General features: G+C 41.3%; 1 protein-coding gene across 1 annotated transcript; it reads left to right on the top strand.

Moving 5' to 3' along the window:
* The first annotated feature begins 27,077 nt into the window (after nucleotides 1-27,077).
* On the top strand, nucleotides 27,078-65,362 carry LOC126455648 (uncharacterized). Its single transcript, XM_050091413.1, has 3 exons — nucleotides 27,078-27,122; nucleotides 30,591-30,785; nucleotides 64,893-65,362. Exons 1-3 carry the CDS (start codon nucleotides 27,092-27,094, stop codon nucleotides 65,108-65,110), a joined length of 444 nt encoding a protein of 147 aa, XP_049947370.1. The 5' UTR covers nucleotides 27,078-27,091; the 3' UTR covers nucleotides 65,111-65,362.
* Nucleotides 65,363-72,089: the final 6,727 nt, after the last annotated feature.

Raw genomic sequence — 72,089 nt, 5'->3', positions numbered from 1 at the left:
AAAAATTTACAGCTTTCGTTATTGTTAATGGCGAAGTACAGTGTTCAAAAGAGAATCTACATTTATTTGTCTTTATACAATGAAGAAAGGCTCTGTCAGATGCACTGTATACTCGGATTAACAGCTGCCACGTTCGTCAAAAGTCATCTCCAGAAGTATATCTAGTGCAAGAAAAGTATATCTAATGCAAGAAGAGAAAGTGGGTACAATAGTACAAAGATGAATATACAATGTGACGTGGGAATACATTTACTCTCAGCATACAAGTAAAACAAACGATCAAAATAAATTTCTACCTAATTCCCGCGAATTGAAATTCCTCAGCGGATCGATAATTCTGTTAAAAGTAGAAACTGAACTATAAGAAGTTATGTCTATTGACATGTCGCTGATACCACACTCATATAATAAAAACCATCATCATATTAAGTTAAAATTTAAAGTAAAAGCCTAAAAAATTAAGGCTACTGTTGCATATAACTACAATATTATAACTAATACGTATCAGTTATTACTCAAACCAAACGTGAAATATGCACAGGTTTACATAACAACAAATGAAGGTAGTCGAAAGAGGGCAGTATGCTGAACGCCGAGAGTGGCATGGTTGCGCTTACCACACACTATGTAGGCATGTTAACGATTTCTGAGAGACATTCGGCATCACTGAATTAACAAAGCACTTTATCGTATATTCCAAAATACACATTAAGTGAAAACTCTTTCCGCTCATTCAATATCTTGTTTGGCTCTTTTCTTTTCGCACATTGACTATCAGGCTCCTCCAGCGCATCTACTAGCCGCCCCTTACGACAACTGCTATGGTGCTTATTTAGGCAAGTACTGAATCGGAACTTCTGTTCAACAGTATACCCTACTAAAATAAATATACGCAGTGTTACGGATAAGAACTTAAGTTTCACAATGTAGTACTGAAACGTCCCCTTTGAACAATTATACATGACTGTGCTTAAACTGACACACAATATTTTGTTAGCGCAACGCAATCTGACTTTCAAAATTCCCTACAAAATAATGGCCCTGACTAACATTAAACTATACCTTTCACAAATCACTTACCTCACAAAAATCTTCGCTGCTCAAGCTACTGCAATACAGCGAGCGCCACTACTGCCAGCTAAATAAAAGATTCAAACTATGGAAGGCACTAACTACTGATAGGGATAGTTAGCAAATGAAAGATATTAATAGAGAACAAACAATAATGTATTTACCTTGATATCATCATATATAAATATAGCAGTTCATGACAAATTTCAAAACTCCGCCATCTCTCTCCCCACATCCACCACTGCTGGCGGCTCACCTCCAACTGTGCAACGCTATGCGCTGTTCACATCCAGCTGCCGCTGCCCAACACTACAATGGCAGACAACAATGCAAAGCGGCCACAGACTGCACACAGCACAACCAGTGATTTTCATACAGAGGTGGCGTTACCAATAAAAAAACCTGAACAGCCTACTTACATAGCCCCCATGCTCCCCACAAAAAATTTTACAAATTGGAGTGGGCAGTGGCCAATTCAGATTTGAAAAAAAATTTTCATAATTACAATAACAAAGAAATCAAATGCACACACTTATTGGTACAATGTTGGTCAAAAGCTAAAAATTTCTCACAGTCCATAAAGACAGTCCAGATTGTTCATCACAGTAAAAATGCAGAGTTTTTCTCAAAATCTGAGCAGTAAAAGAAAATGCACACAGAAGTAGTGGATTTCCATGCAGTCTTGAAGAAGTAGTGTTGTCCTTCCAACGGAAAGACAGTGCTGACTCTTGACATGCATACAGGTAATGGGCCACAACAGAGCAAACCCACAGCAGAGTCATTCGAAGTTTTGAAGAGTATTGGTAGGCCATCACAGAGCAGACCCACTGTAGTCCTGGTAGAGATTACGGTATTGGTGGGCGACCAGAGGTGCAGACCCACTGTAGTCCTTGTAGAGATAGCCAGCAGCCATCTGTTGTGACTGTGCAGGTGCACAATCACCATTGAAGAGTCTTGCGGATAATATAGCAAGTCCATAAACCACCACTTCTGCGCTCACAAAGTTTTTGAAATTGTCCTTAGAACCAGCAATGCTGTTATCCTGTCCCTTGCTGAATTATTAACACACGTGCAAACACTAACAGTCCCTACTTCTCACATATTGTCCATATACTATGACCAAACGAAACGTGTGCAGTGAAATGTAACTAACAAGTTAATAATATCATGAACTGGTGACAATTACAATTTTATAACATAAGAATACAATAACAAAGGTACAAAATACATCATTAAAAACATAACAATACAGATAACATTTGTAGTAAAACAGGCGTAACAAAAGAATAGAAATAGACATATACGTCAGTGTTACAGGAATTATGACATGAGTACATACATAAAAGATCAGAATAACTTTCGAAACATCAACTTCACACATGAACATTAACACAAAACAGAATAAATAATGTCTAAACATCTTTACAAAGTAAATAACACATTATTAATGCCAATTGTATTTGAGGATAACAGTATTCCTCATCATACTGAATGTAACTTAGTATTAGAAGAGAAAAAAGTTCTATGAAACAGTACACAGAGACAGGAAGAAAACAAATACACAAGGGTACACAAACATATAGTGGGCTTACACAAAAGGGAAAGGACAGGGTTTGTTTTACTGCAGTATTTTGCATGGAGATCTCCCTTTGTTCATCATTATTCCCAAAAAGTCCTATCTAAGCCTGCTTTCTGTATTCTGTTCATATTTCTTTCAAAATTATTATTTCTGATTGTACAATACTCATTTGGGCCCAAATCTTTTTCATATAACTTCGCAATGCATTCTTTACCTATTCTCCATAGTCAGTTTCTTATATAGTCTACCCCCTCTTAAGCTAACTTAAATCTACTGAGCTCAGATGCTAAACTAAGGGACGAGGCAGTGCAGCAGCACATAAAACAATTAATATAAACAGCAATAAAAAAAATGGAAAATCGCAAAGCAAGCTACAGTAAATCTAAATTACCAAGAAATTCAACATTACAACTAATATGAGGCAATGCGCAGCAAACAAAAAAATAAATCTGGCTTAGCAGAGTAACACAAATTAAAGTTCAGTAGCGCTATGCCTGGCAAACAGCAGCTTATATCTAAAAATGACATAGCTCACGCAGAAAAAATAGTACACTAAAGATAACAATGCAGATAAGGGAAATGTATAATCACATCTTAATGTCTAAGTAATTAAAGTGGTGCACCACAAATTATTCTACAAAAGAAATTATCAAGCACTTGAAAAGAAAATTATAGATGCAGTGACTGTTATTAGTCCCTTCCTATTGTTCTCTCCATTCCAAGAGCTCCTTTTTCGAAGAATGTGGATCAGAAAATACTTATTTAATAAATCTGTTGACAGAAAGTGTTCACATTAGCAAATGCATTTAATTTTATTTTATGAAACCAATGCTGCAAGACAGCTGGAAACCAGATATTAAACAAAATGAGCAATCTCTTAACTACAAAGACAATAGATGTAAAATGTTTCTAATCATTTCATTAGGCATTTTAGTAAATATCATAAATTACGAGCTGCACAGTATGCTTTCAACAAGGAAATGTCAATAGTGAGGACAATGGCCTCCCCTTTCTTTTTTTCTACCTGTGCTTCTGATGAGGCACTCACTAATGACTTGTTCTACCGGCGTCTGACACAGCTGCGTGCCCACGACGCATTACATGCAGGTGGTCACTTAACTTCCTTACGGAAATATTTACGACAGCAGTTTCCGCTACAGTGACAGTCTCACATAAAATATTTCACAGGTCAAGAATTAGCATTGCAAATCTTGATATCATCATATATAAATATAGCAGTTCATGACAAATTTCAAAACTCCGCCATCTCTCTCCCCACATCCACCAGTGCTGGCGGCTCACCTCCAACTGCGCAATGCTATGCGCTGTTCACATCCAGCTGCCGCTGCCCAACACTACAATGGCAGACAACAATGCAAAGCAGCCACAGACAGCACACAGCACAGCCAGTGATTTTCATACAGAGGTGGCGTTACCAATAAAAAAACCTAAACAGCCTACTTACAGTACTTCTCATAATCTTTGAATTCTGAAATGTCTCTGTTGTGTTAGGGAGACCAAATTGAATGAGAATGTAAATATGCTTCACAGCCGTACAGTTGCTGTCAGGTATGATTAATTTATATAAAAGAAGAGAAAATTATTAGCAAATTCAGAGCATTTCGAAATCATCCTTGCAACCCGTCGAGCACTAATATGTCGCTAATTAACAATGTCAGCAATCCGGTGGTATATGAAAATCAGCTCCTCTGTTACACTTCTGTTTAAGGGACAAAATCATAGGACACTTATACCTGCAGTACCAAATTACTGTCAAGAAATTTTATTTAGTGATGTTATTTATATTTGAAGCGAAATATTTCACTGCGAAGGGTGAAGTATTTGAATAATTTATACAACTAATGCAACTTCTGCTTCTCCTTGTCAGTTATTTCTGAGATTTTTTTTACTACGCATGTAAATTGCAAGAAAGAGGAATAGGAAGAATCATATTCTGCGACCAAAGTTGACGGGAGGTGTGGCAGAGATAAGACTCTGCAGTCGCACTATCCTTTGTGTCCTCGGTGGCTCAGATGGATAGAGCGTCTGTCGTGTAAACAGGTGATCCCGGGTTTGAGTGGCGTTGTGGCACACATTTTCGACTGTCCCCATCGACTTATATCAACGCCTGTACGCTGCTAAGGGTATTAATTTAATTGAAGTTATTGTTGTTGTTGTTGCAGTCTTCAGTCTGAAAACAGGTTTGATGCAACTGTTCATGCTAATCTATACTATGCAAGGCTCTTCATCTCTGAATAACTACAGCAACCAACATCCTTCAGAATCTGTTTAGGTATTCATCTCTCGTCCTCACTTTAGATCATTTCCCTCCCACACTCTTCATCTCTGAATTACTACTGCAACCAACATCCTTCAGAATCTGCTTAGGTATTCATCTCTCGTCCTCACTTTAGATCATTTCCCTCCCACACTTCCATCCAACACTAAATTGGTGACTCCGTGATGTCTCAGAATGTCTCTTCTTCTAGTCCAGTTGCACCACAAACTTATTTTGTCCCCAATTCTATTCAATACCTCCTCTTAATTACATGAGACACCCCTCTAATCGTCAGTATTCTTCTGTGGGAACACGTTTCAAAAGCTTCTCTGCTCTTCTTGTCTAAACTTCTTGCCCAACATCGGGGGTAGAGGACAACCCTGTCTCACTGCTTCTCAATCACTGTTTGCCTTTCATGCCCTACAGCTTGTATAACTGCCATCTGGTTTCTGTTCAACATATTCACGGCCTTGATGTAACACATCTCCTTCATTGAACTCTGGTATTTGCTTTGAAACAGCTAATGGAAGTAATCGACATGTTGAACTATAGCCATTCCAAATATCATTAATTTCTAATAGCACTGTGTTCTTTGTTGTATTTCCTTAAGAAATCCTCACTAATAAACGTTCTAAATTTAAGCCATAATGGTACAGCATCTACTGGTGCTCTCAATGCACAAGTTACACTAAATAAATGATGAATTTGAAAAGCAAACAAAATTCCTTTGCTCCATTTAAACATTCATGCCATTTATTGTCATTAGAAGCGATACCGCTAGCGTGACCTGTTTCAGTAAATGTGTTGTAAACAATTCCCTCATAAGTACTAACATCTTAAAATGATTTAGGACTCAAACGTGGAATTATAAAGTTCTACAACCCTTGGAGACACCACATACATTAATGTAATAATTTTATCATTTCTATGCACTGCGTTCTTCCATGTTTGTCAGGATCTACTGAACGCTTTGAAAGTCATGTCAGCATAACGGTAATTATTCGATGATGGATTTGGATCACTTAATGCAATGAATGAAAATAAATGTTTCACATTTTTAACTTCATCCCGTTCTTATCCTACTCTGAAATAAACATTTGGTCTGTTTAGTATATGAATATGAAGCGTAATGATAGTGTGCGACAGAAATTGCTTTGGAAATTCACAGTTACACCCTAGCACTTCAGTTGGTACGAAATAAGGGCCATTAAAAAATTTCTAACTTCACGAATGTGAACCTTTTCATTAGCATGTGTTCTTTCATTGATTATTTCAATAGTTGCACTATCATATCATATGTATACATATTTCTGAATGTATTTAACACCTAACTGTAGTGCAGTCTCTGACACTTGCATGGCAACCAAATTAGCAAGCAAATTAGGATTTTATGGTACAGCGTAACAATTGTCAAGAGACTGTCCTCGAAGGTTAATATTAACAGCATTATTACGCCGTCAATGGATATCCATTGTCATATTATTTCACAGATATCCTTAACCATTATTTGTGCATTTGTCACCTTTCATAAATACAGAATTTTTATGAAGTACATCACATTGTCCATACATCACATGTTTAGCAACAAATTATAAACGATTACGGTGGGTTGGATTACACGGAATTTCTGTACACACGATATTACCAACAGCACAATGTCTACTATAATATCGATGTTTATCGATTTCAGATAAAGCGATTAAAATATGGGGATGTTGAACACATTTTTGAAACTGAATTGTGCAAATGATAGCCTGAACGGACAAAAGGATTTGAGCGCTGTAATTCGATAGGGGTTTCACGGATTACATTGTTATCAGTGTTGCACGACTGATTTGATCATTCAGTCTATCCAAACAGTGGGGTCCATGTCATAAAAATATGATTTCGCATAATGCGTTGAACGACCGATTGTAGAAATGATTTGGCATGAACTGTGATAAATAATGTCGTACCTGAAAGTGAATCCACGTCAAATCGTGTCTCAGGTTTGGGCCCCATAAGTGATCATAACAAATAATGCACCGCAGCTATGAACATTATTGAAATAATTCTTTGATTTCTCTTGCATTCTCACTCCATTTGAAAAGCGTCTTTGATAATTTTTCCGTTAACGCCAACAGGTCAACTTTTCCCTGATGACAACACAATGGGAATGTTGTTGTATCACGTGCAACAACGTCTGATCCGAAATGTTTTGCTTTAAAAAATCTGCATTGTAAATTTATCAGACCGCAAGTGTAAAAGTAATATATATCTCGAGTTACTTTCAATGCATATTTAAGCGTCCCTTTCAATAAAACTGTTGCTCACGTATTGGAGATTTCAATGTGTGATAAAGAAGACATCATCAGATTTGGGAATATGAAAGATTCAACTTTCTTTTACCACTCTTAATGACTATATACACACATGATTTTTTTCTTTGTGCACATCTATAGCAAAGTTGCTTTTGAAATATGTAAGTTTCTATGACCTCCAATTATAATTGACATTACAAGCTTACAGTTCAAAGGGTTGCAAAAAATTTCTATGCGTCCTTATTGATATACACGACAATGCTCACATGGAACCAGCGGGACATTCCAGACTCCTATAACGTTACCGGGTGAGGTATGGCACTGATTGAGATACTGTTTATCTATTCCAGAGGCCCTGTCTTCAGGCACCAGTCATATTCTGCCCAATGTAGGATTTTCATAACAAAATATTACTGTGAGTTACCAGGCATTTTAAATATTTAGATTTTTTGTCACCTACCTACACTGAACAAAAAAAAAAAAAAAAAAAATCGCAACCAAGGTATTATCCGAATGTGACTGAAATCGGTTGTGCACAACTACAGAGAAAGAAATTATGGCAAATTCAGAGCAATGGGGCCACTGATCTACAACAAAGAGCTTCAGTAATTGAGCAAATACATAATATTTTGGTTCACATGTGATTACTATGCAAGCATTTATTCGGCGTGGGACTGATTAAGAACTGTTCGGTGTCCTCCTGAGGGATATCGTGCCAAATTACCCCAATTGGAGAGTTAGATCGTCAAAATTCCGTATTGGCTGGACATTCCTGTCGATAGTGCTCCAAAAGAACTGTGGATAGATCCAGCGACCTTGCTTGCTGAGGTATCATCGTTTGTCAAGAATGAAGAAAACCAGTAGAATCTCTTGTCGAATAGGGGCAGGCATTATCTGGCTCATATGTAAGCCCAGAATGATTTGCCATACAGGACAATAAAACGGATAGTTGAATATCGCTGACTGTGCTGGAAAGCTGCCGCGGACGACTACTAAATGGATCCTACCACGAAAGGAAATAGCGTCATATTCCACCACCCCTGGTTGTTGGGACGCAAGGCGGGCAACAATCTGTTTGGTATTCCGTCACCGTGCAGGATGCCGCCAGACACGTCATCTGCCTGGAATGTCATTGAATGGAGTTAACATTGTTTTCAGTGATGAGTCCCTCTTACAACTGACCTCAATGACTAGTGAAGATGTACCTGGAAATGCCCCGAAAAGTGGTGGGATAGCAGTCTAATTGTCCTCCGTAAGGCGGGACAACTGTGAGTGATGGACTAGGGTACCATATCTTTTCATAGTAGGACCCTTACAGTACGGAAGTGCATTGACAATATTCTACCGTCCCATTTTACTGACCTTTATGAAAATCTGTCCTGGGCCTACATTCAAGTAAGGTAACGTCCGCTCGCACACGGCGAGAGTTTCTACTGCTTGTCTTCGTTCCTGCCAAATCCTGCCTTAGACAGCAAGGCTGCCGGATCTCTCCCCAAATAAGAACATTTGGAGCATTATGGGCAGGGCCCTCCATCAACTTAAGATTTTAACTATCTAATATGTCAGTTGAGCAAAATTTGACAAGTTACTTCCCAGGTGGACATCCAACAACCCTGTAAATCAGTTCCAGGCCGAATAACCGCTTGTGTAATTCCAGATGTGGATCTAGGCGTTACAGACTTGATCAATTTGCGAAATTTGCGAAGTCCTTTACCTTCAATATGGCATCCCATTTATCTGCAACTGTACTCATTTTTTTGTCAGTACAAAAACATCACATCCACTGAATTCCGTGCCATTCGGGTAGTTCCTTCGTAGTGCGTTCTTTTTTTTTTTTTTTTTTTTTTGTTTGGTTTTAGAGCGCAGGTATTAGAGCGATGTCAGCCCTGGCTAACAATGCGTTGTTACCAAATTTATTCAAGACGGTGGCTCTTCTTGGATGGTCACCCACCTCCCCTCCCTGCTTTGTAGGTGTGGCAACATCGCAATTAAATCAGCATGCAAATTAATAAAATTGATATTCAAGTTAATTAAACTGAAAGTAGTAGGAAATTTTTAAAAAAGGATGGAAATTAAAAAACTGTGGGAATTTCAAATTTTGGAGCGCTAGTTCATGATAACACCACCAGAGAACTTCCCATCTCCCGCTTCCTCTCTCCCCTCCCCACCTTCCCCACTTGTGAATTGACAGGAAAATGAGTTGTTGGAGAGGAAGGTGAAACTTTTATTTATTTTGAGGGAAAATCTTTGTTGTTAATGTGGAATGAGTATTTCTTGACTTCTACAACTCCTGACTACGTATCTTCATATGACTCAAAAACATCGCTAACTGATATTAAAAAAAAAAAAAAAATAGCAAAGATCAACTCCGAGCCAATACGTGGTTCCAGAAAAAACTGCATTAAGGTCGGGACACACATGTCCGGACCGTGTCAGTGCCGAGACACGTCCGAGTATTGGCCGTCACCCGGACAACGAAAAACATCATTAAAACAAATGTAGCGGGCCCCACTTGACCGGGCCGTGCACGGGGAACGTTAACGGGCCGGGGCCGGGCCGGGCGGGATTCGCCGTGTTTAACTTTTCACGTGACGGACACGGCCTGACGGTAGAATTGTCTTGTGAGCTGTGCAACTGCGCAAGACTGTTCTGTGTACAAAACATGGATGTGGAACGACTAATAGAAGAAGTTCGCAAGTTTCCTGTTCTTTACGATCAGGGAAGTGAAAACCACAAAAATATCGAACACAAAGACAGAGTTTGGAAGACAATTGCAACGGATCTACAAGCCAAAGGTAAGATAAAAACTATACAAGTTTTAATACCCGAAAGATATTTGGCTCTGAGCACTATGGGACTTTACATCTGAGGTCATGGTCATCAGTCCCCTACAACTTAGAACTACTTAAACCTAACTAACATAAGGACATTACACATATCCATGCCCCAGGCAGGATTCGAACCTGCGACCGTAGCGGTCGCGCGGTTCCAGACTGGAGCGCCTAGAACCGCTCGGCCACACTGTCCGGCCCGAAAGATATTTATTTACTTTTTATTTTACAAACAGATGTTCAGTTTATGTCACCGTTATATCGCCAAGGCGACATCTTCTTGCCATTCCACAGTCCTTTGTGGAGAATTCAGGAATTTTTTGAGTTGTTCTCGTACAGTAAATGCAGGATCTGTTGATTTCCCACGAATTCGAGGTAGGTTTCGAAGATTTGATGATCTTCCGGATCCCTCAGCAGTTTCCTTTTTATCCATCCTCTGTTCGGGCACCCTATAACCTTCCATTTTTCGAATATAGTTGTACAGTACACACGCAGCCGTCACAATCATTGTAAAGTTATTAGGATCTCCCTGATGGATTCTCCTAAATATTCGAAATTTCTGTTGCAATATACGGAATGCATTTTCGGATATTCGTCTTGCCCGACTCAAAGTAGGATATTTTCAATTGTACAAGACTTTGAACTGAAGCAACTCATGAATGACGTATCAGTCCATCAATTCACTCCATCCTCTAATTCCTCAACAAAATCTTTTTCAACACCATATCCTTCACCTGTGGAAAACGGGTCAACAGAACCTACACAGCAGCTTTTGGATCTGCAAAGGGATTCCCACAGGTCGTATATAAATAACCAAAGCCATCATCCTCCAAGTTCCCCTGAATTCTCATCGGCTTCAGAAACTAATTCACTGAATAGTCCTCATTCGTTTTTCTTAGGGTAGTATAAATTTAACTGTATTACTTACTAACTTATGCATTTATCTTTCCATTATTAAAGTAATAAAATAAAATGCTGTCCTTAAAACTTCTTATTTATTTGTGTTCTGCGTATTTTTCATTAATCTACCTTGAAAAAACAGCCAGTCGTTCTTTGGGTGAAACTCGTACTCTCCAGAAAGTGTCGTTTTTTCTCAGTCTTCGTTCTAGTTTCGTTAAACGTTCACAGAAGGTGTACTGCGTCACCCTAAAATATTCATAAAACCTAGTTTCATCATCTACCAGATGAGAAAATAATGTTCGAAACTCTCCCTGTACTGGTCTTGTTTTCCAGGCACTGTGGATCCATAATTTTCTTCTTATTATTTGCCTTCGTTCTTTTTCCTCTTCATCTAAAGCAAGTGCTATAAGTCCTAATTCACTATTACTAAAATTACTGGACTTGTTTAACAGCTTTCACAAACAGAAACACAGATCACCGCGTCCGAGTCACTACAAGGAACAACAAAGACACGGACGTGCCCCGGTCATGTGTGGCCCCTGCAGGAACGGACCGGAGCACGGCCGTCACTCGCCCGACGCTCGGCCCTGACACGGCCCGGACATGTGTGTTCCGACCTTTATGCAACATGTTGCGACAGCCGGCTGCTTGGGGCTTGCACGAGTACGGTGGTGATGCGATCGCGTGACAGTGATGCGAAGTACCTACAGTGTCTTTACGTGTTAGTTGTGTTCATTCATTTGGGAGTACCCTACTGTTTTGCCAGCTAACGATGCGGCTCCATTTCGTGGTTGTAAAATACCGAGAAGATAAATGATTCTAAGCAAGTATCGGAATCCTTTCTGGCGTAGGCCTCTGAAGCTGCGCCTCTCTGAAGCGACTGCGGATTATAAGATCCTCCTAGAAAGATCGGATGACACAGACAAAGAATGATAAACATTGTAACTGCCTTATCATTCAGCTGCTGCTTCAAAGCTATCTTTGCATCTGTATGAGTTATGGTTGGATGTGGATGTGAACCATCCCATCCTATGGTGACAGTTTCAAAGGTCTTCCTACATAAATAATGGTGAACATATGCTCTCTTCGGCAAAGAAAGAGGTTTCGAGAAACAGTCCCTTCTTCAATGACATCCATGGATCTGAAGAAAATTAGAAAATTGTGAGGCAGGCAGCTTTTATGTAGACGACAAGGCACCCTCCTGGGGGGGAGGGGGGGGAGGTGTAGCATCCCGACAAAGAACTTCCTTTAACTCATGGGTTAAAGCAGTCGGTGGCTTTGATATACATGGCAACAGATTATACTGGGACGGATGCAAAATACCACCAAAGGCTTCCCTGACCTTTTCACTTTATCTCACTGTTAGACTTCTATGAAGAGTCTGGAGGTATGCTGTTACCCTCTGTGTATGTGGGCACTCGCAGTTTTGGCTGAAACACAACAGTTTCTCTTATAGGTCCCAGCAGAGGTCGGCGGGTCTCTACATTCCAAAGACAAAGAGGACTGCCAGGTCCACCGCTTGAGCTGCAGTAAAAATATCCCAAATGCCACTCAACCTTTCCGCCGCACACCAGTTCCGCAGGGTCTGTGGGAAAACTCTTATCCATCAGTTAACGAGTTACTTTGAAAGCGCAAGCCGGAAGGTGGTGCGGAAATCCCGTGACCACAAATACTTACCAGCGAGCGCTGCAAGTCGTGGGTGGCCTCTGAAAGGGGTGCGTGGCATCACTAGCCGATCTTGTGCATGTCCACTCGTTTGTCTATCGCCAAGTGTGGTCATATATCATGCAAATGTCTATGACTGCACATTGAACATCATCTTCCACAAATGCATTCACTGCTGACGATCATCCAGTTTTCACTCCACCCCCTGACGTCACGCTTTACACACACTACATCTATATAAAATTCTAGAGGAAGCATTGCATACAACTAAACCCAGAATAAAAAGTTCTGTATGTTTAACAGTTTAGCTGTTGCCATGTCAGAGAATGACAAATAGCATTCCATTTTTTGAAAGTGTTTAACTGAAGAACGAAATAATAATAATAAAGTTAAACACGATCACACATTTTCTGAAGGCAGTATCACTACCTTGCATATTTCAGTAGCAATCAATAAGCATTTAGCTTCGTCTATAAACAGAATTCGATTTGGTGAAAAAAAGTGTGTATCAATGAAGCGAATTCTTAAAGCATTTTGAATAAAAAAATTAATTAAATTCAGCATATTTCGCAAGTGGATATATTTATTTACTTTTCTCGTCATACTTTCCATCATGATGAATAATGTTATTAAGTAAAGGTTATTACATTAAATTACACAACAATCAAGAACAGAAACTTAGTCCAGTAATTTTCCAATGAGTTACAACAAGTGTGCAACCACGTTTGGCCAAACTGACTATCAAGAGCAGTGAATTACAGATGGAATTTAAACTTACAAAACTTTTTTTTTTGAGTCCTCGGTCTTGTGCCTTTCAGAATAGCACTTCAATGTACGTCCTCAATTATTTGCTGCATGTATTCCAATCTCTGTCTTCCTTTTACATATTCTGGCCTCACAGCTCCCTCTAGTACCCTGGAAGTCATTCCTGATGTCTTAACACTTGTCTTCTCATCCTTTCCCTTCTCCTTGCCAGCTATTCCACATACTTCTTTCTTCTCCGATTCTGCGCAGAACCACCTCGTTCCTAATCAGTCCATCTCATTTCCAACATTTGTCGCAACACCACATCTGAAGCGCTTCGAATCCCTTCTGTTTCGTTTTTGTCACAGTCCATGTTCCACTACCACGATGTGCTGTACATTATCAGAAATCTCTTCCTCAAATTAAGCACAACGTTTGATATTAGTAGACCTGTCTTGGCCAGGATGTCCATTTGGCCAGTGCTACTCTGATTTTGATGTCCTCCTTGCTCCGTCCGTCATTGGTTGTTTTACTGCCTAGATAGTAGAGTTTCTTAACTTCGTCTACATCGTGACCATCAATCGTGATGTTAATTTTCTCGCTATTGTCATTTTTGATACTTCTCATTCCTTTGGTCTTTCTTCTATTTACTCTCAATCCATTAGACTGTTCATTCCATTCAACAGACGGCGTAATTCTTCTTCACTTTCACCCAGGACAGCAATCTCATCAGGAAATTGTATCATTGCTATCCTTTCATCTTGAATTTTGATTCCACTCGTTAAATTTTCTTCTGTTTCCATCATTGTGTCTTCGACGTACAGCAGTAGCGGCAAAAGATTACATCACTGCATTACATACATACTTTTTAATCCGAGCACTTCATTCTTCACCGTCCACTCTTGCTCTTCCCTCTTGGCTCTTTTACATATTGTGTATTACCCGTCTCTCCCTATCGTACACCCTTATTTTTCTTAGAATTTCGAACATCATTCATCAATTTACATTGACGAACGTTTTTCCCAGGTCGGCAAATCCTCTTGACGTGTCTCAATTATTCATTAGTCTTGGTTCTATTATCAATCGCTTTGCAGAATTGCTTCTCTCGTGTCTTTACCTTTCGTAAAGCCAAACTGATTTTCAACTAACACATTTTCACATTTCTTTTCCATTCTTCTGTATATTATCCCTGTCAGCCACTTGGATGCATGAGCTGTTAAGCTGTTTGTGCGATATTTCTCGCCCTTTTCGGCACTTTTAGTCTTCGGAACTGTGTGGATGGTATTTTTCCGAAAGTCAGATGGTATGTCGCCAGGATCATATATTCCACACACCAGTGTGAATACTCGTTTTGCTGGCACTTCACCATTGATTTTAGAAATTCTAATGGAATATTTTCTATCCCTTCTACCTTATTTCTTCTTACGTCGTCCAAAGTTCTAATCAATTCTGGATCTCCTATTTCTTGTAAATTGACGATTGTTACCACTTCTTGTAGAGGCCTTCAATGTACTCCTTCCACCTGTCCCCTTGCTTTCAATTTCAGCGGACGTTGTTTTGACTTTCCTATTTTATGAGTCAGTCCTTCCGTCAATCATTTCTTTTTCGACTTTCTCACATTTTTCATTCAGCCATTTTGTCTTAGCTTCCCTACAGTTCCTATTTATTTCATTCCTAAGTAGCTTGTATTTCTGTATTTCTGAATTTCCCTGAACATCTTTGTACTTTCTTCTATCATCGATCAACTGAAGCATTTTTTTCTATTACCCATGGTATCCTCGCAATTACCTGCGTTGTACCTATGTATTCCTTTCCTACTTCTGTTATCGCATTTTTAGAGATGTCAATTCCTCTTCAATTTTATTGCCTATAGAGCTGTTCCTTAGTCCTGTCTCTATTGGCTTAGAAAACTTCAAGCTTATCTCGTTATTCCTTAGAACTCTGTATCCCACTTCTTTGTTCTTTGCTTTTGATTCTTCTTGACTAATCTGTTAAACTTCAGCCTAATCGTCATCGCTACAACATTGTAATCTGAGTCTATATCTGCTCCTGGGTAAGCCTTACAATCCAGTACATGATTTCGGAATCTCTGTGTGACCAAGATGTAATGTAACTGCCGGCCGCGGTGGCCGTGCGGTTCTGGCGCTGCAGTCCGGAAGCGCGGGACTGCTACGGTCGCAGGTTCGAATCCTGCCTCGGGCATGGGTGTGTGGGATGTGCTTAGGTTAGTTAGGTTTAAGTAGTTCTAAGTTCTAGGGGACTTATGACCTAAGATGATGAGTCCCATAGTGCTCAGAGCCATTTTTTTGTAATGTAACTGAAGTCTTCGAGTAAGAGCCGGCCTTTTCCTGGTATACCTCCTCCTCTTATAATTGTTGAACAGGTATTTGCTATTACTGGGTGAAATATTTTACAGAACTCAATCTTTCTTCTCTCTCATTCCTTGTCCAAACTCATATTCTCTTCTAACTGGTTCTTCTACTCCTTTCCCTACAACTGCGGTCCAGTCCATCATGACTATTAGATTTTCATCTCCCATTACGTACTGTATTACTCTTGCAATATCCTCGTATACTTTCTCTATCTCTTCATATTCAGCTTGAGAAGTCGTCATGTACACCTGAACAATATCTATCGTTGTTGGCCGGTCGTTGTGGCCGAGCGGTTGTAGGCGCTTCAGGTTCGGAACCTGCCTCGGGCATGGATGAGTGTGATGTCCTTAGGTTAGTTAGGTTGAAGTGGTTCTAAGTTCTAGGGGACTGATGACCTCAGATGTTAAGTCCCATAGTGCTCAGTCATTTGGACCATTTTGTCGATGTCGTTTTGCTATCGACTCTGATAAGAGCAATCCCATCACGGAACTGTTCACAGTAACACACTCTATTCATAACAAATACTACTCCCGTTATACCATTTTCTGCTCCTGTTGACATTACGCTGTACTCATCTGAACGGAATTCTTGGTCTTCCCCCCATTTCACGTCAGACCCTTGATGTAGCCTTAACATTTCCCTTTTCAAATATTTTAGCATCCGTAACCCGTTCAAGCTTCTGATTCCACGCCGTTACTCATAGAAAGCAGTCCTTTTGTCGGTTATTCAAGCTTTCTCTCATGGTCACCTCCCGTTTGGCATTACTCTGCGGGACTATTCCGTAATCATTTGCCAATGGCAGTATCATCATGACACTTTTTCAATGACAGGCCACATGTCGTATAGATACATGTTATGTGTCTTTAATGCAGTTGTTTCCAGTTCCTTCTGCATCTTATTTCCGTTGAACATAGTTGATTCTTCCGCCTTTAGTGGCAGTTTCCCATTTCAAGTACAAGAGAGTGCCCTGAGCCTTTGTCCGCTCCACCGCCTCTTTGACAAGGCCGTTGGCAGAAAGAGGGGGACTTCTTATGGCAGAAGTCTTCCACCGACAATACTGATATTTAATCAGTATTTAAGGAGTGGCGGTTTAGAACCCGGGACTGATGACGTTTAGATTTCTAATCAAATATTTTACCCCTAGACCACGGGTGCAAAAACTTAAGTACAACAAATGTTCGTAAACTCATGGAGAGAAAATTCTTAGGCTCGTTACGTCAGAACACGAGACAGAGGAATCTTGAACCGGCAGTTACTTAAAACCGCCCATCGAACAAAGTATCCGGAACACTTAACTTGTTTAGCAGCTGCACTGGAATCAAAATTACAGCGAGAGGTAATAGTCACCGGAAACTCTGCCTGGGTACATGCTGAGACCGAAATACAGGAGTACGTACACGAGGGCAACCGCCGTGTTAATTGTAAGGTCAGAAGCAAATTTTGTGAAAGAATGGCATACACATTACGACACTAAAGTCAAGTGCTACGGCAATACGGTCTTCGGGTCTTTCAAGACTTTATGTAGCCCTTAAAGTAGCGTAAGGTTCACAAAGCAATTACTTAACTCCAAGTTAAGTGAATAAGACCTAAATTTTTAATTGTAAGCAGAAATTTCGATAACTGTACTGGAAGCATTAATATAAAAGGATAAGGCTCTTGAGATAACGAATAGTAGATCTACCAACAGACATCGAACGCTCTTTTGAACCTACAGAATAACAGAGACAAGCTTACCCCGCCTGACACAGACCTTAGGATATGATTGAGGTTGCAGAGCCGCAAGATTTAAATCCATATAAACAAAATTTAAAAGAATGTTAGTTTAAATTATCTAAAGCTGATTAAACATTGCTTAAAATTAGCAGCAGATAAGAAATGACAAAAAACTAAGGAACAAAAACGGAAACACCAGTGCGCACTAAGTATGGCCGGCACAATCGAAGTAGATACGTTCATAGACAAATTTACCACTTCAGTAAGTGGATCATTTATATAAACATTCATGTAACGCGAAACTAACTCAGAGATTGTAATAGAACATCAGCCTCTACAACACTTCCTACCCCAGATAAACAGAAATCACTAAGCAAATCTACAAAGTTACACTCGCAGCTTAAAATAGGTTACAGTAACTGCAAGAAAACGTCACCTTTCAGACTCCAGAGGCGAGGTTCACTGAGGGCGTAAACACAATATGTACGATTAGTACTCCATCTGCCATCGTTCAAAGCACTTTTCCGGCCGCCAACATCAAAACTGCACACAGTGAGAACATTCCACAAGGCAAACTGCTGGTGCACTCTCTCTCCACAACTCAGAAATCAGCAACAACGGACGCTATAGTGCTTACGGCTCAGAATACACCAAGAGGCCCCAAAGGTCACCCTGTCAACAGACAGGCCCCATCAGTCCGTACCTGCTGCCGCCTGGCAACAACACCAACCCGTAAACCAGGGCACGGGTGTCGCCTTTTCCTCACTCGCAAACAGCGATAAAGCGAGCGAATGGGGGCGGGACTTGCGCCTCCTACCGGGACGCCGGTCAATCAGAGGAGCCAATGATAGCACACCACCAGCCTTACTCTGAATAAGTTCGCTCTTCCTACACTACAGGCCATTAAAATTGGTACACCAAGAAGAAATGCAGATGATAAACGGCTATTCAATGGACAAATCTATTATACTAGAACTGACATGTGTTTACATTTTCACCAATTTGGGTGCATAGATCCTGAGAAATCAGTACCCAGAACAACCACCTCTGAACGTAATAACGGCCTTGATACGCCTGGGCATTGAGTCAAACAGAGCTTGGATGGCGTGTACAGGTACAGCTGCCCATGCAGCTTCAACACGATACTACGTTTCATCAAGAGTAGTGACTGGCGTATTGTGACGAGCCAGTTGCTCGGCCACCGTTGACCAGACGTTTTCAATTGGTGAGAGATCTGGAGAATGTGCTGTCCATGGCAGCAGTCAAACATTTTCTGTACCCAGAAAGACCCGTACAGGACCCGCAACATGCTGAAATGTAGGTTTTAGCAGGGATCGAATGGAGGGTAGAGCCACGGGTCTTAACACATATGAAATGTAACGTCTACTGTTCAAAGTGCCGTCAGTGCGAACAAGAGGTTACCGAGACGTGTAACCAATGGCACCCCATACCATCACGCCGGGTGATACGCCAGTATGGCGGTGACGAATACACGCTTCCCATGTGCGTTCACCAAGGTGTCGCCCAACATGGATGGGACCATCATGATGCTATAAACAACCCTTGATTCATCCGAAAAAATGACGTTTAGCCATTGGTGCACCCAGGTTCGTCGTTGAGTACACCATCGCAGGCGCTCCTGTCTGTGATGCAGCGTCAAGGGTAACCGCAGCCACGGTCTCCGAGCTGATAGTCCATGCTGCTGCAAACGTCATCGACTGTTCGTGCAGATGGTTGTTGTCTTGCAAACGTCCTCATCTGTTGACTCAGGGATCGAGACGTGGCTGCACGATCCGTTACAGCCATGCGGATACGATGTCTGTCATCTCGACTGCTAGTGATACGAGGCCGTTGGGATCCAGCACGGCGTTCAATATTACCCTCCTGAACCCACAGATTCCATATTCTGCAAACAGTCATTGCATCTCGACGAACCCGAGCAGCAATGTCGCGATACGATAAACTTCAATCGCGATAGACTACAATCCGGCCTTTGTCAAAGTCGGAAACGTGATGGTACGCATTGCTCCTCCTTACACGAGGCATCACAACAACGTTTCATCAGGCAACGCCAGTCAACTGCAGCTTGTCTATGATAAACCTGCTGGAAACTTTCCTCATGTCAGCACGTTGTAGGTGTCGCCACCGGCGCCAACCTTGTGTGAATGCTCTGGAAAGCTAATTATTTGCATATCACAGCATCTTCTTCCTGTCGGTTAAATTTCGCGTCTGTAGCACCTCACCTTCGTGGTGTAGCAATTTTAATGGCCAGTAGTGTATTTCACTAGCTGTGCAGCGCCATATTACTGTAATAAATAGAGCTACACCGGTACGATAAATGTGTGTGCTCGTTTCAGTCGAAGTTGATAAACTGCCCTTTGACAACTTCGGTGAATTTTTGATGTCCATCAAAACACACTCACGCTCTCACACACACACACACACACACGCACATGCACACTTTGATTTTTACCCACGTAACTGTGTAACTGACTGTCATTTGAGGAGCACTCCTTAACCATCGAATTCCTCTGATCTGAATGACGGGTAAGCAATTTGCGGGAGTTGTACTGCTCTACCTGCGAACTAATTTTCGCAGAATAGTAGTTGTGGCAATTGAATCGGATTACAGTGCTCATTCCTTTCGGTGTGCATAACATTGTGAAGGTGTCACACATGTGCATATATCCAGTGCATTATTGTGATACCTTCAACTTGCTAAATGTTTGCCTATCTTTAATCTTAGAAGTGAAGGCCAAAGGCAGAGTGATACGCTTTGAATGCTCTGCAATGTTCTCATACGTGTGGTAGGACATTGTTCTGGCAAATCATTCGATTCCTCTACCAGTGTGATTGACAACCGATGGTGCACTGTATACTTTCTGTGCTTGAAGAGATTCAAGTCGTGCCTAACATCCTATCCTGACAAGAGTTCCTCTAGAAACACGACGATGTTCCTGGGTGCATTATACGTTTCCAACTCTCGCCATAACTACCTTACTCTCATCTGAGACTCGCACACGTTTCCAGTCCCTGTGCCCTTGACATCTTGGCAAACGGTTTAGATATTGGCAGAACACGAAGTACAGGCGACCACAAATTTCCCCCTCTCGCTTGTACGCTGTTTTGTGATATTGGGTCCTGTTAAATGATGTTGCAGTTTGACGTGGGGCTCTTGCACAATGCAGAGGTCGCCTCTTTCGGACGGCAGTACCTGTATTTTGTAAACGCACCACAATGCTATCAACAGTAGCAAATTCATGATGTGAAATCTTCCAAGTTTAACAATAAGATGCATCACCGAAACTACTCACACTGTCTTCTTCCTGCCTCATGTCGTGGGAGACAGCACCGTTTAACGGTGGTCTTACACCGTGTGCACGATCGATGAGAACATGTTCTCATTTCCATTGAGTGGTTCATACACTGTCCAGTCGCATTAACGCAGCTCACTCTGAGGCGCAGAAGGTAGTACGTATAGAGCACTCCGACTTCCAGTCAGTGTGTAGATTAAATTGGAACTATCACATAGACAATTTTGCAAGGAGGTTGGCTCTAAGACTAAGGTACAGGTACAACACGCAAAGAGACTAACGAGATACTTAGCAGACAGGCTCGAAAAACTTCAAAGAAGGGCAGCTCTTTTCGAAATGGGGACGCGTGTGCCATGGATGTGATTCGCTAGTTGGTGTGGTAATCACGAAAAGACTTCTAGAACACAACAGTGTGGTTGAATGGATAAACATGATTCCAAGTCGAAGACAACATTTCTTCTGCTAGAAAGTTATGGTATTAGTCATAGGATTATGTAGTTCTTACGAGCTGAGTCTAAAGCCCAAGCAAGGGCTGCATTTGAGTGATTCCTCACTCAGCACAGCATCTGTTGTAAGTAATCATTCTCCGTCGACCATCATTCTCTATCACCTGCAACCTTGTGGATGACTTTACTGTGACAGTCCATGTGGCGTCCAGCTTTCTGGCGACGCAGTCCTGCACCTCCTACCTAGTGGTTTGTTACGTCTTCCTGTAGAACCTAGGCTGATGTGGATAAGATAAATGTTTTGAGGATTAAATTTCTCTCCTGCTAAGTTGCACTGGTACCACTCACAAGAAAATACGTCTACCCATGTTGGAATGTTCGCTCAGTATTCGGTATCGTGTTATTGGTTGGTCTTACGAGCATTACGTTATTGGTGAAGTCTTCCAGTTCCCATAGTCTGTGGAAGATACTAATTAACTAAACGTTTAAGGACTGCTAGATGGTATTAAATGCTTATTTTGTAGTATATTCAACCTAAGAGTCAATGCTTTCGGTTCAATGGTCATTGCAACAAGGATTAGTTGATATCATGAGAGTTAGTTTACACTTATTTAGCTGGATATTTTATTGATTTTAGTACTATATTCGCTATTTGCACAGTAATCGTTGTAAAACCTTAAGACTTCACTCTTTACACGACGTAAGATGAAGTCTGACGGTACAATATTCGTTGTAGCTGGAGGCAAGAATCACACCTGGTGAGTATACGATGGTAATATTTCATGCAGAAAATAAGTGTTCGTTTTTATCCAGTCACTTTTTTAAAAAATAAATGAGCTGACAGCAGCAGTTGAGGTTTTAAGAACTGCAACACTTTAGGCAGACACGCAGTGTGTTACTACACGAGCAGCAAATATGCTGTGTAAAATTCCTCCACGGTATATTTAACCAATGTCCGTACAGCAGGAATGGTGCTCGTTCAACACCAACGTCCTTCAATAGTTGTGTGAGGGTACTCATTCCGGAGAGCGTTTCTAACACCGTCAAGTATACCCAGAGCGTTGTCAACAAGTATTTTACTTAGGTGGATGTTATTAAAGGCGGCATTCTGTGAGGTGAGCATACAAGAACACACAGACGTAAACAAAAAGCTCTTATTCGGTATAGTGGAGCGTCTGAAACCTCTACCAGACAGAATTTGGACACTTAATATGAAGAGGCTGAAGAAGCGATGGCGAGGTATGACCGAATGAGCGGCGGACACTGCTCTCAACCTATCAAGGAAACAGAGCGGGTGGACCGGCGACAATGAGATGACTGGTAGTATATGAAGATTGTGTGTATGTCACTTACACTGGATGTATTAAATCAATGGTTTTTCCTAGATGATGCTGAGTTTTACTTACACGAGAACCTGTTTCAGAAAATGCCGCCACATCCTGAAAGTGTGAAAGCACGCTGCTGTTGACCATTGAGTTCTTCGTCTGTGACGGACAGTCAGGTATTTCGCTATTGTTACAAGGGGGGGGGGGAGGGGGGGGCAGTCTTTCCGCGAAATACATTTAACGGCTTCCAGGAATGTTCCTGTTCTTGAGTCTTCCGTCTATCGGGGACTGATTTCTGCAGATTGGAAATTGTATAGCACTGCCAGCTGATCGATCTCTTTGTGTAACATAATGACAGAATAGAACAGGCCTGGAATATCTGTATCTCTACATATGGGGCGTGGGGGCAAGGGGGGGAGGGGCGCAGCTTATGGTGTGGGTGGGGGAGGGGAGCAGAGGGAGGGATGAGGGGAGGTAGAAGGGCAGGTCTTAAGCTGGTTAGTGTCCACAATGAAGTTAAGGAATTTTGCTACCTAGGCAGAAAAATAACCAATGACGGACGGAGCAAGGAGGACATCAAAAACAGACTCGCTATGGCAAAAAAGGCATTTCTGGCCAATAGAAGTCTACTAATATCAAATACCGGCCTTAATTTGAGGAAGAAATTTCTGAGGATGTACGTCTGGAGTGCAGCATTGTATGGTAGTGAAACATGGACTGTGGGAAAACTGGAACAGAAGAGAATCGAAGCATTTGAGATGTGGTGCTATAGACGAATGTTGAAAATTAGGTGGACTGATAAGGTAAGGATTGAGGAGGATCTACGCAGAATCAGAGAGGAAAGGAATATGTGGAAAACACTGATAAGGAGAAGGGACAGGATGATAGGACATCTGTTAAGACATGAGGGAATGACTTCCATGTTACTAGAGGGAGCTGTAGAGGGCAAAGGTGACCCCACTCTCTCCCGGTGTGATCTTTGGGGTCCTCAATCATCAATGCATGTGTTGCTTTATGATCCACTGCTTACGAGTTTTGGTTTTTTCATGGTGATGGGTTATTACAGCAGTGTAGTCTTTTCCATTAGTTGAGATAGCGTGTATCATTCTTCCTGCACGTCCGTGCTAGTTTGCTACCCTATCCCTTCTCACCATGTGTCTGTGTGCAGGCCGTTCCTCAGCAGCACAACAGTTGCAGAACGGTAGGAGGCAACTCTTCCCACAGTTCAGTGATCATCTGCTGTCATATTTCTTCTTACCACGTATTTGTGTACAATTTCATCAACAGCTATACCAAGATAACCTCTCCGGGGCAGTGGAATAGAACGAATTTGTGGAGAAATAAAGAGGGCAATTTATATTTGAATTTCGACCACCAGGCCTCTAGGGCGTTTGTCGAGTAGTGCTTACAGTAATGCAGTAGGAGGCATCTGTAGCGAACTCCAACGTCAGACAGCGAGATACACAAGCAGTCGGGGTAAAAAGGGATTGTGATTGGTGTGCGATGTCATCTACTGTAATGTTGATTGACGGGCCAGTTCAGAAACAAAAGCAGTTCCAAGAAAAGCAATATTCTCTATGAATTGGGAAGTGCACGTTCAGTCCATACTGTTAATCCACCATTATTAGCTGAAAAGTATTCCCCCTTCGCTTGCCCATTATTACTTCCTTTTATTTTCCATGTAGAGAGGCTATGGACACAATCCTCAGCTGTATGATTACAGGTAATACACCTGTATCTTTCTTACGCGACCTTATTCAATATGTGTAAGGGACAAAATTATACAAGTCACATCTGAAAGAAGTAAGTAGACAATTTAATATGTCAAATGTAATCGCCAAGATGTTAATACCATCCCTTTGCGAGACAAGGTGATCATTGCTGTCATGCAAAAATGCCTGGGGATGCCTACGCAATCATAAGTGTACTCAGGCGTACAGCACTTCGAAGGAAATCGATGACCACGACTGTCCATCTTCAGGACGCCAAAAACATGGATATATCATGTTGCTCGTGTTTTTTAGAGTATGCTGCGCAAGTTTCGCGGGAAAGCTCGTACACATGGTCTATAGTCCCTATTTCTGCTCAAGTCATTTTTATATTTTTTGAGGCCGGAAGATATACCTGGCTGTCGATTTGTTTTGGTCGAAGAGATGCAAGACTGGTTCCGTAGGCAGCTGCAAACATTTTCCCATGAACGCACTGACCATCTTCTCTGACAGTGGGAAAAGTTTATTAACAGTTACGGCATTTACTGTTTGAGATAAGAAACAGTGCACTTGCTGTTTTCCATGTGTTTCATTTTCATTTGACTACAGTGGGATAAGTTTATTAACAGATACGGCATTTACTTTTGATATTATAAACGGTGCTCTTGCTTTTTCCATACGTTCCATTTTCATTTGACTACCCTCATACTCAGAGGAAGCACTAAAGGAAACCAAGCAAAGATTCGGAGAGGGAATCAGATTACAGGGAGAAGAAATAAAAACTAATGTTTCTGTTAGAGATAGCAAAAGACGTGGAAGAGCAGATGAATAGACTGGATAAAGTCTTGAAAATAGTTTCTTAGATGAAGAAGTAAAAGAAGGGTATTGGCATATAGTAGAACTAAGTCAGGTGATTGTGTAAGAATTACATTATAAAATGGTACACTGTAAGTAGTAGGTGACTTTTGCTATTTAGTCAAGAAAAAATTGATGATGGGTGAAGTGCAAAGGATATAAATTGCACGCGTGGTAAGAAATATATCACTGAAAAGAAGAAGTTTTTCTGAAGGTATTCGTCTGGAGTGTAGCCTATGCAGAAATAAAAAGTGAACGATGGGCAGCCTACACAAGAAGAGAATAAGAGTTTCCGAAACGTTAGGTTTTATAATACAAGTGGAGATAAGAAAGGTAGATCGAGTAACTCATGAACAGAATACAAATGGGGGAAAACAAATTTATAACAAAACTTAGTTAAAAGAGGGGATCGGTTCATTGGACTTATTTTGAAGTATGAAGGAATGATCACTTTTGTAATGGAGGCAAGTGGCTAAAAATGGCTCTGAGCACTATGTGACTTAACAGCGGAGGTCATCAGTCCCCTAGAACTTAGAACTACTTAAACCTAACCAATCTAAGGCAGGATTCGAACCTGGGACCGTAGCGGTCGCGCGGTTCCAGACTGAAGCGCTTAGAACCGCTCGGCCACAGCGGCCGGCTGGATGGAGGTATTGGGGATAGAGATTGTTTTAGGAGACCAAAACTTGAATACGGGAAGCTATTACAATATACGTAGGCTACAGCAGTTATTCGGAAATGAAGAGTCTTGAACAGGCTAGAGTAACGTGGAGAGCTGCTTCAGACAAGTCTTTGGACTGAAGACCGTTGCAGCAACATTCGCTGTCTCAATATCATTAATACAGAAGGCGCCTCTTACTTCCTTACTGGTACTTATTACTTGAGAGAAAATTCTATTTGCTTCCGTATTAGCAACAGTTCACCACCATTCCAGTTACTGACATATAAACGACTGAAAGTATGGCCAGTTTCGTATCAATAAAATATCGGTCTAAGCACGAAATACGAACAGCTTCATACCAACGTTGTCCTGATTTAATGTTCATTTTGATATCCTCTTTCCATACATATTCCCACGCAAACAGGCTGACGTCAAAAAGATGTGCAAGCTGCAATCTGAGAAGCATGAACAAATCGCTTAAGCCAGATCCCGGAATTGTTTCGCTGGAAAGAACACAGAATGATTTCTGTCCTCATCTTTTCCAAATCCGAGCCCGCACCTCATTTATAATGATGCCATCGACTAGGTGTAAAATCCTTATCTTCGTTCCTAAGCTGCTGGTAATCCAAGACACAAAATTTTTCTCATTCAATATCTTTTTGCCAACTCATTCTATTTCGAGAGAAATGATAATGTGTTCTGTAAGTAGTTTGTCGTTTGTAATGCTTTCCCACTGGTCAAAATGATAGACAGAAAGAAACTATTTATAAAAACAATTTAAAACTACGGTCGCAATTACAAAGTCGTGATTAAATAATATAATATGGCGTAAATCGTTAAATGTCTCTAGGTACTTTAACAACATAACTAAATAACTATCGCTTCATATACAAGCAGTAGTAGGCTTGAAGGGCAAAATGATTTAATTTTATGATACGTAATGTACACCATGTTAATAAATCGTATCTATAATCTGCCATATACATATGTAACTGTTTACAATATTTACAAATAATTCTTAATAATCCACTACTAGGCGCATTTAATAACCCGTAACACCGTGGCTACCATCTAACTAATAAACTGCAAGAAATACTTATATTTATAACGGTACAGAATATTCGTGTCTTCCCTTCAGAATACTTACCAATTTACACAGAAAACTGCTTTGTAATCGCCGAAAGAGTGTTTCATCTCCAGGTTTGGGTCTAATGATAACCCCGAAAGGTCTCAAAGAGTACGCGGCTGTTGCTGAGCTGATTGTGGAAGATTTATAACAGCAGACTGCAGACTGCAGCTGGCAACAGAAAGCAACCCGCCTGTTCAGCATGAAGTTTCGTGCTTTGCTTGTGGTCGCAGGTACTCGTATCGGACATTATTAAACTGTAATCTTGCTATCGTAATTACTGGCCTTCTTTGGTAATCTAGCTACACGACAGGAAAAGTTTCAACGAAAGTGAGGCAGATGTGATCGGTTTTGGAGAATTATATCCATCTTCTAATCACTGGTATCTCAACGTTATGTTGATTACGTGGCTACTGCCAGTCATCGCAAGCATGAACTTACTGGTGTTTTAACAGCACGGCCTCGAAAAGTAACTGCTGTTTCAAAAACTACCTGACATTTGTTGAACATTTTTTCAAGACGTGGTAGCGATAATAATCTCATGTTCGGAATGCAAGCTTTGAAAACGGAGACTGACCAAAGCAGCGTGCGTTGGCACTGAAAGGGTTGTGCGGGAGGTAGATTGCTAGTGTTTAGATGTCTAAGGGGTTTTTGAACATGATGCGTAACACCGAAAAGTTTGTTTGATCAGCATTGAACACATTCCGAATCCACCATCCTTACATAAGCTAGATAGATCATCAGAAAACGTTGCACCTTCCCGTCTAATTTTATTTCCGAAAATTTGTTTCACTTTGTTCATTTCGTAAGATATTGAACATTGGCTGCAATCTGTAATTCCCGTTTCAATTCTTTAATCAATGATTTCTCCCAATCTAAGTACAGATTATTGATACATCTTTACATGTTTTAAGGGAATCATGAATGGATGTAACTTCAATACAGTATAATTTCTACAAAACAACGCAACACGAATTTTATTTCTTTTCCGGCAGATAACATCACTGTCCCATTCCGTAGATATTTACGTAACATGGATGACAGAATTTGCATCATTGCTGGATTGTGTTGAAAGAAAAAAAGTACAACGTGTTGTATCAGATTACTTGGCATCAGGAATTTAAGCTCGAACTAAAACAGTGGCGGAGTACAATTGGCTAGACAGCCAGCTGACGACCCAAGTTACAGTGGATATTGTTTTCTATATGAAATACGGCGCATCATGAAAAGGTATCACATACACGGTGTTAATGTGAGCAACTGCAGAGTATTCATCTAACGAGTAAATATTAGCTACATCATACAGAATTAATGACATCATTATTGTAATCAGTGTAAAGATATTCATTCCTACAGTTATCACATGGACAGTAGGAATTTAAATTTTTCTAACCTTTGTTATCTCCTACTCTACGTCACACACGAGGCGTACGAAGAATGTGATAGTAGCTGGCAGCCACATCGGAGGCTGTCCTTGCTGTGTATGCAAGTGGCTGAGAGCGGTGGAGAGTCGCTTTTGTCTTGGGTGATATTCCTGTAAAGTAGATATGACAGAAGAAACAGAAATAATTCGGAGATGAGGTGATAGGATGCTGATATGGCGATGTAAGCCATAGGAATGTGTTATAGAGATGCTCTCAGGGGATTTAAATTGGAATTTTAGGAAGAAAAACAACGTTATCCACTCTAATTCTTGTCGTGCTAATTTAGAAGATCCGTGTTTCAGAATGATCGTGCAACAACACAGCTGGTAACCTCGTATGTCTTCCTAAAGGACCGTGAGAATATCAGAAGAGCGGTTACATAGGCGTATTGACGGTCATTTTCCGTCTCTCAGAATACGAATGGAATGAACAGACGTTACCATTGTCGGGCGGAAGTATCTATTCGATATGGAGGTACAATGAGTTGCTACGCCTTCGAGTGGTACGTTGACCCGGAGATGATGATGATTATGATGTTTGGTCTGTTGGGCGCTCAAGTTCGCGGTTATCAACGCCTGTACAAATTCGCAACCTTTGCTCAGCCCAATCTCTGAACTTTCAGGAATTGGTCCGGAGAGGACAACTGTTTGAACGTAACAACGACATGCCCGACTAGATCCGACCATTACTCAGTGCGAAAGAGGAAGATTAGGGTTTAATGTCCGTAGACATCTAGGTCATTAAGAGACGTCTCAACAGCGGGGAACCGTGGCTTAGACTGGCTCTTCTCCTCTGGAGTTGTTTGACGAAACACTGAACTGGGCAGGAGGCAACCGAAGTCATTCAGTCCATTTTTCTGTCGGTACTGCAATGTTGCCGATAGTCTCTGTTCAGCAGTTACAATCGCCAGATCTGAAACTCCACCCGCACTGAATGTTCATTGGACATGAAGGGACTACGTCTCGTTGCGGTAGAAACACCTGCAGCATCCGTTCTCCTGTGTTGTTCAATGCCGCACCAAATTATATTCAACTCCTTAACAATCTCCTCTCTATGAACTACTATAAGATAGTGCTAGTGCTAGCTTCAGCTCACAGCGGCTTCACCATATTTGAATTTTAAGAAGGCAGTGACTTTATAGTACTGCCATATGTCACTGTACCGTTATTTCTACGCTCTTCTGATATTTTGCTGACGTAGAATGGAATGTTTTAACTAACTTCGTGTCTGTCACACTTTTCTAATTCCGATCTTGTGTAAAGAAGGACAGAATCTAAGAAACATTTTAAAATAGCAACATCATGTATGTGTAGACCAAATAATGTTTTGGCTCTAAGTAACCCTACGCTATAAAAACAGTTGATTAACGACCGCAATAGCTGTTCCTAAGCCTCCTCTAAGAGGCATACCACTTTAAATATACAAATGTGTCGATTTGCATTTACGCTTGACAGAGTGTCCCCGTTCCAACTCCCACCGAAAAGAACTGCATTTCCTTCGAACACTCAGAGTCGAGTGCTCTTTCTCTGTTTCCACAGCTGCAGACAGATCAAAAGACTCCAATAACAAGACTTGCGGCAGCGCGGGTATGAAGGGCTTATTTCAATAGTGGTACAAGTCCCTTTTTGTTCATTCTGAGATACAGAGTCCTAAGGTTAAAAGAGCACAGAAAAATCTGCAGTTGAGACACCAGAAATATTCAAGTACACATACTTGAATTTTTCTGGTATCTCAACTGAAAATTTTTCAGCGCTCATTTAACTTTAGGACTCTGTATCTCAGAATGAACAAAAAGGGACTTGTACCACTATTGAAGTAAGCGCTTCATATTTGAGTAGACTTTAGTATATTTTATTTATTAACTTTCATTGATTTGTTTATTTATTTACTCCATCACTGTCACAGCCTCAAGGACCTCTGCTAGAAACACCGAAAAAGTATCAATGTTTTAACAGTATATTCATTATTACACGTATATTACCATAGGTCTTGTATTTTGTATAAAATCTAAATTTTAGAAATAGTAATTAAAGACAGAATGAAATCAGTAACAGTCAGTAATCACACTTTACGTATGTTTTCGAATAGTAGAAGCACAGAGATACAGGGTGCTACAGTTATACTATTGGCCTGACACCAATGGACGTGAGGGAACAGACGGACACAGAATCGATTGGGAAAAGTAACTTAGTAACGTTGGGAGTAGTAGTATTAGCAGCAGTGGTGGTATGGACGATGTGGGCGAAAAGCTCACAGCAGAATTCGTTTTGCTTGTAGTTCTGGCGGCGCCGACTTCGGCGGTCTTCAGCAGGGAGTCGGCTTCCGACGACTCGTCAGTCACGGAGGCGCCGTGCCCGGGACCCTGTCCGGCGACGCGCGACCCCGTCTGCGCCACCTTTGACAATCGATACTACTACTACTCGTTCAGCAACTACTGCATGTACCAGCAGTGCCTATGTACTCTCAACTACCGTAAGTAGGCATCTCGTTCGTGCATATTACACATAAGTCGCAGACACTAAAGGGCTTCCATGAATAAAAAACACTCGGCAATATCATCGCCTGCAATTAGTTCAGAAATTCGGTGTTTCAGAGTCTCCATTAAGTTTCATTGTCACGAGCAAAGGAATGGTTATGTTGCTCACGTAAAGGCGGGAGAATAGAAACATCTGAAGAGTAATGAAGACTGGGGCAGATTTACGAGGATCACCTTTGGGAGTTTTTAATTTTTTGTTGTTACACTTATCGTGTGTAAAATGTTCAGTCTTACAATAAAGAGACAAAGAAACTAGTACAAGTGAATAATAACGTGAAGGGTCCTCGAGAGCCCGCAGAAGTGCTGTGACACCACGTAGCATGGACTCGATTAATGTCTGATATAGTGCTGGAGTGAACTGATACCATGAATCCTGCGGGGCTGTCCATAAATCTGTAAGAGTACGAGGGGGTGGGGGATCTCTTCTGAACAGCACGTTACAACGTATCCCAGATCAATAATATTCATGTCTGGGGAGTATGGTGGCCAGCGAACATGTTTAAACTCCGAGGAGGGTTCCTGGAGTCGCTCTGTAGCAATTCTGGACGTGTGGGGTGTTGCATTGGCCTCTTGAAATTGCCCAAGTCCGTCGGAATGCACAATAGATATGAATGGATGCTGATGATCAGACAGGATACTTATGTACGTGCCACCTGTCAGAGTCGTATCTAGACGTATCAGGGGTCCCATATCACTCCAACTTCACACACCCCACACCACTACAGAGCCTCCACCAGCATAAACAACCCTCTGCTGACATGCAGTGGTCAAATGATTCATGAGATTGTCTCCATACCCATACATGTCCATCCGCTCAATACACCTTGAAACGAGACTCGTCCGACCAGGCAATATGTTTCCTGTCATCAACAGCCCAAATCGGCGTTGACGGACCCAGGCGAGGCGTAAAGCATTGTGTCGTGTAGGCTTCAAGGGTACACTAGTGGGCCTCCGGCTCTGAAAGCCACATCTTTGATGTTTCGTTCAACGGTTCGCACGCAGACATTTGTTGATGGCCAAGCATTGAAATCTGCAGCGATTTGCGGAAAAGTTGCACTTCTGTTACGTCGAACAATCTCTTCAGTCGTCGTTGGTCCCATTGTTGCAGGACCTTTTTCCGCCTGCAGCGATGTCGGAGATTTGATGTTTTACCGGATTACCTACATTCTCGATACACTGGTGACACGGTCGTACTGGAGAATTCCCGCTTCATCGTCACCTCAGTAATGCTGTATCCCTTTACTCGTGCACCAACTATGACACTACGCTCCAACTCACTTAAATATGGATAACCTGTCATTGCAACAGCAGTAGCCAATCTAACATCTACGCCAGACACTTGTTGTCTTATATAGGTATTGCCAATCGTAGCGCCGTATTCTGCCTGTTCACATATCTCTGTATTTCAATACACATGCCTATACCAGTTTATTTGGCGCTTCAGTGTATAACACATCTATTAAAGTGTAACTTGGTATACGTAGTTCTACTTCAACATCTGACTTAAGAGTGTAAAATAACTTTATATTGGCTCAAATAGCCCTCTGTATGGGGCAGGTTCATGTCCCTACGGAGACACATTTACGCATATCGTAGAACACAATAACGACTAAATAAAGTACTCTACGATTTTCGAAATATATTTTACTGGCAGTAAACAAAATTAAAAACTTGCTAACAGCGCTCATCATACTAAAATAAAAAATTTCATTGGCAATACAGAAATTATTTGGTGAAATTCCATGAGTAAGCATAATACGCCATACATAGAAATTTGAATGTTAATTATAGGCCCATTCATCGTTACGTCCGAATTGCAACATAAGCACACAGAAAGTAATGTCCCTCCCGTCGTACAATCGCAGTGAGTCCCAATTTTGCATCTATCGAATTGGAGGCATTTCTTTTTGATTGGTTGTATCGTTTCAACAAGCCAATACAAAGCCAGTTTACATCCCCTTCATCAGTCTGTTGCAGGCTGTAAGAGAGAAGAAGAAACACTTGGTTGGTTATCCGTTGAGAGTTGAGTGATTGCTAACAGACGCTTTGGAAGGATTAGTTTGTGAAAGGAGATTGGGAGGAAGAAGGAGACGTAAGGTAACAGACGACATAAACGGAGGCGGAACTTTCGCGTGTCTTAAGAGGATGGCTAACGACAGGAGTACACGGAGAGTTGCCGTGTGAAAAACTTTCTTTGGCAGGACACTAACGTCGACATCAAAAGTAGGCCCATCAGCAATTTCCCGTGTTCTTGCTCCTAGCAATTTTTTAGCCTTATTAATCTTTGCGCCCTTATATTAATTCGTTCGGCTTGAGGTTCATAGCCAGCCGGTGTGACCAAGCGGTTCTAGGCGCTTCATACCAGAACAGCGCTGCTGCTACGGTCGCAGGTTCGAATCCTGCCTCAGTCATGGATGTGTTTGATATCCTTAGGTTAGTTAGGTTTAAGTAGTTCTAAGTTCTAGGGGACTGATGACCTCAGATGTTAAGCCCCAAAGTGCTCAGAGACATTTTGAAGTTCATTAGCTTTTAATACGCTCTTTTTAACAATGTCTACCTTTTATTTCCTTGTTCCTCTTTTTTTAGATTGCTTTTCCAACTTCTGTTCTCGTGAAGTTTTCTTAGCGCGATATCAGTAAGGATGGAAATGCTAAATAGTGCGTAAACGTGTTCCGACAGACATGCGTAACGCTCTCATGGTTGCTTAGTTTCTGAAGTACAACAATAACTTCCGCCCTTTGAAATTGTAAAAATGTACCTTGCAAATTAAAATAATCTATTGTAACCGAAGACATATTTTTCTTTCCTCAGTTGTAAAATGTGCCCAAGGAGCTTCGTTATTTGTGTAATAAAACTTACTCGCCTTGCACAAAAACTCAAATATGTTCAGCGCGCTAAGACACTCATCGAGCTGGTGCCGTGGAGTTTGTGAGAGCTGTCAATAGATGGCAGTACTGATCTTTCGTTCTCAGTAGAGCTCTAGCAAGAAAGGTTCCCGAGAAAGGTGCTCTGCGTAAACGTGCACCGTGGCTTAACGACCCTCGATCTCCACTACAGTCTGTTTACGATGCCCTGACCGAGTTCTATCTGAGCTGTGGGGAGTAGAGGAAGCAGGCTCCACTCACAGAAACCTATGGTGCAAACGTCGATGCGCGGCTACAACCCGCATTTTCCTCGAGTAGCACTTCACTCCACATGTGCTTAATACTTTAGCACCTCACCGTACAGTCACTCTGTAGCTCCCACTGTACACATAGACAGAATTTCTTACGGTCGCTAATCGCTAATGTTGGCACCGGTCAAGGATAAAACTATCGCAACGAAAGTCGTCCTACTTCAACTGACTTCTGCCAATTCAGGATTAGGAAGCCCGGTGTCGTGAACACACGGTACATTCATAAGCCGATATATATGCAGAATGAAGTGAATAATGAATATTTGTGCTAAAGTCGGGATTTACGAGGCAGATGCTGAGACGTGAATGGGAGTTAAAATCGACAAGGGTAGCATGCTAGGATAATCCGTGCAGTTGTGCAAAGCCTCTGTGCCATAGTGGCATAGTGGTTAGAGCATGTGGCTGTTGAACAAAAGAACCGGGATTTGAATCCTGGGCTTGGTACAAATTTTCCTTGATCGCTTCAAAATGGTTCAAATGGCTCTGAGCACTATGGGACTTAACTACTGTGGTCATCAGTCCCCTAGAACTTAGAACTACTTAAACCTAACTAACCTAAGGACATCACACACATCCACGCCCGAGGCAGGATTCGAACCTGCGACCGTAGCAGTCGCGCGGTTCCGGACTGCGCGCCTAGAACCGCTAGACCACCGCGGCCGGCTGATCGCTTCAGTGCGCGTATACACACAACAGTTGTTTGAGACTTAAAAAGGTCTATGGAGCCATGTAGTTCATTTAAAAAATATCATCTACCAACGAGGAAAACAGTCACTATTTCTTCCTCAGTCGCAGCTTAACAAACGTGCTTCAGAATACAACGCCATGCATCATTTTCCTATTCTGGTAGCATATATTAATTGATTTTAGAGTTTTGTTCATGGTTGCAGCAGCAACTATAGGATGAAACTGTTTGATGAATTAACAAACAGCCAATCAATTGCAAACTGGAAGATTTTTGGCCGGCCGCTGTAGCCGAGCGATTGTAGACGCTTCAGTCCGGAACCACGCTTCTGCTACGATCGCAGGTTCGAATTCTGCCTTGGGCATAGACGCGTGTGATGTCGTTAGGTTGGTTAGGTTCAAGTAGTTCTAAGTTCTAGGGGACTGATGACCTCAGATGTTAAGTCCTATAGTGCTTAGAGGCATTTGAAGTTATTTTAAAACCCCTTGACCATGGTTTGAATCCCCATAAAAAACGTATTCTTCAGAAGGAAATACTAATAAAGAATTATTCAGACTCTGTTGTTTATTCTTGCCTATGCTCTACCTAGTATGTACCAAAACGAAGCACATAAAAACGGGATTTTTCCGGAGCTCACACATCGGGTTCTATTAGTGACAGAAAGATAGGCTCAAGTGTTCTTAATAGCCCTTCGGCTAGGGACCATTGTATACCCAGCACAAGGATCGTCTTACTGAAACTATCCTACAGTACATGGTCAAAGTTTGAATATTACATACTACATCCAGCTTAGGCAAATGGAGCAAATCGATTATTTCTTTTTGCATTTTATATGATCTTCGGTGGGCCTTAAGAATCTTCTGGAAGTAACATTTAGTTCATGGGTGGTTCCTGAGAAAACTCGAAAAAAATTGTTTTCAAGTAATGAAACTAATCCGCGATTTCCAAGACGGCTATGCCCAAAAAATGGCTGTAATTTTTACAGTACACTCCTAAAGATTCAGATCTCGATTTACTTTGAATGTTTTCGTGATATCTGGATCTGTTTCGGAGATGCAGAGGTTCAAATTTACCCTACCTGTTCACGTAAAATCCGGTGTTAGGTGAAACGTAGATTGTAAAGTGACGTCGCAAGGAGAAATATGCTGTACAGAGTTTCCGTTATCATTGCAGTGGTTCTGGGAACACCATTTTGTTGCAGTACAGATGCACGTGCAAAATTCTTGTGCGCATAAAATCCGGTATGAGGTGTAAAATAACGTATTTATGCGTTATTTAAATTTCACACAAGTAAACTACGAAACCTTTATTGACGTATAAAGTTGTCTTCATATGGGTGCATGCCTTCTGTAACAGGCGAGAGAAGGGAACCAGTGGGATAAAGTTCCTATCGGACAACGTAAAAGATAAATACGCTCTTGTTTATTAAGAAACTCTGGCTGTAAGGTGAGGTACCAGTTTCCTCATTCTACTTTTAAAAATTTTCCCAAGAATTTTGACGTGCGAACGTATTCGCACGTTTTATTCTGATGGAGGAGGAGACAGAGGCAGCCGGAGAAAGAAATGTATTGAATACTGGAAAATCGTTGACGGCAGTTGTTGTGTAGAAAGAGCCCAGGAGAAAATTGCTGTGTGAGAGAAAGGGAGGAGCACAGTTCAATAGAACGTAGCTAACAGTGAGTAACAGTGCTACGAAGAGATTGAAGCAGACAGTGCCAGTGGGAGAGGAATAAGCAGAAGGAGAAAGTTAAGTTGGGAGGAGCCAGTGATAACGAGACACAGAGTCTACGACAATGGCAAAGATGGTGAGACAGATAGTGAGAAGAGGCAGCAGCAGTGAGGAGGATTGAACGAGATAATAACAATAAGGAAGAGAAAGGGGGAGGTGAAGACGTGACTGTGAGAGAAGGCAATATTAGTAGAACAAAACGAAGGAGTTTGTGACACCGAGGCAGCGGATAGTGACCGAGACACAAAGAGATAATGCCCTTGAGTTAGGCTCAAGCGATGAACTGGTTGGTGTGAGCCGGCCACAGTTATTGGAGCTTGTGGTAGTGAGAGGGTAGTTGCATGTTAAAAATAGCGCGAAAGGTTTTGGAGAAATTCCGAAGTTGCTGAGGAAGGTAGAACGAGACAGCTGGTACCCGAATTTTGAGTCAAAGTCTTTTAATACCCAGGAAAATATTCGCCTTATTAGTGCTCCAATAAAAGCAATCTTATCCTGGTTGAGATATGATCGATTTGTAAGTTCTGTCTCGCCGTGTAATTAAATAACACAAAACAAATTGAAAGATTCGCTTTCATTTCATTTCTGTTACGAAAGATGACAGCTGTAATGTTTTAAAATTGAAGTGAGGTCGGTAGATCAGATTACGGGAGGTTGTCGAGCACAACTGCCCCCATGCTATTATACACTCTCTACAACAAATGGTGTGTGTTCGCAGTATAGAATATCTGCATTTTAACGGAGCTTCGTGTTATTCTACAATGAATAACTTGAGATAGTTCTATGGTGAAATGAACGTCTCCGTGCATGTAAAAACGTAAATACAAAGAAACATTTTCTGTTGGGTGTTCCCTAGGAAGGTAAAGACATTCTTAATTTATACAGTTTCATAATTTTTACAGCTGTATTATTTTCTTCGTGTAACTTTGTTTAAACTACAGCTTCAAATGCCTAGCCACAAATAATAAATAGCGAAGAAATAATTTGTCTGTTCCACTTACATCACTATTCGTTGACCAGATTGGCTATAAATGTAAAGAACAGGGCCCTTCATTTACGATTGCTTTGAGATAGCTCAACATGGTACTTACTAAAACTGATACGTACTCGAAGAGTGCTAGTAACTGATTTATAGTACAATCTGTTGTAGACGTCGTTAACAATTTCAATGTGGAACATAGAACGCATACTGTTTGCAATACCGCACAATAAATGATTTACTTCTTTCGGAAGCACGTACTAAACTATGATTCTACAGTTAAAATACGGTATAACACATGCAGGTATCATTTTAAGATCTCTTTGTCGATTTACTAAACTTTCAAAATTTAAGTAAACAAAGATATTTGTAACAGTGTTAAAGGGAATCATGAATCGTTTGCTAAACTCTGCATCCCTACCTGATGGAAATATCTGCATGTAATAACAGATATCCCCAAAAGTTTTTACATGTTTTGGAAACGAATAATGCTGTGTACGTAATATTTTATTTATTAGTCATCGGTGTAGTAACATCAAATAAAAATAACTAATGAATGAATCAGTACTTATACAGGATGAAAACAGTTTATAAACAGTAAACTCACAGAATACAGATAGAGATATGTTATAAGTGAAGTTATACGTTTATGAATATAACAAAAGGCACTGAATGATAAAGCCTCGTTTGTCAGCATTCGTCTCTGAAACTTTTCAAAACAAAGTATCTATTAATTTTTTGATAACGGAAGACCATTTACAAGTACCATTTAATGACAAGTTTTTTAACACTTTTTCCAGTTTTACCAAGCTGTCATAGTGCCCAGACGACGTTCAAAACTTCATGGCATGAACCGTGTCAGCACAAATTTTATTCTAATCGACCCTAATACTTACTGAAACTTCAGAAAACATCCTAAATTATTATTAAACTGCTTGGACGACGTCCGGAATTCTCTACTACCGTCCGCCAATTTCTGGACGTGTTCGCACATGTTCGCTAGTAATATGTCTTGGCAATGACCTAACAGCTGTAAGTTTTGTACACCATCGGGACTCGAGGGCAAGCTTTAAATGTTGACGCCCTCGGGCACAACTCAGTACATACGTTTACATCTTAGTAGCTGCGGAAACTTCCCTTCCAGATTAAAGCTCTATAGAAATCCTCTACATAACTAGCTGACTAGCAGCCTTGGAAGAAAGGACACGGCAGGGGAACGGGTTACCCACAATGTGACAGTGTTTACAGAATGATTATCTTACTCTGCGGGTGTTGGTGCTCTCGCGAACCTACCTGACTGATTGAAATGGCCGGGATTCGAACATTCGTCTGTCCGTCCTGCGCCTGTTAAGGTCCATAATCATACACGTGAAGAGACGTCTCCAAGAATGTTGCCTCGAAAGGTCAGAGCCCCATTTTATGTTCCTGTCAGTAGCACTATTTTTATATGTTCGTAAAGTTTGTCAGGAACTGACAAACTAATAAAGCTATTGCAGGGTGGGTAGTGCTGGGAAATTAATACTGAGAAAAAATATCGATATGTTACACCGTTTCTTAGGTAATTATCATGGAAGTTGGCCACTCAGGCCTTTGGGCGCACAAATTCAAGAGGCCTGCCAGAGATGGTGTGGCTAAACATGTTCTTTCTTTGGTTTCTTAAAATCGAAGGAGAGAGCGATACAGTACTGGACAAGGGAAGGTGGTAAGAATCAAACCGGAGCCAAACATTAGGTAGTCTCGTACACTACCATCTGCAATAGGACAGCACAGAAACAGAAAGGAATGTTAGGGTTTAACGCCCTGTCGTTATCGACAACATTAGGGACAAACTCGGAAATGTTTCAGGGATGGGGAAGGAAAAGGTCTTGCTCTTTTAGAGGAACCATCCAGGCACTTGCTAGGAACGGTTTAGGGAAATCACAGAAAACTCAAATCTCGATGGCCGGCCGCAAATTTGAAGTGCTGTCCCCACGAACGCATGTCCAGTATGTCAACCACTGAGCCACCACGCTCGGTGCTGTCAGAACAACTGACACTTATTGTTTCTGGCGGACCCCTTGAATTTGAATGTGCAGAGTTCGTTATGGGTTAACTTGCTACTTTACAAAGAAACAGAGTAACTACTACATTGTTTTCATTAATAATTTTTTCTCCTCACAACCTACCCTGCAACATCCTTCCCACATTTGCAGTGTTTCTGACCACACTGTAAATCCGCAGCAATGTATAAAGTGTTGTTCAATGTCGAGGCGACAATTTAATCTTCCACAGCTCTTTCTTTTCCTAAACCAGAGAGTAACGGACGACTCTCCCAATTTTTCAGGTGCTTTTATCCTCTTGTTAATTTATTAACTCCAGTTATTATCTCCGATGTAATTAAAACCTTCTGGGTCTCGGCTCTAATCCCAGCCAGTAGTAGGACAAGGAGAGCGTCACCACAAAGTAGGTCACCCCAAAGTGGGTCACCCCAAAGAACCGTTATCCAACATGGCGGCCATCACCCCAGGGGCAGCGTCATCCCAACGTACCATTATCCAAGACGGCATCCGTGACACAAGTAAATGACGGCACATGACGTCAGCTGATGATGCGATTGAAGTCGGCAGATGATGCAGGTACCGTTATCAAAGATGGCGCCTTTTTGAAGGAAAATAGCTCAATTGAGCTACCTCTACTAACCTATGAAAATGGCGGGAAAGAAAGGGCCACATCCATTTACCTAAGACCACTCTTCCTAAGAACTGGGCGTAAGTCTTTATTTAAACAATTAGAGGCAGTACCACCATCAAATATGTTCACCATCCTCTTGGAAAATGTTCACGAATTTTTCTCTAAGAGCTTCCTCCTGCAGCTGAGGCACGTTAGTATGGTATTGTCGTTCAATTTGAATAAAAGTTTTATAAATTTGTTTAAATTTTCTTAAATTTCTTTAAATTTGTTTAAATTTGATTAAATTTATTACCTAACTACAGCATTTGTGTCGTGTTACCGCCACAAGTTGCTGAGATATCGATAGCTGTATTACATGCACTCATTCAGCCATTTTAACAATCAGAGGCAATACCACCATCAAGTGTGTTTGCCATCCTCTTGCAAAAAATGGACGTTAATTTTGCTCCTAGAGCTTACTTCTGAAGGGTTACAGTGGTTGATAAGTTGGGCTTTTTACTTGCAGTGAGTGTTTGTGCATTGAAATATTTTCGGGTGATTAAGCGTTGTGAGCGTGTTTGAATGCATTATATCAATGATCTACGAGTAGATTGCACGTTTGCTTGGTACATACTAAATTATTTCGGTAGTTTAGGAGGTGGGTTGTTTGCAACAGGAGACCCGACAGCCAGATCATCGGTCTCACCGGATTGGGGAAGGACAAGGAAGGAAGTCGGCCGTGCCCTATTAAGGAACCATCCTAGCTTTAGCCTAAAGCGATTTAGGGAAATCTCAGAAAACCTAAATGAGGATGGGGCCGAAAGCGGGATTCAACCGTCGTTCTCCCAAATGCGAGTCCAGTGTGCTAACCACTGCGCGACTTCGTAATTTATAAATTGTTTGCATCTCGGCACATCATTTTAATGTATTATTATTTAGGAGTAGTTTCGAGGTCTGTAAACTGTATATTGTGACTCTAAGCACGTAAGGGTGAGTGTTTTGCATCAGCTTAATAAATAAATTAGGTGAAATCCGTAGTTAAATAAATTGTTCAAAAAAATTAATAAAGTACACTACCTCCTCTCTTCGGTAGCCAAGAACAGGCTCATTCCTTTTTTCACGTCAATTGTCCTCCCCTCCAGACCGGTGAGTGTTTTGTCTCAGAGTAATAAACAAGATGAGATATGTAATTCGATTAATGGGCTCCGGAACGCCCTATCATTGCAATGTTAAAATAACGCTTATAAATTACATCTTTCCTCACAAAGTATTTGAGGTAGGAAGTTGAACTTTTTACAGATTATTTATTGGAATATGGGCTACAACTTAACACAGGGATTTTACAAAATTTTAGTTCAGTTATTAAAGATGATTTTTTTTCAATTGTAATCAAAATTCACAACATTTTTTGCAATTTTTTGTTTATATATTCAAAAATATACAGTTTTTTGGAAAAAGGCTGTGTTAAATTATGCAGAAGGTACTGTGTAACATTAACTGAAAGTCTGAAACAAATATGTTTTGGAAGATCCTTAGAAAACATGTAATTAGTATGAGAAAGTAAAAGTTTTGGGAATCGAGCGACAAAGATTGGATTAACTTTTTAGTGCATTCCAGGTCTATAGGATGGATTATCTTCATCCTCTGCAAACTCCTCCTCCAGCTTCCTCTTGTTCCTCCTCCTGTTTACTCTTGCTTGTATTTCTAGACTCTTTACAGCCCTGTCTGCAGCCCGAAGGCGTTCCTTGTCTAAAGCAAGCATCGCTCGTTGTTGTGTTCGTAGATTTTGCTACCATTTTCTTCAGTTGCAGTTACTGCAACACTGTTTCAAAAGGTGGTCATGTATGAACACTTATCACATTTCAGTTGTATTTCACTAGCAAGTCCTACGTGCTTTATTATGGAGAGTTCAAGATCAACTTCACTACAATGAATACATCTTACACAGTTTGAAAAAATTCCTTTGAGAACCGACATATCAAATATTTCATTCACATCCGATTCGCCCATAAAACATTCATAGTTTTCACTCATTGAACCAAGCTTCTTCTGTGAAGTATTTTCTTTTCCACTTTGACTGCTATGGGCAGGTGTACTTGAGAGGTTAGGTTCACTCATTTGGTTATCGTCTTTATTGTTTACAGTAATAACACATACCTTTGGCTTTCCAACATTTCTCCTTTTCTTAAAAGCCTTCAGAGTATTTCTAATAACTTTACTTTTACTCATTATTATACTTCAACAAAACAGCGACTCAAGAAACAGAATTAATTACGAATATTTTCGAGATAACGACAGAGTAAATAAACATGAAACAATCGACAATCACACCAGCGATATATATTGAACCATCACAGGTTAGCCACAACACATACATTATCTCACATCACTAAAATGTACCGGAAGAACACGGACGTTAATAATAACACCATTTGACAGCAGTTTAACAGCGCCACAGTGGGTCACGCCCATGTAGAACACATTTCAAAAAAAATTTAAAAATAGTTTTAGTCTTCGGAATTGAATAAATTACACTCCTGGAAATGGAAAAAAGAACACATTGACACCGGTGTGTCAGACCCACCGTACTTGCTCCGGACACTGCGAGAGGGCTGTACAAGCAATGATCACACGCACGGCACAGCGGACACACCAGGAACCGAGGTGTTGGCCGTCGAATGGCGCTAGCTGCGCAGCATTTGTGCACCGCCGCCGTCAGTGTCAGCCAGTTTGCCGTGGCATACGGAGCTCCATCGCAGTCTTTAACACTGGTAGCATGCCGCGATAGCGTGGACGTGAACCGTATGTGCAGTTGACGGACTTTGAGCGAGGGTGTATAGTGGGCATGCGGGAGGCCGGGTGGACGTACCGCCGAATTGCTCAACACGTGGGGCGTGAGGTCTCCACAGTACATCGATGTTGTCGCCAGTGGTCGGCGGAAGGTGCACGTGCCCGTCGACCTGGGACCGGACCGCAGCAACGCACGGATGCACGCCAAGACCGTAGGATACTACGCAGTGCCGTAGGGGACTGCACCGCCGCTTCCCAGCAAATTAGGGACACTGTTGCTCCTGGGGTATCGGCGAGGACCATTCGCAACCGTCTCCATGAAGCTGGGCTACGGTCCCGCACACCGTTAGGCCGTCTTCCGCTCACGCCCCAACATCGTGCAGCCCGCCTCCAGTGGTGTCGCGACAGGCGTGAATGGAGGGACGAATGGAGACGTGTCGTCTTCAGCGATGAGAGTCGCTTCTGCCTTGGTGCCAATGATGGTCGTATGCGTGTTTGGCGCCGTGCAGGTGAGCGCCACAATCAGGACTGCATACGACCGAGGCACACAGGGCCAACACCCAGCATCATGGTGTGGGGAGCGATCTCCTACACTGGCCGTACACCACTGGTGATCGTCGAGGGGACACTGAATAGTGCACGGTACATCCAAACCGTCATCGAACCCATCGTTCTACCATTCCTAGACCGGCAAGGGAACTTGCTGTTCCAACAGGACAATGCACGTCCGCATGTATCCCGTGCCACCCAACGTGCTCTAGAAGGTGTAAGTCAACTACCCTGGCCAGCAAGATCTCCGGATCGGTCCCCCATTGAGCATGTTTGGCACTGGATGAAGCGTAGTCTCACGCGGTCTGCACGTCCAGCACGAACGCTGGTCCAACTGAGGCGCCAGGTGGAAATGGCATGGCAAGCCGTTCCACAGGACTACATCCAGCATCTCTACGATCGTCTCTGTGGGAGAATAGCAGCCTGCATTGCTGCGAAAGGTGGATATACACTGTACTAGTGCCGACATTGTGCATGATCTGTTGCCTGTGTCTATGTGCCTGTGGTTCTGTCAGTGTGATCATGTGATGTATCTGACCCCAGGAATGTGTCAATAAAGTTTCCCCTTCCTGGGACAATGAATTCACGGTGTTCTTATTTCAATTTCCAGGAGTGTATATATCTATTAAAAGGTAATAGTCTGCAGATTCAGAAAACGCAAGAAAGTAAAAATTGAATTTTTCATGATTTTGAGCCTTTCCGGAGCCCCTTAATATAGGAAATGTGGTTGGATGATGTTGAAAGGTAGTTAAAACTAGGTGTTTGGAATCGTAGTGAACTCTTTTTGTTGCCTATATGAATGAGCAGCCTCTAGTGGGAGCGACACCATACTAACACTCCTCAGCAAAATTCATGCATATTTTCCAAGAGGATGGCAAAAACACTTGATGGTGCTAGTGGCTCTAATTGTTTAAACAAAGACTTCCGTCCCGGGCATGTAATACAGCTATTAAAATACCGATATCTAAGCCTCTTGTGGCGGAAGCACAACACTAATGCTGTTGGTACATAATAAATTTTAAAAATTTAAACAGATTTAAAAAATTTATACAAATTTAAAGAAATTTTCACAAACTTAAAAAATTATAGTAATTATATTCGAACTGAATGGACACACCATACTAACTCCCATCAGTTGTTAGAGCAAATTTCGTGAACAGAGATGATGGTTGTAGTGGGTCTAATTGTTTAAATAAGGACTTATGTCCAGTGATAGAGCTATCGATATCTCACCCTCTTAGTACGATAGCACGACACTAATGCTGTCGTTAGATAGTATATTTAATCAAATTTAAACAAATTTAAGGAAATGTAAGCAAATTTATAAAAAATGTTATTCGAATTGAAAGACAATACCATACTAATTTGCCTCAGCTGCAGGAGTAATCTCTTAGAGCAAAATTCGGGAACGTTTTCCAAGAGGATGGCGAACATACTTGATGGTGGTACTGCCTCTAATTGTTTAAATAAAGACTTATGCCCAGTTCCTAGGAAGGGGTGACTTAGGTTAGAGGAGGTGGCCCTTTCTTTCCCGCCATTTTCTTAGGTTAGTAGAGGTAGCACAATTGAGTTATCTTCCCTCCAAAAGCCGTCATATTTGATAACGGTATCCGCATCATCTACAGACGTCAATCGCATCATCTGCAGATGTCAATCACATCATCAGTTGACATCGCGCGATGTCACACACTTACGTCATGGACGCCGTCTTGGATAACGGTAGTTTTGGGGGAGGCTGCCTCTTGGATGACGGCCGCCATCTTGGATAGCGGTACTTTGGGATGACCCACTTTGGGGTGACCTACTTTGGGGTGATGCTCTCCTTGTCCTACTACTCCCAGCCATTGCTTAAAACATCAACACTGATCAACTGTCAACAGCCTTGTCAAAGAGCACTTCATATTAGAGAATGTTTCAGGGCACTCTCTAGTAGTTGAGATGAGGAATTGCCACTAAACAGCGGAAGAATCAGTAATGATCAACAACATGAGTTTGCAGAAGGCAACGGAAACAACTTGGTTAAGGACACATGTTATGTACCTGCAGGACATTTGGTCTCTAATTAAAGAAGTGTCATGACGATCTCTCCATTGGCAACACGTTCCGTATAGTCCCCCACTCTAATCTGAAGGGTTGGGGAAGTAACCGTGAGATACCCAGCAATATAAATCATTTAGGAATTAAGTAAATGGAAGAGCAAAGAAATCAAAAAAGAAACTGTCGTCGGAAGCATTAATTAAGCGTGTAGAAAAGTCGAAACAATCTTCCATGAAATTTAAGGCAAGAGCGTAAACATTAAGAGCGCGATAAGAATTTCATTGTTAAACGCGTAGAAGAATGTGGGTAAGTGAAATGCGAACACTGAAGGCTTCTATTTGGGGATTATTTGCCTGATGCTATCATGAGAAGAAATTTTATGTGGAAGAACTAGGGGTTCCAGAATTAGAGTCGGTGATTGAGGGAGCTTTGGAAGATATTCTACAGTTATTTCTAGATTCTTTGGGGGGTGTGACAAAATAACTACCATTCAGATTAAAGGGTAGAATACATGACAGACAACAACAGAGTTTACAGAGAATATCACCCAAATATCCATTGCAGGTAAGTCGAAAACTATCGTACTATCAGCTCAACGTCTCAGGCATCCATGTTACTGACAGTGGCAATGTACAGAGGTATGGGGAAGATTATCGAGAAGTTGTAAGGCGACGATCAATTGGCACTTAAAAAGATAAAGGCAATTCAGTCTTTGTAGGTGATAATGAAAGTAAGACTGAGGAAAAATCAAGACATGTTCGTTGGATTATTCGGCTTAGGAAAAGCTTTAACAATGTAAAATGGTGCAATATGTTTGATATTCTCAGAAAAATAGGAATAGGCTGTAGAGAAACACAGATAGTGTGTAATACTAACAAGAACCTGGAGGGAATAATCAAAATAGCGGTGCTTCGATTACAAAGGCTGTAAGAAAGGCGTATAGTCTTTCACCACTACAGTTCAAACCGTATATCGGAGTAGCGATGCCAGTAATAAAAGTAATGTTAGAGAATGGGTTTAAAATTTACGCCAAAGGTTATCAATGATAGTGTTCGCAAATGGTAATGCTACACTCAGTAATAGTGAAGAATAAGTACAGAGCCTGTTGAGAAGAACGAACGGTCAAGTAAGTTCTGTTTTCCAACAGTCCTTGCTTCAATATCATACAATACCGTGCTGCAAAAATGCACTCTAAATAATTTTGTCTTGATATTAAGTCTAAGCTTTGATCTTAGTAGACTGCTTGACCACGAATTTCCTCTTTTTCCTGTGCCAGACTGCTTAGATCCTGAAACTTCCTGGCAGATTAAAGCTGTGTGCCCGACCGAGTCTCGAACTCCGGACCTTTCCCTTTCGCGGGCAAGTGCTCTACCATCTTTTTTCTTTTTTTTTTTTTTAATCTCATTTTGTTCGTTTCCGTTCGTTGTATCTGTTCTGGACGGACGTCGAAAGATACCCGTTTCAGTTCGTTGTTGATCCATTAAATCAGTTTCTTTATTACAGAGGGCAGCTAGCCCTCTGACTGAACACGCTGAGCTACCGTGCAGGCGTACCATCTGAGCTACCGAAGCACGACTCACGCCCCGTCCTCACAGCTTTACTTCTGCCAGTATCTCGTCTCCTACCCTTCCAAACTTTATAGAAGTTTCGCAGGAGAGCTTCTGTAATGTTTGGAAAGGTTGGAGACGAGATACTGGCAGAAGTAAAGCTGTGAGGACCGGGCGTGAGTCGTGCTTCGGTAGCTCAGATGGTAGAGCACTTGCCCGCGAAAGGCAAAGGTCCCGAGATCGAGTGTCGGTCGGGCACACAGTTTTAATCTGCCAGGAAGTTTCATATCAGCGCACACTTCGCTGCAGAGTGAAAATCTCATTCTGCTTATATCCTCCTTGTTCCGTCCATCATGGATTATTTTACTGCCTAGATAGCAGAATTTCGTAACTTCGCTTTCCAGAATCCTAATGTCAAGTTTCTCTTTGTTCTCTTTCCTTCTACTTCTCATTGCTGTCATCTTCCTTAATTTTACTCTCAATTCATATTTTGTATTCATTAGACTTGATTCATCTCAAGAGACTCTCTATTCTATTCCACTATCACTGAGAACAGCAGTGTCGTCAGCGAATCTTATAATTGATATCCACTCATCTTGAATTTTAACGCCACTGTCGAACCATTATTTCCGTCACTGCTTATTCGTTGTATAGACTGTACAGTAGAGGCGAAAGAATACAACTCTGCGTTACACACTTTTTAAACCAAGCACTACGTTCTTGGTCGTCCAGTCATATTATTCCCTCTTGGCTCTTGTACATATTATATATTACACGTCGTTCCCTATAGCTTACACCTATTTCTCTCACAGTTTCGAACATCTTTCTCATTATTAGGTTGTTGAACAGTTTTGCTTCTATTGTCAATCGCAACATCAGAACTGCCTCCCTGATACCTTTGACTTCTCCTAAAGCGAAAGTGGTACTCATCTAACACACAGTCAGGTTTTCCCTTTTTCTAATTACTATTCTTCTCGGCAACTTGGATGAATGAGCTGTTAAGCTAATTGTACCACAATTCTCGCAGATTGTGGATGATGTATTCCCTAAAGTCTCATGGTATACCGCCGCTCTCATATATCCCACACACCAAAGTGAGTATTCGTTTTGTTGCCACTTTCTCCAATTGTTTAAGAACTTCTGATGGAATGGTACCTATCCACCTTGTGTTATTTGATCCGAATTAGTCCAAAGCGCTTTTAAATTCAGGTTCAAACATTGGATCACAGTTTTCTTCCCTGTCGACTTCCGTTTCAACTTACATCAACTCATCACACAAAATCTCGATCTGCTCTAGACTCTGCATTGAACTGTGGAATCTCCACTGTACTCTTAATGTTATCGTCCTTGCTTTATATAATTTCACCGCAGGCTGTTTTGACTTTTCTGTATGCTGAGTCAGTCCTTCCGACAATCATTTCTTTCCCGATTCCTTCGGATTTTCAAGCACCCATCCCACCTTAGGTTCCATGCACTTCGTATTTATTCCATTCGTAAGTACTTGTAGCCTATACCTGTAGTCCTGAATTTTTCCGAACATTTTTGTACTTACTTTTTCGTCCATAAACTGAAGTATTTCTTCTGTTACCATGGTTTTTTCGCAGTCACTATCCTTGTAATATTTCTAGTTTCTGTGACTGTCTTTGTTAGAGATGTCTGCATTCCTCTTGAAGTGAATTTCCTACTGAGCTATTCATTATTGCAGCATTTATAGCCTCAGAGAACTTCAAGTGTATCTCTTCGTTTCCTGGCACTTAAGTATGCCAGTTTTTTGCACACTGTTTCTTTCTTACTCCTTTTGTTAACTTCAACCTAATCTTCATCATCAATAAATTGTGATGTAAGTCTGTATTCGCTCCTGTGTACGCCTCAAAATCCAATATATGATTTCGGATCTTTGCCTCACCGTGAGGTAATCAAACCCTAATATTCCCGTATCTCCCAGCATTTTACAAGTATACCTCCTCCTCTTGTTAGCGCTGAGCACAGTATTCGCTATTACCAACCGAAATTTATTGAAAAACTCTATTACTCTTTCTCCTCTCTCGTTGCTACTATCAAGCCCTTATTCTCCAGTAATTCATTCTTCCACTCCTTTCGACACAGTCACATTCGAGTTCCCCACGACTACTAGATTTTCATCTCCCGTTACGAACAAATTACCCGTTCAGTACACTCATATACTTCCTCTGTCTCTTCATCTTCTAATTTCGACGTTGGAATTATACCTGAACTATTGTTATCGGTGTCGGTTTGTTGTCGATTCTGATAATGACAACATTGTGACTGAACTCTTCCCTAACTACCTACTCGTAATGAATCCTACTCCTCTATACCACTTTCTGTTGCTATTGGTATAGCCCTATACTTGTCAGACCAGAAATCCTTGTCATCTTTCCATTTGAGTGACCCCCAATGCATCTGGCTTGAGCCTCAGATTTTCCGATTTTCTGATTTGTCTACGATATTCAAACGCCTTACATTCCACGCTTAGAGTCGTTGAACGTTACTGTTTAGTTTGTTATTCAATCTTTTTCTCATGGTCACCTGCCCCTTGGCAGTCTCCTTGCAGGAACTGGAATGGAGGCTATTTCGGAATCTTTTTCCAACGGCGAAATCATCATGACATTTTTTTTTTCAATTACAGGTCGCACGTCCTGTGTCTTTAAAGCAGTGGGTTCCGTAATCTTCTTCATCCTAATGTCACTGATCGCTATTGATTCTTCCGCCTTTTACGAGCAATTTCCCACCCCGAGGGCAAGAGAGTGGTCATGAATCTCCGCCCGCTTCTCAGCCCTCTTTCATAAGGCCGTTGGCAGAACGGGGGTGATTTCTCACGCCGGAAGTCTTCGACATCATTCCTAATGATTTTCATACAAAATCTAAGCAGAGGGGACATTCTATGCCGGGACCTCCGACTTACTGAGTAGTACTCAAAGATGCTACCACTTTTTTGCCCACTACCTCTTCATTTTGCTCCTCATTGTCCTCATTTTCTCTGTGTGGACGTCACATGACGACCATTCAGATTCATCTTTGAATACTTCACTCGGATTTTCTTCTTTTTTTAAGTTCGGAGGGCAGCCATAGCTATGAAAAATCACGCTGAGCTACTTTGCTGGCATTATTACATGGATAGGATGGGTAGCAGCAGTCCTTTGCAGGGAGCTCGGACGTAGAGTAGAAGGTCACCAAGAAACAGGCGGAAGAATACTATTTGTACAGTTTCACACAAAAATGAGGAAGACAGTGAAATCCAGGTGTAAATGCCGGCATTGTCTTATGACGAAGAAGAAGTGGAAATAGCATACACTGAGATGCTGTAATCATCCTAGCATCCTCAAAGGATGAGGCAACCTATTCATTATGGGAGATTGGAATGCATCGGTAGGAGAAGGAAGAGATTGGACTATAAACGGATCTTTTGGGCGTGGAGGAATAAACGAAGGGCGGAGGGGGCATAATTTAGAAGGATTCCCAACAGAACATCATCTAGTACGTATCACGTGGTTACAACACCATCCACAGAGAAGGTATACTTGGAAAGCACTTGGTGGTATGAACAGTTATCAGATCAACATGATTCTAATGAGACACAATCAAATAAGAGGCTGTAGAAACAATCCAGGTCCAGACATTGATAGTGCCCATAACATAGTGACAGGAGAATGTGATATGAAGTTCAAAAGCCTTCCGAAAAGAACTTGTGAGAAATAGGATGAAATGAGTAAAGGATGATATGAATAGGTCGGCATACGAGGAACAAGCACTAGAAACCTTGTAGACAGTTAGGAGTCCCCTCAAGGAGAATATCCTATAAGCAGCAAACGAGTGTAAGGAGATAGACTGCAAAGCAAAAAAAAAGAATGCATAATAAAGAAAATAATATGATCTAATCTGAAGCAAGACCAAATTGAGGGAGTACAGATTTAATGTCCCTACTTAATGTACTATGATTGCAATATTTCGGTTGCGAGTGCCAGCGATGATGCTCTACCGTAATTTGATACGAGAATGCTCTTTGCTCTGACGACAATGCTCTTTGCTGAAAAAAAAGGAGCATCTATGTTTTTTTTAGAATTGTTGGAGATAAGTTTGAATAAAGAACTAATTTGAAGTGCAGAGGTCAACATGTAATCGTGATTATCACGAATAAAAATTGAATTTGTGGAAGAAAGAAGATAAATATCGTTTACGAACCTTTATTCGATATTGGTTCCTCGGACTTTCATAAAAAGTATTAGTGTGTTAAGCAGTATAGTGCATAGTTATTTCTTCGTGAATTAGCAATACTGGGTGAATCTGCTACTGTCACGATCCGAACGACGCGCAATATTTCACCGACAGTTTGTATGTTCAAGACGTTCCCTTAGCGACCAGTTTGTTAGTCAGAAGATATCATACAGCCACTGTTGTTCAGCCTTATCATTCTGAAAGTGTTTCCAGAAATGAAAATTTACGGTGACTGTGAAGATTATAGCTGCTAAGAGAGACGGCGTCTTCATCGCGAGTTGTAGCAGTTTTTCTCCGACTCTGCTTGGCGTTATCTGAGAACCGGAGATGCAGAGACCTCCGACCGCCAACTCATCCTGCACCTAAGCCGTTCTCTTCTTACAGCAGCCACGAAGAAAACACATTCATCTATAGTAAAATTTTTTGACAGATGGTTTGTATTAGACATTTAAATATTATATAATGTATGCATCTAGGCAAAAAAATTCAAAGGAGAGTTTTTTAATGCAGTACCTGTCTTATCTTTGTCAGTTAGTTAATTAACAAATTTATCCTAGTAGCAGTTCACAAAGTAGTGAGGAATGAAATCAACCGAGAGTAAAAGAAGAGTAAACAACAATTCTTGGAGGACCAGTGCAAAGAGGCGAATGAAAAGATTAAGACAGGAATCTGCCTATTAGTCACTTAAACAGTACTTTGGAAACAGGCAAATAAAATCCAGTTGAGTCCAGAATGAAGATGGAATAGTATTACATAAACAGAAAGACAGAGTAGAAAGGTAGAAGGAATATGGAGGAAATAATGAAGATCTGATACTGGCGAACGCTGAGGAAATCTATCTGGAAGAAACGGAGGCTATATCTTGAGCAGTCAGTTAGAGGTTGCATTCTGCCAGCTAAAAGCTGGGAAAGCCACTGTAGTTGATGATACACCATTAGGAATCGTCAAGGTCGCTGGAGAACAGTGGAGAGCTGGTCCATTTCTTACGTTATACAGGGTGTTACAAAAAGGTACGAACAAACTTTCAGGAAACATTCCTCACACACAAATAAAGAAAAGATGTTATGTTGACATGTGTCCGGAAACGCTTAATTTCCATGTCAGAGCTCATTTTAGTTTCGTCCACTACGCTCAATGGAGCACGTTATCATGATTTCATATGGGATAGTCTACCTGTGCTGCTAGAACACGTGCCTTTACAAGTACGACACAACATATGGTTCATGCACGATGGAGCTCCTGCACATTTCAGTCGAAGTGTTCATTTGCTTCTCAACAACAGATTCGGTGACCGATGGATTGGTAGAGGCGGACCAATTCCATGGCCTTCACGCTCTCCTGACCTCAACCCTCTTGACTTTCATTTATGGGGGCATTTGAAAGCTCTTGTCTACGCAACCCCGGTACCAAATGTAGAGACTTTTTGTGCTCGTATTGTGGACGGCTGTGATACGATACGCCATTCTCCAGGGGCGCATCAGCGCATCATGGATTCCATGCGACGGAGGGTGGATGCATGTATCCTCGCTAACGGAAGACATTTTGAACATTTCCTGTAACAAAGTGTTTGAAGTCACGCTGGTACGTTCTGCTGTTGTGTGTTTCCATTCCATGATTAATGTGATTTGAAGAGAAGTAATAAAATGAGCTCTAACATGGAAAGTAAGCGTTGCCGGACACATGTCAACATAACATATTTTCTTTATTTGTGTGTGAAGAATGTTTCCTGAAACTTTGGCCGTACCTTTTTGTAACACCCTGTATACGAAATAGAGGAGCACCCAACAAACATTAAAAAATGTATCAATGTGCCAATAGCAATGAAAGCACTTGCAGACCAATATGAACAATATACAACTCTCAGTTTGGTAACACACGCCTCGAAGATACTGACCTCTATCATTCTAGGGTGGATAGAAGGCAGGATAGATTCAGTGGTCACGCAGAATCAATGAAAAAATGTAGGCACACAAAAACAATATTTGGCCTACGGTTGATCTTGAGAAAAAGCTAATAGAGGGGCAAGACACAATATTGCTTTCATCGACTTAGAAAAATCATTTGGCAGAATATACTGGCTACAGCCTTTTAAGATGATGGTAGAGACTTGCATAAAGTACGAGGACAGAATAGTAATTCAGAGACTGTACAGAGACGAGTTGTCTGTGATAAGGCGTGGAGAATATCAAGAAGAACCCAAAGTTAAGCAGGATGTAAGGGTTGTACACTCCCTCCTATCTAGTTCAGTGGATTCTTTCAGGCGGCAGTAGATGAAGCTAGGGAGAAACCAGGAGCTGTGTGAGGAATTTAAATTAATGGTAAGAAAATAGACAAGCTGCAGTTTACTGTTGTTGTTGTTGTGGTCTTCGGTCCGAAGACTGGTGTGATGAAGATCTCCATGCTACAATAACCTGCGTGAACCTCTTCCTGTCCGAATAAATAACGCAATTTACATTCATTTGAACCTGCTTCATTCATTCATCTATTCATCACCCTCTACAGTTTAGCACCCTCCCCCACACTCTTTGCGCTAAAACTAAATTGTGGATCCGCGATGTCTCAAAATGAGTTTTACCAACCCATCCCTTCTTGTAGTCAGGTGATCTGACCATCTAATCTTCAGTGTTATTTTGCAGCACCACATTTCAAAATCTTCTATTCTCTTTTTATCTGAACTGTTCATCGTCCATGTCTCACTTCCATATACGGCTGCAATCGAGACAAATACTTCCCGCAAAGACTTCTTACTACTTAAATCTATTTTCGATGGTAACAAATTTCTTTTCTTGATAAACGCTTTCCTTGTTGTTGACAGTTTACATTTTATATCCTCTCTAACTTTACCATCATCAGTTATTCTGCTGCGCCGGCCGGTGTGGCCTTGCGGTACTAGGCGCTTCAGTAAGGAACCGCGTGACCGCTACGGTCGCAGGTTCGAATCCTGCCTCGGACATGGATGTGTGTGATGTCCTTAGGTTGGTTAGGTTTAAGTAGTTCTAAGTTCCAGAGGACTGATGACCACAGATGTTAAGTCCCATAGTGCTCAGAGCCATTTGAACCATTTATTCTGCTGCCCAAATAACAAACTCATCTACTACATTACTTGTTTCGTTTCCCAGTCTTGTTTCTGAGAATCACGTGATTTAATTCCACTAAATTCCATTATTCTTGCTTTAGTTATGTTGATGGCCTCCTTTCAAGGCACTGTCCATTCCGTTCGGTTGCTATTCCAAGTCCTCTGCCGTCTCTGACAGAATTAATAGAATTACAAGTCATTGGGAAACTTCAAGATTTTTATTTCTTCTCGCTGAACTTATTGCCGATGATATGGCAGTGTTAAGTGATGATTCCGAACAATTATAAGAAATGCTGGTCCACATGGAAAACATCCTCAGCTCTCCATACAGTATGAAAATTAATAATGTTGAAACAAAAATCTTTGTGGAAAACATATACTTAACACTGTGCGACTGCACACCCTTGCGCACTTTGCTACCTAGGGAGTAAAATTTCATCAGACGGAAGGTTAAGGAAAGATATTGCATGCAGAATCAACCAGAGAAAAGCTGTTTTTAACGAGAGAAGAAGTCTTTTCACACCCAGGAGCATAGATAAACATCTCACGGGAAATCTCATGAAGACGTTTGTTGGGACTGTGCTGATGTACGGAAATGAAGAATGGACAGCCGGGATAGCAGAAAAACATAAAGTACAGTAGCAGCGCTCGGAATGTGGGGCTACAGCAAAGTGCTCAAGATTTCCTGGGTAGAAAAGCTATCAAATGAAGAGGTACTACGGAGTGGAGGAAGAGAAACCTAGTCTCCTGAAGGTAAAGAGTTTCGGGACTCATGGATCGTCCATGTGCAGAGACATGATAGTATCATTTGAAGCATGATGAAAGGACAGTAGAAGCAGAAAATAAAAGACGCAGTCCGAGACTAGGACACTGGAGGAAATCAGCTGCACCACCTTTACCGCTCTCAAGAGGAAGGACGAAGGCAGAAAAGACGGAAATGTACGGTAACGTGATGCTGACCAACCTGATTGTTGAAGAGGTAAGAAAAAGATCCTCAGTTAACTCGTGGACTCCATTTGAAGTCGTGCAAAATTCACTGTCTCATACTAAAGGAATGAATACCTTGTTTAGGACTCTAGTCCAATCTTTGTCTTTCTGGTTGGTTTCTTGCTGCTCGTATCTTCTTCTCGTGGGGAGAAGAAGGGGACAGGATCTTACTCACTTGCTCTATTCGTTGTTTATAGGTGTTTTACCGTTCTCTTTTCTCGCCCTTCGGTTTCTTATATTCGCATCTTAGTTATTGGATCTCTGAATCATATTCTAGTTCTGTTGCCTTAACCTGTTTTTCTCTGTATCTCGGAAAGTGCTGGAGCCCCGCCAACTCGGAGTGCGTCCTCCGCTGTCTCTCACGCGCTGCCTTCGTCGTCGCTGAGGCTTTTTGCATGTGTTGTCAGTGTGCGCGTTGGCACATTTAACACAGGCAAAGCGATGCTGCTGACAATTCGCGACGCGCCCTAGTTGCTGACTCTAGAAACACCGCGCCATTGTTCAGAGCTTCAAAATGGGAGTATATGAAAATGTAGAAGCTCAAAGATCTTCAATTCGACGTTACATGTCGTTATGTACCAAAAAACGAGGAAGACGAATTCCACCTTTCTTAAAGCAATTTTGATAGAAACTGAATCAAAAATTATTCGGGACTTCTTTTACATCTCTAATCGTCACGAAATACAGCACTTCTGTGAATTGATCTTGGTTTGGTTGTTGCAATTCTCTAATGCTTTGGTGCCTGACCTATGAACACGTGAGCTCTGGCGAGGAAAATTTTTTCCTATGTCTGCAAACTCTCTGTACTAATGAATTACACTACTGGCCATTAAAATTGCTACACCAAGAAGAAATGCAGATGATAAAGGGGTATTCATTGGACAAATATTTTATAGTAGAAATGACATGTGATAACATTTTCACGCAATTTCGGTGCATAGATCCTGAGAAATCAGTACCCAGAACAACCACCTCCTGCCGTAATAAAGGCCTTGATACGCCTGGGCATTGAGTCAAACAGAGTTTGGATGGGGAGTACAGGTACAAGTGCCCATGCAGCTTCAACACGATACCACAGTTCATCAAGAGTAGTGACTGGCGTATTGTGACGAGCCAGTTGCTCTGCCACCATCGAACAGACGTTTTTAGTTGGTGAGACATCTGGAGAATCTCCTGGACAGGGCAGCAGTCGAACATTTCCTGTATCCAGAAAGGCTCGTACAGGACCTGCAACATGCGGTCGTGCATTATCCTGTTGAAATGTAGGATTTCGCAGGGATCGACTGAAGGATAGAGCCAGGGGTCGTAATTCATCTGAAATGTAACGTCCACTGCTCAAAGTGCGTCAATGCGAACACGAGGAGACCGAGAAGTGTAACCAATGGCACCCCATACCATCACGACGGGTAATACGCCAGTATGGCGATGACGAATACATGCTTCCAACGTGCGTTCACCGCGATGTCGCCAAACACAGATGCGACTATCATGATGCTGTAAACAGAACCTGGATTCATCCGAAAAAATGACGTTTTGCCATTCGTGCAGCCAGGTTCGTCGTTGAGTACACCATCGCAGGCGCTCCTGCCTGTGATGCAGCGTCAAGGATAACCGCAGCCATGGTCTCCGAGCTGATAGTCCACACTGCTGCAAACGTCGTCGAACTGTTCGTGCAGATGGTTGTTGTCTTGCAAACGTTCCCATCTGTTGACTCAGGGATCGAGACGTGGCTGCACAACCCGTTACAGCCATGCGGATAAGATGCCTGTCATCTTGACGACTAGTGTTACGAGGCAATTGGGATCCAGCACGGCGTTCCGTATTACCCTCCTGAACCAACCGATTCCATATTCTGCAAACAGTCATTGGATCTCGACCAAAGCTAGCAGCAATGTCGCGATACGATAAACGGCAGTCGGGGTAGGCTAAAATCCGACCTTTCTTTAAGTTGGAAACGTGGTGGTATGCATTTCTCCTCCTTACACGAGGCATAACAACAACGTTTCACCAGACAACGCCGGTCAACTACTGTTTGTGTATGACAATTCGGTTGTAAGCATTCCTCATGTTGCCACCGGCTCCAACCTTATCTGAATGCTCTGAAAAGCTAATCATTTGCATATCACAGCATCTTCTTCACGTCGGTTAAATTTCGCGTCTGTAGCACGTCATCTTCGTGGTGTAGCAATTTTAATGACCAGTAGTGTATTATTGTCTTCCAAGCTTTGGAGCTTTCCAGCACACTCTTCAGCAAAACATTAATTCTGAGTTCGCTGTTAGCCATATGGACTTTGTCACACCGTTTTTTACTTTTAGTTGACAGTTCTTGCATGAAAACCACATTGTCTGATTCGACCATCTTGCTGTTTTGCCCAGGCACCGTGGACTGCACTTTCACTTCACAGATGGTTCACAAGATAGAAAGTAAGCTTTGGCATGTGATGTAGCCACAGTGGCTAGCATGTCTCGTGCCTTGTCACTAATACACAAGAAAAGACGGATTATGAATCACCATTTACTTTAAATGGATGAATATACTTCCAATCGTTGGTAAGTACCTTTTGAACTGACAAGCAAATATTATTACTGTTCCCTGAGAAACATGTTACATAACAGGGACAAATGTACGCTATCACAGGAAAGTACGCGGCACGTCGATGCAATCCTTTGTAGTTGCGGTATAGTTACCGGAACTTTCCCGTAATTACGCAACAACGTACTCTCACTTTCATCAGGTCAGTCTGTTCCACCACCCTTCTCACGATTTTCCTTCTCACGATTTTCAGAATCTGTCTTACGGCAGGTCAGAACAGGACGAAGCACAACACACCACCTATCTGTTGCTGCTCAAACTTTTCCTAACGTCCCGATGTCCTGAATGGATGGGGAGAAAGCCTTTGTAGAGTGCGGTTATGCAGTGGTTTAATAGTGGGCGAGGTGAGCGCTGAGCAGATATGAAACAGCTTTAGTGACTTACATTCTTCAAGTGAAACATAAAGCGGCAGTGCATCAGTAACAATGGTTTTTATGTCAGCACTGGGGGTCGTTGCAGCATTAGAACAGGCACATGGTACCCCATAATAAAGCTTTTGATATAAAGCGATGTAAGTATTTTCACAATGTATAGGCAATATAAAGGAGCTGTATCACAAGGGATTATGTAAAATTGATTTGCTGTTCCTTTACGAATTGAAAGTGTTGAAAAAATTTCAACCAGTACATCTACAACCAGAAGCAGAGAGAGAGAGATAACTACGGATGATCCACGGTCATTATTTAAATCACAGTATGATGAAGAAGTCCCAGACTCCGTTATAGAGCGTAGGGGAACGATGCGGGAGACTCGTACTGCCGTACTAGGCAAGGTCCTAGTGGAGTGGTTTGACATTGCATGAAGATGATACAACAACACCCAGTCATCTCGAAGCAGGGAAAAAGCCCTCTCTGCGCCGGGAATCGAACCCGGGACCCCGTGCGCGAAAAGCGAGAACTCTACCGCGAGAATACGAGCAGCGGATAATCACAGGACAGTAACAAAAAATATACTCTATAAATTTGGTGCTGCGGAGCGTTTTACCATACCACGTAGTATGCACAAGACACGTATTACGAGGCCTGTTCAGAAAGTAAGCTCCGATTGATTGCCAAATTGAAACCACAGTGAACATCAGAAATGTTTTACTTGTAACAATTAGCTACACCTTTCAGCTACTTCTCTACGTAGTCGCCGTTCTGACTTAGACTTTTGTCATAGCGTTGTACCAACTTTTCAATAGCCTCATCATAGAAGGCAGCCGCCAGTGCTTTCCGCCAATTCTCCACGCTGGCCTACACCTCGTTGTCTGTGTCAAAATGTGGTCTTCAAAGACAGCGGTTCATGTGACCAGAGATGAAACTCAGGGGGAGACAATTGCGGACTGTATTGTGGGTAATCTAACATTTCCATCTGAAAACGATGCAGGAGCATCTTCATTGCCCCTGCAGAATGCGGCTGAGAATTGTCGTGAAGACGAAACAGCACGACAGTTATGTAATGTTAGCTGCATAGCTTCAGGCGAAATTTATCACCAGGCCCTCGTACTTGGCGGCAGACACTATTTTCTAGACATCTTTACGCACTCACTGCGAGCTCAGAAATGAGAAGAGCGACGTGATGCTAACTGGGGTTATACTAGAGACACTACCCAACACATCTGTGCAAAGCTTTATCGGATTTTCATAGTCGTTTCCATTTCGCGACCGATCGGAGCTTACTTTCTGAACGCCCCTCGTATATCTAGGCATTCTTGTGATCACAGCCTGGGCCTGCTGCTGTGCAGCTGTAACGGCGGAGAACTGGGCGACTATCCCTCAGTTCTTTGCTGGGCCACTCTGACGAGGTTTCAGGTAACACTTGAATGTAAACCTCTGCTTGTACCTCCCTGTATCGATGTTCATTACTAATAAATGGCTCTAAGCACTACGGGACTTAACTGCTGAGGTCATCAGTTCCCTAGAACTTAGAACTACTTAAACCTAACTAACCTAAGGACATCACACACATCCATGCCCGAGGCAGGATTCGAACGTGCGACCGTAGCGGTCTCGCGGTTCCAGACTGTAGCGCCTAGAACCGCTCGGCCACTCCGGCCGGCACTTTAAGTAACAAAGTATTTTATCCTATTTCATGGATTATGATGTATATAGGATGGTGATAAACAGTCTGGAAAGCTTGTAGGGTGTTGTATGGCTGTATGGTACGTTGTGCTGAGAAATAAATATCACGGAAAAGAAAAATCAATACCTTGCACCTTTCCCGAGTTCATTAGCATTCCAGTTAGCCAGTCAGGCCGTATTGTGCGCAAATTCAAAAGGCGCATCACATTCAATTCATGCCAGTTGTTTTCATAGCGCAGGTCATTGCGCGCGAGACTGCTCAGCTTCTGTCTCTTATTCAGTCCTTCCTACCATCCACTGCCAAACTGTTGTGTCGCTCTCATGTCAGGTGTTAGGAAGAACGCCTTTGGCGGCAACATCTCACGCAGGCCTTTTAATTGTCGCGCCGCCTAATTTGCTAACTTCAACTTTTATCAACCCGAGGATGGTGTAACGTATGAAATATTTTTCTTAACAACTATTTGGCAGCACAGACTACCCTGCAAACCATTACAATCGTTTCAGATTGAATCTGACCATCCTACAAAACGAAAAACCTTACCATTTATTTGATCGTTTTGCCAGAGTGTTGTACCTGGAAACATGTCGGTCACTGTTCCAAGTCTCGTTCATGACGGTGTGAAGAGCCCATTACTAAAGGGCAGTAAGAAACACAAAATTATGGCTTCTTGAAATAGTGTTCGTAGCATAGGAGTTTATAGAAGGAGTTTTTAACTAATTAAAATTTTAGTGGACATAACAACACGAAACATTATAGTCATTCCTGAAGTACCATTGTCACATTGCAGCTGTCCAGTAAAAATTGTCCACCATTCCAATCTAAATATTAATTTCAAATTTAAATCAGAAAAATATTACATTCAGTATGTTGATGAGTGATAGGAGAGAAAGGGAAGAGGGGGAAAAAGTCGTTTTATTATTGATCTGTGGAGAAGTTTGTTATATTAAGTTGACAAAGAAGTTACAAGACGCCATTCAGCTTCTTGTGCCGGGCACGAGACTGATGGGGGCTACATGCAGTCTAGGCGTGGAACAATTGGTCGAACAGCAGCGAGTCCACAACCCATGTTGCCATGGCGAAAGGATAAAAGTCTTATATTAGTTATTTTGCGACATTTCTGGACTGACCGACATGCATGATGTATGTATGACGCTTTTTTTAGGCAACAGGAGTAAAGCTGTGTAGCCTTTATGACTGGCTATTGTTGTTTTCTGATATTACTTTTCAAATAATACTGTTGGAGAATTAAAGATTGCACGCGCAGTATCTGTAATGTTTCACTCAATAACATATTCAGTCTTTCAATTTAGAATACGAAATGATTGAAAGTGAGAATATTTATTTTCAGTCAGTTCGCACAGGTGCATTATTTAAATTGTTGCGTGAAGCTGAGACAGTTATTTGTTCCTTGTTTTGTCATTTAGTCATATTGTTGGGACCTTAACGGAGCCCTCAGCAGCCGAACTCTTTTAACGGCAGTCGAATATCTACTATAGGCCCTCGGTCTTCTTTTAAGTGGTAAATTAATATTTGAAGTCGATTTTAGTTATAGGCCCTGCTGGTGGTTCTACTACCGCGAGATACGAGCTGCGGACCAACTACTTATCACTACAGAAAGACATTAATTGGAAACGTGGTGCCGAAGCCATGCAGCAATGGAAGAAATCCACTTCGGTAGATGAATCTTATTTCACAGTGTACACATGTGGCTGAGTATACACCTCAAGAATGAAATACGACTAGGATTCAATGAGTATTATGGGCAGACATAACATGGTATTCCGTGAGTCTCGAGGTTACTCTGCAAGGTCGCATTGCTGGCAAGCATTATGCGACCATTTTGACTGATCAGGTCCCTCCTGTGGTACGATGTTTGTTCCCCAGTGGTGATGTTCTGTTCCAATACGACAACATCCTTTTCCACACAGCTCACATCTTGGTTTTGTGAGCAGGAGGATGAGTTGTGGCAACCTCCCTAGCCACCATGTCACCAGATCTCAATATAATGGAATTTCTGTGATCTACTTTGCAGAGCAGGGTGCGAGATCACTATCCACCTGCATCGTCGCTCTCTGAGCTTGTCACTGTTTTGCAGGAAAAATGGTACATGATTCCCTTGAAAACCGTACAGGTCTTGTATTTATTCATTCCGAGAGGACTGGGAGCTATTTTCAATGCCAGCGGTTTTCCTGCTTATATTTAGGCATGGTAACAAGTTGTATTCTGGTGTTCCCGTAATTCCTCCCCCCCCCCCCCCCCCCGCCCCCACACCTTTTGTATCTAACTGCAATTTGTGAACTTGTATGCGTTTATTTATTAATTACTATATTTTCCTAAATAACAACACAACACAACACGAATTAAACAATTTTTAAAGAAGGGACTAAGGTATCTGAAATTATTTTTGCTGTGTAGGAGCATCTGGTGTGCAGCAATGGTATTGTAGGGATTGAGGGAACTGACACACCTACCAATACGAACAGAAATGCATTGACAATAATGGTTTTTTCTTACATTAATACAATTAGGTATTAAACGGAGTTTTTTCTGTCTATTTGATGTCTTTATGTAAATCAGTGTAAAGCAGGTAAACAGTGGTAGTAATAAGTGTGCGAGAGTGTAATTAACACAAAGGCTGACAGAATTAACTTCAGAAGGAAAAGCAACTTTCTTTACTTGGCTTTCATCTGTGTTTGTGAAGTATCGACACGTTGTGTCTTACCTTCCATCGATATATGTAATTTTTTCTTTATCTTCGGGTTTCCCCTTTTCTTGATAAGTTTCGTATTTGTAATGGAAGATAACATAGCCCACTGGATTACATTATTGGACATGCTACTTGTTAAGTGCAATTATACAGGTGATATTATATTTACTGATGAAAGCGGGTAAACGTATGTGATAATAGTAGCAAATATGTTTCATCATAAATGGGTCGAAAAACGATTGATTTTCTAAGTAAGAAGCTACCATTGATGTCAGACTGAAATGTTGTCCTAATTAGTTCAAATGTATAACTGTAACCTCTATGATCAGATCACCACCTAATTGTGCTCAAATTTCACTATTGATCTTCCTTAGCAAGCACTACTTCAGAACGTTACGTGTTACAATTTGTGTGAATGAGCGGTGTCTGTTCTTTCGGACACAGCACATTGAATCCGCAGCTGTGATACGTCTATTATAAATTGAGAGTGGAGCGGGAAGACACAAAAGGAAAGAGAAAACAGTTGTTGTCAGCTGCCTTTGGACTTTATATGGATTCAGCGATACCGCGTGAAAATGTGTACTGGAGCAGAACTCTAAACCGGGACCTCCACCTTAGATTTACATGATATTTTACTGCTACTCTTGACAGTTAAAGGAGATGTGCCACGTGGCCTCTCGCCTTTGAGTGCAACACTGCATTTGTGTCTATAGTAAGTCACCAGTTGATTCCAGTACCCACGGATCATCTCGTAGATCTTGACATCCCTGTACAGCTCGTTGCAGCTCAAACGTTATCAGTGGGTTTCTCGTACATGATAAGTTTCGTATTTGTAATGGAAGATAACATAGCCCACTGGATTACATTATTGGACATGCTACTTGTTAAGTGCAATTATACAGGTGATATTATATTTACTGATGAAAGCGGGTAAACGTATGTGATAATAGTAGCAAATATGTTTCATCATAAATGGGTCGAAAAACGATTGATTTTCTAAGTAAGAAGCTACCATTGATGTCAGACTGAAATGTTGTCCTAATTAGTTCAAATGTATAACTGTAACCTCTATGATCAGATCACCACCTAATTGTGCTCAAATTTCACTATTGATCTTCCTTAGCAAGCACTACTTCAGAACGTTACGTGTTACAATTTGTGTGAATGAGCGGTGTCTGTTCTTTCGGACACAGCACATTGAATCCGCAGCTGTGATACGTCTATTATAAATTGAGAGTGGAGCGGGAAGACACAAAAGGAAAGAGAAAACAGTTGTTGTCAGCTGCCTTTGGACTTTATATGGATTCAGCGATACCGCGTGAAAATGTGTACTGGAGCAGAACTCTAAACCGGGACCTCCACCTTAGATTTACATGATATTTTACTGCTACTCTTGACAGGTAAAGGAGATGTGCCACGTGGCCTCTCGCCTTTGAGTGCAACACTGCATTTGTGTCTATAGTAAGTCACCAGTTGATTCCAGTACCCACGGATCATCTCGTAGATCTTGACATCCCTGTACAGCTCGTTGCAGCTCAAACGTTATCAGTGGGTTTCTCGTACACCTCCCTTTTGAAGCAACCTCATTAAAATCCCAAGGACACTAGTCAGATGATATTGGACGCTAAGCCGGCCGCTGTGGCCGAGCTGTTCTAGGCGCTTCTGTCCGGAACCGCGCTGCCTCTTAGGTCGCAGGCTCGAATCCTGCCTCGGGAATGGATGTGTGTGATGTCCTTAGGTTAGTTAGGTTTAAGCAGTTCCATGTCTAGGGAACTGATGACCCCAGATGTTAAGTCCCATAGTGCTTAGAGCAATTTGAACCAGTTTTTGGTAGGCCAAGGCTCACTCCCTGCTGTAGGTACCACTGGACTATATTGGTGCGTCAGGTGTCATGTTACATCCAGTTACATCAGCAGCAAAGTGTGCTACATCGTACATCTACTGCATGCTCCAAAAATGAATGAGAGCCGAACCCCGTTAGGTGAGGGCTCACTCGAGAAGTTCAATTTCAAATATACTTGTAATCTCTGGCAAATCGTTGCATGCTGAGGTCAGCGGCGGGTAGTTACCTCGCTTGCACGGCAGTCTCACAACCGATATGTTATCACTAGATCATCCTCCTTCTACTATCGTGTATTTTAATCAGTTCAAATTTGAACCATTAATTACGAAAAAGCCTGTACAACATTATACGTAACTGTGTACAAATTGGCAGCACTTGGACGTCGCTCCCTACCCTGTTGCAGAATTCCCCCTGGTGCCTCTGTTCCGCTGCTTCTTCAAGGTGAGAAACGTGTGTCCAGCCCGCGGCAAGCTCCGGCAGCTGAGGCCAAACGACGACGACGACGACCTGTCCTACTCACCGCATCTGGAGGAAAAAAACAACCTTCGGTCCACCGCGCAGGGCTACCAGACCAGCTCGGAACAGAGCGGAGAGGTTTTCGATTGGAAGCCTGCGGCCTGAAGAAAGATCTCTTTCTGTCATAAATAACATAAGTGAAGTTAACATTAATTTGCAAGTACACTCATCCGATATGTTATAAGGGGCTGTTCAGTAACATGGAAAGAATTTCTGATCAAACGAAAAAGAATCAAGATAAATTAAAGGTCATATGTAGCTTTTAATTTTACGCTTACAGGAAAATTGTTTAGGATAGTAAATTCATTCGATCTCGTAATTTTTGTGAGTGTGTTATTAAATTTTCTTTACTGACAATTAGGGGCTGGCCTGAGTGGCCGAGCGGTTCTAGGCGCCACAGTCTGGAACAGCGCGACCGCTACGGTCGCAGGTTTGAATCCTGGCTCGGGCATGGATGTGTGTGATGTCCTTAGGTTAGTTAGGTTTAAGTAGTTCTAAGTTCTAGGGGACTGATGACCTCTGCAGTTAAGTCCCATTGTGCTCAGAGCAATTTGAACCATTTGGCAATTAGTGATCCATTTTACCGCAGAAAACGTTGAAATTTTAAAGCTCCGTTGTCTCCACTATTTGGTGCAGCCCATTAACAATGTGTTTTACGAAACAGTCTTAATGAAATGTGCATGAAGTGAAATAACACCCGTTTGTAATAATTTGAGCTTCGATGTCTATCTTAAAACAATCTCTGCCCTTTGTAGACACGTTCAGTGTCAAAGTTAACTTAGCAGCTGAAATTTAAGAGGTGGAATAAATTACACATGAGGCTCTATTGAAGGGAAGTAATTGAGACCTTAGAAGTATCTGAGAGTAAGTTAAGAATAATGTATTTAGGTGATACAGATCAATCACAAATCGTCTTGTTAGATTTAACATACTCTCAAATGGCATGTGGTCCACTGTACGTCAGAGCTCTTAATATATCTGCTCAATGGATGAAGGTCCGCAATCAAATACATGGGCACGTGATACTTAGAGAAAAATGTGGATAGTACATCATCCTGATAAACTTTTTAAACTACTGCAAATACATGAGAAAGCTAATACTGAACAGTCAAAGAGCACTGAAAGGGAAAAGGAAGCTAGGATGTCCACATGGTTCCACAAACAATTTCAGCTGGCAATTAATCATTACATACATCCTTATAAACTTTTTAAACTACTGCAAATACATGAGAAAGCTAATACTGAACAGTCAAAGAGCACTGAAAGGGAAAAGGAAGCTAGGATGTCCACATGGTTCCACAAACAATTTCAGCTGGCAATTAATCATTACATAAATTTCGTCACGTACCCAGTACAAAGTCCTATCTAAACACACAATATACACTAGAAATTACACCAGGCAATGATGTTAATTTCTCATGACATATATAATAAAAATACTGGATACACTTAGACAGCTTCGTACACATTCTTCTTGTTTGCCAAGGAGCGGCGTCAACAAATAGTGACTGGGTGTAACATGACATGGGAAACCTGCTTCAGTAAGTGAAATCAATAGTTTACAATATACTCTGCAACAAAGTTCACCTCTGTCTTACCGCTACAGAGTGTTCTTTTCCAAAGACACGTCCTATATATTTATTCTTTTTACCTATTTTGTAAAAACTGATTAATAAACATTAGCGGGAAAGGTGAAATATGTCGTTTTGTGCACTACTTCCTATGCCACGGTGAACACAGATTTTCTAAGGAGTGGTGCAGCAGCTGTCGTCGTAGGGAAACTGTACAGGAGCAGAAACAATCAGTGAACACATAAATACAATAAACAGAAGTTTACATAGGTTATATCTTTCTCCGAGTACTGCGAAGAAACTTTACAAAAGAGCAAACGGCAATAAAGTCCAGCAAACTGAAGAGGATCATGCAGTGTGATACTCATGATACTGAGACATGAACGGTCAAAGACTGCGTAAGACTGCAGACTGTCGGACACTGAGACTGAGACTGGACGTGCTACTGAAGACGTGGCTCAGTGGGTGCGCAACGCTGGATTCGCTTGGTCCCTATGCGTCTGCTATCGGTGCCTGTCAGAAACGTGCGTTTCCTTTGCTCCGCAACAATGCTACAAGAACTTTGCCAGCAGTTCCCAAAGCACACGGCGCCGTCGGTAGTGCGTGGCTCTAGATGACAAGAGGGGAGGCAGACATTCCTTCTCCGAAACACGACACTAAAGCTTCTACTTCTGAGCAGAAGCTGATGTTACAACATCCACCAACTTTACTGACAACACGAAATCGAATTTGTGCAAAACCCAAACTCAAATATCAGCTTGCCGTGAGACTACCAATAGTAGAAGAGGTAAGGTTATGTTTGTCTCAGTAAACATATGTTAAGAAGATATTGTTGTTGTTTTCGCTATGATCTGTGGTTTGATGCAACTCTCCAGGCTAATTCCTGGTGGCTGAGGATGTGTCCTGTCAACCGATCTTATCTTTTAGTCAGGTTTTTCGTCTCAGTACCTATCTCCTCGTTTCTTATTCGATATATCCATCTCAGCTTCAGCATTCTTCTGTAGCATAACATTTCAGAACCTTGTATTCTCTTGTCGTTGAACTGCTTATCGTCCACGTTCCAGTTCCATATGAGACTACCTTACAAAAAGTAAATAAACAAATAAAATCGAAATAAAACTTCAGAAATGACTGCACTTTCTAAAACTTAAGATAGATTTTAGAGTGAACAAACTTCTCTTTCCAAAAATGATTTTGTTACTAGTATCATTCTGCATTTTACATCCTCTCTACTTCATGCACCTGCAGCTATTTTGATGGCCAAATGACAGACCTCATGTACCAATTTTAGTGTCTTCTTTCCTAATCTAATACCCTCAGCATCACCTTACTAAATTCGAGAATATTCCATTGCCCTCGTTTTACATTTGTTGATGTTCATCTTATAACCTCTTCTCAGGATAGTATCCATTTCTTTTAACTACTGTTACAAATCTTTTGCTTTCCCTAGCCGAATTACATTGTCATTTACAAATTTTAAAATTTTTATTTCTTCCTAATGGCTTTATTTTTTTCCAAATAGTTGCTACAGCCTGCAAAATGTACAGATTGAATAACATTGGTGGTCAGCTACATCCCTATATCATACGTTTCTCAGTCTTTCGCTCACTTTCACATTCATTAAGTCTTTTTATTGCAGTCTGGTTTCTACACAAGCTGTAAATAATCATTCCCAGCCAGGTTTTATCCCTGCTATATAAAATTTTGAGCCGGTTTTGGCCAGTCAATACTGTCAAAAGCTTTCTCTAAATGTAAGAATACTGTAAAAGTATCTTAGACTTTCCTGGAGATTTGATGACATCTAGTGGAAATCGGGTTTTCTGCCGGATATCAGCGTCTTCCAAACATTGGGAACACCTGATGAAGACGTCAAGTAATGACGTCGAAATATCATGTTTGGAAGACGCTGATATCCGGCAGAAAATCCGATTTCCACGAGATGTCACTGTAAAAGTAGTTTTACCTTCCTTCAACCTAACTTCTACGAATAGCCGTAGGGAATTATTTGTTCATACGTTCCAAAACTTCTCTGGAACCCAAACTGATCCCGTAAGTTTGGCGTGTAACAGTTATCCATTTATTTAATTTAATCCTTGCAGTATTTTGCAACCATGACTTAATAAAGTGATGGTTAGGTAGTATACACTCCTGTCACTATCTCGCTTGTTTGGAATTGTAGTTAGTGGATCCTTTGTGAATTGCGAGGATATTCCACGTGCCACATATATTTATCACACCAGATGGAGTAATTTTGTCATCGATGGCTCTCACAAAGGTCTCAATAAATTAGAGGGAGTGTTGTCTACTCGGGGGCATTGTTCCCATTTAGGTCTTTCAATGCTCTGTCAAATTCTTTTCTTAGTATCATATCTGCCATCTGATCATCACCTGTCTAATCTTCACCTACTTCTTTTCCAACTGTAATACCATCTGAAAGTGTTTCTCTTATATAGACACTCCCTATATTCCTTTCAACCCTCAGCGTTCCCTTCTTTGCTTATTATTGGTATTCCACCTGAGCTCCTGATATTCATACAGCTTTTTACCTTATTTTCAAAGATCTTGCTTTAGGCGACATCTATTTTTCACCTAGGTCATTTTATTATTATGTAGTAGGACTAAATAATTAATATACACATTTACTATCATCCACAAAAAATGTGACCTATATGTCCTCTTTTATCTTCTCAGGTAATAGGCTGCAACTGTGAAAAATAAATGAAATAATAAGTTCTCCTCGTTATGGACGTCCTACAGCGCTACATTTGACCTCCGGCAATTCCAGTTCAGCTATTTTTCATACATCTGAATTCCTTTTTTTCGTTTCAGTTTCCGCACTTCATATTTTCTCCTTTCGTCACTTAAATTCAGAATATTCTATGTTATCCAGAGATTTCTAAGAGGCCTTGTCTTTTTACAGATGTGATCATCCACCGACTTCCGTATTTTATCTCTGAAAGCTACCATTTTGTCTTCTGTTGTTTCAGTCCAACGTTGCCTGTTGTACCCTCTAATACTTTCAACAATATCTCGTTCTTACAATTTATTTAGGCCTCATCTCATTAATTTCCTAAATTTTCACTATTTACTAAGTTTTAATCTGCAGTTAATAACTGATAAATTGTAATCGGTCTCTTCATTTGCCACTGTGAGCGTCTTAGATTTTAAAATATATTTTTGAAATCTCTATCTTACCCATGTGTAATCAGTGTGCAACCTTTCAGTGTCCCCAGGGCACTTCCAAGTATATTACCTTCGTTCACGATTCCTTGACCAAGTGTTAGCTGTGTAACTCAATGTTCTCCTGCACTATTTCCTGCTCTTCCTTTTTCTACTACGGGATTCCAGTCACACATCACTAAAAAAAATTTTTCCTAGCTTCATTTGTTGAATAATTCCCTTTGTTGTACATTCTTTCCATCCCTTCATCGCCTGTAAAACTGGTTGGAATATAAACTTACAGAACTGGCAGACGCAGATGTGAAGGGGTTACGATTTACTTAATGTACAATAAGGCAAATCTCCCCTGTGAATGTCAGACTTGGATCATCCAGAACCTTGATGATGCATAATCCAGCCATAGAGTTCCCATACAGTACGACAACTAAACACTGTCACATCGGAATGGAGCACAAATATGGCTATTGCGCGGTTACACCAGACATCCAAATAGAGACTTACATGAGGCCACTTTCAAACTCGGTCAGGTGCTGATAATATTTTCTCATACAAGTATCCTGCATTTCCATCTCCTCAATATTTTACACTAGACATGACAATTATTTACTGTACGAAACCTGATTACAGCTCTAAACACGACAATACTGATATTCTTGTGACCATTCTCTTCGTCGAATAGAGTTTCAGCTCGGATAATTTACATATTCATGGACGGTGGATATCTGACGAAGTCTTCTAGGTGCCTCACTGTTCTTGTCAGACAGTGGAAATAGCTAAATCTATGGAGAGGTTAGACAGAGGCTACACTAAGATATGGACCCTGAAGAGGGGTAGTAGACTTTTTAGAAGTCGACAGGGGGAAAAATTTGTGTGAATGAATCATGTGCCCTTAAATCATTATGCAGCATTACGTTGCTTTGTTAGTATAGAGAAACAGGTGAAATCAAAGGAAAACTACACCCGTTATCTTATGTGAATTTCTGGACAAAGCTACTCAGGATGTTGATGTCATAAGAAAAAAGAAATCTGGCGTTATGTAAGTAGGTGTGTGGAATGTTAGATCTCTTAATCGCTGCGATAAGCTACAGAATCTCGAAAGAGGAGTGAGTAGATACAATTAGATACAGTGAGAGTTAGTGCGTTGGCAGAGAGAACAGGATTTATTGTCAGCTGAGTATGTGCTATCAACATAAACTTACATAAGCTTATGCAGGAGTAAGTCTAATTATAAAGAAGGATATAGGAATGCAAGTTAACCAGCATGACCTGCATAGTGAACGGATTATCCAGATGAAAAGAAGCCACGACTCACAACAATGGAACACATATAGATTTTTGCTGGCTCCACAGACGGATGAAAAGAAATTTAAAAGAACCTTGGCAATAAACTATCCAGTACGTCGAAGGACTTGAATATTTAGCAGTGGTGGGGTACTACAGTTCGTTAATGCAAAAAATACAATAAGGAAAAGGGCTGCACACATGAGCAGGAGAATTGGAATGAAATGACAAAATGCCTGGTAAAATGTTTCGTAGCTACTGGTTTTAACGTCATGGAAGAAAGATGCGTATGCAGAAGGTACCTGAAGGCATCATGAGATTTCATATAATGTACATAATGGTACGGCGGAGATTTATAATGCATATTTTGAACGCTAAACATTTCAAGGAGCAAATGTGGACTATGACAGAAATATATCACTTATGAATTATACTATGAAGTTCAACAATTTGCAGAAAGGCAGGAAAGGGGGTCTACATAAGTGGAAAGAATCAGATTGTTGGGAACAGAAACAACAGATGGCGTCTAACCATAATGGGGTGATGGAATGCAGGGAAAGATGAATGTGCAGCTTTGACATATTAAACAGTGAAGACAGAGATTGTTGAAAACTAACCAGGAAGAATAGGCCCACCAGACACTTTTGGATAATGGGATATATTATAGATTTGATACATGAAAATTGGAAAGACAGGACATGCAGCAAAATAAAGAAGCAAGGGAACACTGAATTTTAAGAAGTTATATTTACAGAAACTGTAACGCTTTAAAATGGGAATGGCTCAAATAGAAAAGCAGAAACTGTTTAAGCAAGCATGTGTGTAGGAAAGGTAGACGCTACTTATAGAAAAATTAAGCATTGTTTTCGAGAAAGGAGTAGAAACTGAATAAAGAGCCAGAATTATGATGCTACACTGGTACTGGGCGTTGAAGAAAATGATGAATGGTAGAGTGAATGCACGAAAAAAGGATATAAACATGAAAACAATATTATGGAAAGTGGATGAAGAAGTTTAATGCGATACTATACTGTGAAATGGATCTGACAAAA

Source organism: Schistocerca serialis, chromosome 2, assembly GCF_023864345.2.
Source record: "Schistocerca serialis cubense isolate TAMUIC-IGC-003099 chromosome 2, iqSchSeri2.2, whole genome shotgun sequence".
NCBI lineage: Eukaryota > Metazoa > Arthropoda > Insecta > Orthoptera > Acrididae > Schistocerca > Schistocerca serialis.
The sequence above is the reverse complement of the archived record's forward strand: the minus strand, read 5'-3'. Positions and strand labels throughout refer to the sequence as shown.

What these genes read in the sequence shown, in the direction of transcription:
- LOC126455648 (XM_050091413.1), top strand. Translation starts at nt 27,092, where the DNA reads ATGAAGTTTCGTGCTTTGCTTGTGGTCGCAG. An exon ending in TGCTTTGCTTGTGGTCGCAG is followed by an intron (nt 27,123 to 30,590) that starts GTACTCGTATCG and finishes TTTTGCTTGTAG; the next exon opens with TTCTGGCGGCGCCGACTTCG. An exon ending in CCTATGTACTCTCAACTACC is followed by an intron (nt 30,786 to 64,892) that starts GTAAGTAGGCAT and finishes ACCCTGTTGCAG; the next exon opens with AATTCCCCCTGGTGCCTCTG.